The sequence below is a fragment of the Myotis yumanensis genome, unplaced genomic scaffold (assembly GCF_028538775.1).
Source record: "Myotis yumanensis isolate MYYU_CA2020_CCGP unplaced genomic scaffold, mMyoYum1.0.hap1 SCAF_1, whole genome shotgun sequence".
Classification (NCBI taxonomy): Eukaryota; Metazoa; Chordata; class Mammalia; order Chiroptera; family Vespertilionidae; genus Myotis; species Myotis yumanensis.
Window position 1 is genome coordinate 74601008 of NW_027223752.1, and position 72089 is coordinate 74673096.

At 39.8% G+C, this 72089-nt stretch overlaps 1 protein-coding gene, 1 non-coding gene and 1 pseudogene across 3 annotated transcripts; all 3 read right to left on the bottom strand.

Annotated features, from left to right (window-relative positions):
• Positions 1–14317: 14317 nt before the first annotated feature.
• TMCO5A (transmembrane and coiled-coil domains 5A) lies at positions 14318–45388 on the bottom strand. 2 transcript variants are annotated; one of them, XM_070405182.1, is made up of 11 exons: positions 45351–45388; positions 35277–35426; positions 34484–34607; positions 33876–33926; positions 32762–32833; positions 29416–29472; positions 28409–28468; positions 27910–27974; positions 20938–20995; positions 18673–18713; positions 14318–14516 (listed from the first exon to the last, which is right to left on the bottom strand). In XM_070405182.1, exons 1-11 carry the CDS (start codon positions 45383–45385, stop codon positions 14318–14320), a joined length of 912 nt encoding a protein of 303 aa, XP_070261283.1. In that variant the 5' UTR covers positions 45386–45388. The 2 variants fall into 2 exon arrangements, with proteins under 2 accessions (XP_070261283.1, XP_070261273.1); XM_070405172.1 differs by lacking the exons at positions 18673–18713; positions 45351–45388 and adding an exon at positions 45309–45340 and having other exon boundaries at positions 20885–20995.
• Positions 18197–18300, bottom strand: LOC139001488 (small nucleolar RNA U13). The gene has a single exon (XR_011470055.1). It is a non-coding gene; the product is annotated as a small nucleolar RNA U13 (small nucleolar RNA).
• Positions 45389–71234: 25846 nt separating the features above from the next.
• LOC138999454 (U2 spliceosomal RNA) lies at positions 71235–71340 on the bottom strand (annotated as a pseudogene).
• Positions 71341–72089: the final 749 nt, after the last annotated feature.

Consider the following 72089-nt stretch of genomic DNA (forward strand, 5'->3'; position numbering starts at 1 on the left):
GTACCCTTGGCAATACCCCAAGGTCAGTGGTCTGCAAGTTTAGTTGACTCATTTTATCAATGGAGAAACTAAGATCTAGAGTGGTGAACTGTCATCTGGTTCAAACATCTGAGATTTCATAGGAAGTATGCAGACATTATTTAGCCCAAGGATAAGTAGCTATGGCTTATGGGCAACACTCAGTCTGCTGTCTATTTTTTACAGCTTGCAAGGTAAAAATAGTCTTACATTTGTAAATGGTTGAAAAACATTTTAAAAAAATAGTATTTCATGACAAATAAAAGTCAATGTGAAATTCCAACTTTAGTGTCTATAAATAAAGTTTTATTGGAACACAGACACACCCATTTGTTTATGCATTGTCTATAGCAGCAATGGCAGAGCTGAGTAGTTGTAACAGAGACTGCATGATCCACAAGCCTAAGATATTTACTGGCTGATCCTTTACAGAAAAAGTTTGCCAGTCCCTGATTTAGATTCTTAAAAAAATGAAAAGAATTGCATAAGCCCATATGCATATCAGCATCAGTCAATAGATGGTAGCAGATAAGTCAGGGAGTTCGGAGTAGTGCTTGGGAATTCTATTCCATGAAGCACTGCTAACAAGCTTCAGTGGATTTTGGACAAATGATACTGCATCTTCAAATATCAGTGTCCTTATTTATAAAATGGAGGGACTGGACTGAGGATTCTTAAACTCTATTAATGTTTTAACTGTTTTCTTAGATTCTGTATTTGTCTATTTAGCACTCAAGAATCAATCACAAGGTCAAACTAATGGCCAGAGTTGTTTATAACTCCCATGCAATCCAGTTTTTGCAGGTGTGCAAAAATTATATTACAAATTCTCCAACTTATCCCCAATCAACTCCTTTATCTAACTCTCACCAAAGCAATATTTCCCCTGCCTAATCACCAGGGCCAGGTACCAGACAACCAGAGATCATCTCTTATAACCCCAAAGCTGCCAACATTATTCAAACTTGCCAATCCTAAGCTACTTTTCCTTCCCTGCCTTTCCTCTCCCATGACTAACAATCCAAGCTGCAGATCATGCTGTCTCCTTTCTCCTGCTTCCGCCTCCTGATCAGCTGTGGTGCTGCTTCCCAGTGGCCCTGCCTGGTGTGCCATGACTCTCATTCCTAGGGGACTGTGAGTAACAACACACTTCTCTCTTAGTGGCGCTGATCTCTTCGTGTCGTCACTTAATCATCTCTGTAAATTCAGACTCAGGCACTAACTATTTAAGCACAAATGATTTCTAGTTCTGTGCAATTGTCTAAGAATTTAATGTGTACAATCCTAGAACATGAGTTTTTCCTGATGTTCAGCCCAAGCCACGCCTCTTTTATTGCCCCTCAGTTCCATCACTCTTCATCCGCGAGCTGTGGGAAAGTGAACACATAGGCTGTACCCTTGCCGCACAGGGAGCCGTGGACCATTTCATATGACTTGTTAGTAAGTCTTGTGGTTTGCCTCCTCATAAATTGAAAGCTAAGATTCAGGAAAGCTTTCTCATCACATCATATGGTTTTCCAGTTGTCTCTCCTCCCTCATGTTTTCTACTTGCCCCAGTGTGAGCTGTGCTATATTAACTTTTCTAGGTGTTTTCTTCAGTTCTGTCAGGTATGACCATCTCCTTTTCAGAAAGTTGTCTGTCTTCTGGGACCTCCCCACACTGTTGGCATCATCATCTTCCCTTTAAGGATTCTGTCTCTCTGTGGCCTTTAGGAATCAAGATCAATTAGGACTTACAGGGGAGTGGTGGTGGCACTGATGGCAGACCAAGTAGGACACAGTAAGGCTGATGGGGACTATGGTGAACAAGTGACTATATCCTCTGTTGACTTGCCTATTTCTCAGCTTTGAGTAATTATTGTCACATGAAAATTCTGTCCAGTGGTGACAAAATTTTTCATTTTTTTGAAGTCCAAAATCTAGACTGTTAGATAGCATCTCCAGAATTTTAAATATTTGCAACAAATGCAAATTAAAAAACAGAACTGTATGAGCCAAACCAAATGTAACTGAGAATTTGATGGAGCCTGTAAGCCATCACTGTGCTATGTATGATCTGTGATACATGGGAAAATTCTTGCAGACTTATCCTTGCTTGTACCTCAATTTATTTCTTGACTTTAGAACTTAGGACTGCCAAACTTTTTGGCCTTTGTTGGCACTTAATTTTCCCATACACTATCTTCTCAGAATCCAGCTTCTTGTTATTCTAAAGGTGAATTAACCGATCTAATGAACTCATTTATTCTAGTGGGAATTTCTCCTAGGCTCTTTCCTTCCTTCTCTGTTAAAATGTATGTTTTATGAGTGAAGATATAGAGATAATATTCTTAGCAATTCTTCACTAAAGTTGAGGATTTTAAACATGTAAAAGAATCAAGCTGAAACCGGTTTGGCTCAGTGGATAGAGCGTCGGCTTGCGGACTGAAAGGTCCCAGGTTCGATTCCGGTCAAGGGCATGTACCTGGGTTGCGGGCACATCCCCAGTAGGAGATGTGCAGGAGGCAGCTGATCGATGTTCCTCTCTCATCGATGTTTCTAACTCTCTATCTCTCTCCCTTCCTCTCTGTAGAAAATCAATAAAATACATTAAAAAAAAAAGTTGGAAAAAGGAAGAAGAATTTGAATCTTTAAAAAAAAAAAAAATCAAAAGTCTATGGCAAGCCAAAAAGGACTATTTGGATATATTGCAAGTGACACTTTGTCCTGCCTCCCAAATCAGCAAGCTGCCAGTGTCTAGGGCCAGGTCTGAAAACACTTTGGACCAGTATCATTGTGCTCATGGTTGTATTGTTATCAGTATCAGCATCTGGTAAGGGCTGATTTATAGAGGACGTTAATGAACTTTTGTCAATTCTTCCTTTCCAAAGTTGAGGGGGCTTTTTGGTGTTGACAGGTACCATGTTTTTAAAAAAATCATTTGTTTATACACCTGGTAATTGGTTCTATTGGTAATTGGTTCTATTTGGCATATTTTATATCGTCTAAGACTATTTAGCATATTTAACAAGATTCTCCTGAGCTCTGAAAACATTTAAATGGAAGATTTAGATTCCATGAAAAGAAGAGGCAGCTGGTGAGACTTGGTCGTATGACAGGTTGAGAGCATATTTTTGGGTTGAGAAGCTCAAAACAGACTTTCTAGTCTTTTCTGCCTATTAACTTGGAAGGCACCACATTGAACCCGCCTTCTTTTCTTCAGCACCACCAGTGAAATGTCTGCTGCTTGCATCTTCTACTGCCAGCAGCACTTACCAGAACCCGCTGAGGAGCCTTCGATGGTTAGTCGACCAGCTCCCTGTCAGGCATAGTAAGGTCCTGTGCCAGGATTGCACACATATAACAGCACAGCGGGAGTCATTCTTCTGCCCCAAGGGTTGGTAAAAATCCAATCAGTGAGTTGAAGAGCACAGTGATTGGTTCCTTTTATTTCCACTGCCAAATAGAGGGAGGATGATTAGCACAAAGTCAAATTTTTTAGATGCTTATTCGCAGAATTAATGTATAGTCCCCTTGGGGGAGGGATGTCTTGACCACAGTGTTAAATTTTATCTTTAGTGAGAGGAAAGTGAAACTGTTTTCATTTCCTTTTGGGGTAATTTTTTGGAGGCTAGCACCACCATGTGGATAAAGTGGATACAGGCTTCTCCTTGGCTTGCATAACAGGCCAACATCGTGTCTCTGGAAATGTGATTTTGGTATCTCCTTGCCTATGTCTTATATCTCTTCTGAGTCATCGCAGAGCAGCATAGTGATAAAAATACTCTTTTTCAGCAGTGAGATACTGCTCTCAAGAATCTGCTTTTATAAAATGACTGAACTGCATGCAGGAACATGACAGTGGAAGATTCATAGAGCAGCTTTGTACTAGGCAGAGTGGAAATCAGACCCCTTGTTTGGAAGCAGCTGATTTGGACTCTGAGAAATGCCAGGAGCTGTTATTAAGGCAACTTCCAGACCTTTATTGCCCAAGGGATGTGGGCTGTATCAAAGAAAAGGAAGAGAAATTAAATCTGGTTGTAGGGTGTAAAATAATTTTATCATATCACCTTTTCCCTCCTTTGACTCTTTTGGGTGAATGAAGAGGAAAGAAGAGAACAATTAGAATCACTCTATTGACTATGGCTGTAGTCCTTATAGCATAGTGGGGGCGTGGCTGGCAAAGATAAAATTTTTTTTTTACCTCCATAGTGGCCTTTCCTGTGCCACTGGCACCAAGATCCCTGGAGAGGGGAAGGCCTGTTTCTCAGAGGTTCCTCATTTCCAAATTGGCTGGTCAGCATCTCAGGAGAGGGCTCTGATAGTGGAGATAGGGAGAGCTGTTGCTTTTCAAGATCTAGTACCACTCTCAGATGTGCTAACAATTTCCTCTCTTTGATGAGCTACTAAAGTGATAGGAAAATGTATGGAACAGTTTCTTTCCACTCATCACTATTGCCTTAACACATCCCCTCTTCTCTTTCCCATAACAAGCCTGGCTCCTACAGCTGTAGACATTAATATATCTGGAGTTCCAGGTTGAAAGAGCTTCTTATGGTTGAGTATGGGCTGATGCCCATCTGGGGAGAGTTTCTAGGGCCATATTGAGGCGCTGTCCTCTGTAGAAGGCCATTTATCAAACTTAAATGTGTCAAGAAGCTGAGTGAGCCAGCTGATATGTGTAGATTTAGAGTTAAATTGGATTAGAACACAGATAAATAGAGTACAGCAAGAGAAACCAAAAGTTAGTTTTTGGAAATGATCAACAAATTGACAAACCTTTAGTTAGATGACTGAAAAAAAAAGAAGGGTTAAGAAACTAAAGTCAGAAATAAAAGTGGGAACATTATTAAATGCTATGGAATTTAAAAGTATTAGAAGAGAGTGTTATAAACTTCTGTAAATCAACAAATTATATAACCTGGATGAAATGGACAAATCCTAGAAATACAAAATCTGTCAAGACTGGATCATGAAAAAGGGTAGAAAACCTATTCTATGTAACAGATTTATAACAAGTATGAAGAATGAATTAGTGATCACACATCTCCCAACAAAGAAAAGCCCTGGACCTGATGGCTTCACTGGTGAAATTTAACGTTTAAAGAACTAACACTAATTAGTCTCACTTTTCAAAAAAAATGAAGAGGAGGGAACACTTCCTAACTCATTCTCTGAGGCCAGCATTTCCCTGATATCAAAACCAGACAAAGGCACTATAAGAAAACTAGAGACAAATTTCCTTATAATTATTGATGCAAAATTTCTCAACAAAATACTGGAAAAATCAAGTTCAGCAGCACCATGACCAAGTGGGATTTATTCTGGGAATGCAAACATGATTGAAATGAAAATTGATCAATGTATTACACCCCAATAACAGAATGAGGATAAAACCTCATGATCATCACAATTGATACAGAAAAAGCATTTCACAAAACCCAACATTCTTTCATGATAAAAATACTCAGCAAACTAGAAATAGAAGGAAATTACCTCAACATGATTAAAAAGCCATATATACAAAAAAAAAAAAAAATCTGTGGTGAAAGACTGAAAGCCTTTTCTCAAAAATCAGGAACAAGGGAAGGATGCTGGCTTTCACACTTCCATTCAATACAGTGCTGGATATTTTAGCCAGAGCAATTAGGAAAAAAAGTAGTAAAAGGTATCCAAATGGGAAAGGAAGAAGTAAAATTATCTATGTTCATAGATTTTACACACACACATACACACACACACACACATCCCTAAAGATGTCACCAAAAAACCTGTTAGAACTAATAAACAAATTCAGCAAAGTAGCAGAATACAAAATCAACATGCAAAATTAGTTGCACATGTAGATACTAACAATGAACAATTTGAAAGAAAATTAGGAAAACAATTCCATTTATAGTAGTGTTAAAAAGAATAAAATGCTTAGGAGTTAACTAAGGAGGTGAAAGCCTTTAATAATAAAAGCTACAAAACATTGCTGGACAAAATTAATGAAGACATAATTAAATGAAAAATATCTCATGTTCATGAATTGAAAAAAACATAATATTAAGGTGCCAATATTACCCATAGCGATCTACAACTTCAGTGCAACCCCTACCAAAATTCAAGATCCCACTGACTTTTTATTTTTTGTTTTGCAAAAAAAACAAAAACGTATTCAAAAATTTATATGTAATTTCAAAGAACAGTGGATAGTCGAAATAATCTTAAAAAAAGAAGAAAAAAGTAGGACTAACATTTTTCCGATGTCAAAACTTACTACAAAGTTATGTAGTACGCTATCAAGACAGTGTGGTACTGGGATAAGGACATGCACATAGACAAATGGATCAGAATCGAGAGCCCAGAAATAAATCCTCACATACGTGTTTAAATGATTTTCAACAAGGATGCCAAGACCATTCAATGGAGAAAGGTCATTTTTATTTTCAACAAATGGGGCTGGGAAAACTGATTACCCACATGCAAAAGAATGAAGTTGGACCCTTACCTAACACCATCTACAAAAATTAGATAAAATGGGTCAAAGACCTAAACATAAAAGAATTTAAACTATGAAACTTTTAGGAGAAAACATGGTATAAAACCTTTACACCATTAAATTTGTCAATGATTCCTTGAATGTAATAACAAAGGCATGGCAACAAAAGAAAAAATAGACATATTTGACTTCTTGAAACAAAAAATAATTGTGCATTAAAGACATTAACAGGATAAAAGGCAACTAAGGAAATGGAAATAAATATTTGCAATATATATATGATAAACAATTAATATTCACAATATGTCAAGAATTCCTAAAACTCAAAAACTAAAGAGCAAATAACCTGATTCAAAAATGAGTAAAGGACTCGAATAAATATTTCTTCAAAGAAGATATGGCCATATAAACAATGTAAATGGCCAATAAGCACATGAAAAGGTGCTCAACATGACTATTTATTAGGGAAATCAAAATCATAAAAAATCACACCACTTTACACCTATTAGTATGGCTACTATATTAAAAATACCGACAGCAAATAACAAGTGTTGACATGGATGTGGACAGTTGGTGGGATGTACAATGGTACAACCATTGGAAAACAGTATGTCAGTTCCTTAAAATTAAACATAGAAATACCATATGACCCAGCAATTCCAATCTTGGGTATATGTGCAAAAAAATTGAAAGCAGGGTCTTGAAGAGATATTTGTCCACCCATGTTCATAGCAGAATATTTACTTTAGCTAAAATGTAAAAGTAACCCTAATGTCCACTGATGGATGAATGAACAAGCAAAATGTGGTATATCCATACAATGGAACATTATTTACCCTTAAGAAAGGAAGGACATTTATACAAATACTACAGCATGGATAAATTTTAAGAGCATTACGCTAAATGAAATAAGCCAGTCACAAGAGTCAAATATTGTATAATTCCAGTTATATGAGGTACCTAGAGTAGTCAAATTCATAGAGACAGAAGTATAATGGTATTTGGCAGGACTTGGGGTAGGGGTAATGGGAGTTACTGTTTAATGATTATATAGTTTCAGTTTTGCAAGATGAAAAGAATTCTGGAGATAGATGGTGGTGACGGCTGCACAACATGATTGTAATTAATACCACTGAACTATATACTTAAAAGTGGTTAAGACAGTACATTTTATGTTATGTGTACTTTACTACAATAAAAAATGTTAATGGATGGCCCTGGCTGAGTGGCTCAGTTGGTTGGAACATCATCCTGTACACCAAAAGGTTGCGGGTTTGATCCTCGGTCAGGGCATATATGAGAGGCAACTGATTGTGTTTCTTTCTCACATCAATATATCTCTCTCTGCCCCTTCCTTTCCCTCTAAAATCAATAAAAAGCATATCCTTTGGTGAATATTTTTAAAAAAGTTAATGAACAATCTGAACAGACCAATAACAAGTAAGGAGATTGATCAAAACTCTTCCAACAAAGAAACGTGATTCAGGACCATGGCTTCACTAATGAATTCTACCAAGAATTTAAAAAAGAATACCAATCCATCTCAGACTCTTCCAAGAAATTAAAGAGGAAGGAACACTTCCAACTGGCTTCATAAGGCTTGCAATACCCTAATACCAAAGCCAGACAAGGACACTACAAGAAAAGAAAATTACAGGCCAATATCCCTGATAAACATAGATGCAAAAATCCATGATAAAATTCTAGCAAAACAAATTTAACAACACATGAAAAGTATCATACACTATGCTCAAGTGGGATTCCAGGGTGCAAAGATGGTTCAACATATATAAATCAATCCATATATTACATCACATTAACAAAATGAAGGATAAAAATCATATGAACATTTCAGTTGATGCAGTAAAAGCATTTAGCAAAATTCAACATCTTTTCATGATAACTCTCAACAAATTAGATATGAAAGGAGTGTACCTCAACATAATATATGGCCATATATGACAAGTCCACAGCTGACTTTATACTCAGTTGCAAGCTTTTCCTCTAAGATCAGGAAAAATGTGCCTATTCTCATTACTTCTGTTAAACATAGTACTGGGAGTCCTAGCAGATTAATTAGGCCAGTAAAAGAAATAATAGGTATCCAAATCAGAGAGGTAGAAGTAAAATTGTTTCTGTTTGCAGATGATATGATCTTATACAGGGTGTCCCAAAAATGCATACATACTTTAACAGCTAATAGCTCAATTTTGAAAATGAGATGTATTTTAATAAAACCTGCCTTTATAATTATTCAAAGTGTGTGTATACATTTTTTGGGACACCCTATATATAGAAACCCATAAAGACTCCACCATAAAAAAAAAGCTTTAAAACAAATAAGTGAATGCAGTCAAGTTGCAGGATACAAAATCAACACACAAAAATCAGTTGCATTCCTATACACTAACAATGTCTTATCTAAAAAAGAAATCAAGAAAACAGCTCCATTTATAATATCACAAAAAAGAATAAAATATTTAGGAATAAATTTAACCATGGAGGTAAAAGACCTGTTTACTGAAAACTGTAAAAAACTGATGAAAGAAACTGAAGAAGACACAAATAAATGGAACTGTGGAACCTACAAATTCAATTCAATCTCTATCAAAATTCCAATGGCATTTTTTGCATAAATAGAAAAAACAATCCTAAAATTTGGATGGAACCACATGAGTCACCAAATGGTTCAAGCAATCACGAGCAGGAAGAACAAACGGGAAGCATCACACTTCCCAATTTCAAACTGCATCGTAATCAAAAGAATATGCTATTGGCATCAAAAGAGACACAGATCAGTGGAACAGAATAGAGTCCATCATTACACCCAGGCATACACGGTCAACTAAGTTTTGAGAAAGGCCTCAAGAATACACAATGGGGGAAATACTCTCTTTGATAAATGGTTTTCGGAAACTAGATATCCAGATGCAAAAGAATGAAATTGGATCTTTACACCACAGATAGAAATCAACTCAGAATGGATCAACTCAGACCACTTAAATGTAAGACCTGAAACCATAAAATTCCCAGAAGAAAACATAAGGGAAAAGCTCCTTGACATTGGCCTGACTCTGGAGAAAACCAAGAGGAAAGAAGAGAAGGATGTAGAAGATTCTTCTCTAATCTAGGTGTCACCAGGGGCCCCCCACTCTTTGATATTAGCTAAGATTGCCTTTCCTGCCACCCTCCACATTCCAGGTTTTTCTTCTTTTCCTGAGAATTTTTGCAAATCTTTTCTCCTAGTCACTTCTCCATTCTATAACTTACAGGCTGTTTATCTCTGACTCAGCATTGATTTAAATTTGAGACATAATCCTTTATTTTCTCCCAAAATTGCTTGTAAGAGTCAAATATCTACAATCATGTGTGGTAGATTTTACTAGCAATTAAAGTAAGTGTGTGGGAGCATAGGTTGCAGCACCACTTAGAAAATAAAATAAAATTGAAAGTAGCTTCTAAAAGTCCCTTTATCATTTCTACCAACTTGGATTTCAATGTCTCATCCCATCTCAGCTTTCTCTCTTGCTTCCTCTCCCAGATGTGACAAAAATTCCTTTATATCATGATTTAAAGAGCATTTCAGCTCTAGCACTTACTACTCCCCCACAATTTACACTTTGCATAGCTCAAGATTTATTAATGCGCTCTGCCAAAATAAAGGTTGATGTGTTCCAAATGTCACCCTTTCTTCTCTTGCCTTTCCTGTTAGTTTCTATAGGAGCAGGGACAGAAATATGGAAATTTACTTCCCCAGAAGTAAGAATTATACCTTTACTTTAGAAGACAGGAGGGATTTTGGTTTTAAATAACGATTGCAACAAAATTGCCATTAATGTTGGTGCCTTACCTTAAAGGCTTAAAGAGTCTGGGAATGCTAGTTTACTAAAAGGACCACTGAAAAGGGACTCAAGAGACCAGGTTCTTATCCTGGTTCTGTTACTAACTAGTTGAGTGATCTTGGGGAAAGTACCTCACTGGGTTTGAATGAGCGATCCCCAAATTTCCTGCCAATTCCACGAGCCTATGCTTTGTTTGAGAGTCTCCGGTTGTCTAATTCTTCTATAAATGCAATCGTGGCTGGGATTTCCCCCTTCACAGGTGGGTGAACATACCAACACTCTGGACTATGAACATACCAGCCTCTCCCTGGCCAGCTGTCTGGTCAACATCTGCTGTCAATTATAGGGGTTTTACAGGCCAAGCTTTGGAGCCAGACATAGGCATGGATCTTGGTTACTTCAGCTCAGAACTTCAGTTGCTTGATTTGCTTTCAGAACCAGCCTCCTTATTTGTAAACTGGGCATGGTAATATCTACCTTGTAAGACTGTGTTTAACATAAGAATGCAAGAGAAACACTAAAGTGCCTGGCCTATGATAAGAGCTCAATAAATGGGATTTATGATCACTAACATCATGTCTGTTGTAAAGGGGCTGAGTGAGTGTCATGGCAAACTCATGCTGTGCTCTTTCTGGATCTGCTGAGGCATTCTACTGTGTGTGTTAGAAAGAACTCAGTTAACTGTATAGGTCACTCCTAGACTGTAGTTTTGTTGAGTGGGAAATATAATCTGAGAGGGAGAGCCGAATGGTTCTAGGCAGCAATATTTTTTTAAGGCTGTGTGGAGTAAGAAGAAAGTAGATTATTGAAAGAGTTGGGAGGAGAGAGGACTTTAAAAAGGAAAAATAAACATTACCAAGAGGAAACTTGGTTTGGTTTCTGCAGAGTGATGAGCACCATGCACCCCTTTTTCCTCTGACTTCATACATTTTAAATATTTATAAAACTTTACTTAGCCCCGAGGAGTACGATCTGTTGTTTGGATTTATCAAAGTGTGGAGTCCTGCTTCAAGGTGGGTGTAGGTGTAAGAACAGAGTATGTTAAGGAAATCTACTCAGAACATATATTTTGAAGATTTTAGGCAGGTTATAATAGCTCTTGGGATAGGGTACTACGTATATCATCTATGCTCTTGAGGTTCAAACCTTTCTGGCCTAGGAACCTGCGGGAAAAAATGGGACAAGTTTGCTTTTATCATGGACTTTCCCCCATCTGGTCTGCATCTAGCAGGCTGGTAATGTAAAGAAATAGCGGCATGGCACAGGCGTCGTGAAACAGTGCCCTCTACTGTTCCTGAGGGAACCATGCAGCTGTGGTCAAATCATGAGGGAAGTGCAAGGCTCCAGAGCAACAGAGAAAAAAAAAAAAAAAGGCTGCTCGGCTGTCTGCAACCATTAGGACGCTGGGAGGCCAGCTGCTGGCACCTGTAGCCCGTCTCAGCTGTAAATACTCAGCAGAAGCAGGACAGCCCCGCCAGCAGCAGCTTACCTCCCTACTTTAGTTTCTAGGCAGGCGCTGACCCCGTGCTGCCTATGAATGCTGCCCTCCCACTTCTCCCTGCAAACACAGAAGAGCTCCTATTAGTTTTGCTTCTTAGCAGAAATAATTTTAAAAATATTTTAACAATTGATTTCAGAGAGGAAGGGAGAGGGAGGGAGGGTTAGATAGAAACATCAATGATGAGAGAGAATCATTGGTTGGCTGCTTGCTGCACACCCCACACTGGAAATGGAGCCCGCAACCCTGGCATATGCCCTGACCGGGAATCAAACCTCGACCTCCTGGTTCATAGGTTGATGCTCAACCACTGAGCCATGCCAGCCAGACAGCAGAAATAGTTTTTATTATTTTTTTATTGTATTTTTTATTTTTTACTAGGTTACTGGTTTGTTATAATAGAACTCAGGAACAGACAAATGGAAGAGGTGCGAGGTATGGGGAACAGAAAGGAGCTTCCATGCCCCCCTGAGCACATCACTGCCCCCAAATCTCCACATGTCACCAATCTGGAAGCTCCAACAGAAAGAATTTTTAAAACAGTGATTTTAACCATTGAACTTTGCCTTTAGAAGACCTCCGCTTCTCAGTATTATGGAATTAAAAAATTTAAACCACTTTAAGGAGGCTGTCATAGAAAACAGTTCATTCAAAGTTTATACCAATAAGGGATCAACATAGTCTTCTTTCCTTTTCTTTTCTCTTTCTTTCTTCCCCTCTTGCCTTCTCCTCCTCTTCCTCCTTTTTTTTTTTTAAAAAATAGAACCATCTAAAATACCATAGAATCTTTTTTTTTCATCTTTTATTTTCAAAGGCCACAGAATCATTTTCTATAGTAATGATGTTACATGGGGGAAACTGTTTTGCTAACTTTCTCTACCTTCTGGGAACAGGTTAGATTTATTTTTTATTTTTATTGCTGGCTCTCCTTACCTTCTGAGCAGACATCTGTGCTTGAATTCTCACTCTCAACTACTGTATTCTGGGTGTGACCCCAAACAGTAGTCAGCCTTTTCCTTTACTTTAAACAACAAAGAGGAGAATTCTGAGGATTTTAAGCCTGCAGTAGGGATTTGCATTCTCTACAATAACTTTTGAGCTGTTTTCTCAGCATTATTCTACTTAGCTACAGCTAAGAAAATATAGTGATGAGTAATGAAATAGGCATGAAAGGAAACATTTTAAAAAGTTTTCTTAAATGACTCTGAAGCTTCAGTGTGTGAAAACGCATTTTCTTTCATGATTCCAAGTTTCAGTTCATGAGTTTAGAGGGCACGCATTTCTGCTCTATCATGTGGCAGGACGTTGGTAGATGGAAGCTGGCCACACCTTATCTTTCCCTTCCATCAAGAATATAGTTCATTTTAATGCAGCATTGGCCACCCGTGGGAAGGAACTGCCAGATGCCACTGGATCCTAGAATTCCACTGCCATTCATTACAGGAATAAGTGGTGGGGGAATGTAGATCCTATTGACATTATGGAGGGTATTTCCATGTAGGGTGCTGGGTAAATAACTCAGAGTTCATTGTAGTGTCAGCCTACAGGTATTTGTGCATTACTCTACACACACAGACACAGCTTTGGTGTTTTCTGAAGCCGGGAGTTAGGAATTTACTCATTACATGAAATTTACCAGATTAGAAAAGTTGCTCAATTGTTTGGTATTTCTATTTGATTACTTCTATTTAGTTACTTCTATTTGGTTGCTTCTACTTAAAATATTCATCTTGGGTAGAAGATACTTTTAGTCTTTCAGTAAAGAATGGCTTTGCTAACACATGGTCAGCTGACTTAGTGCTTGGTATGTCATTTCCTGTCTCAGACTAGCATAATACATGGATCTGATTTCACCTATTGAACATAGATAGGCATGGGAATCCCTCCTTAATTGTTTCTATTGTGGGACTCATCATGTATGCATGTGATTTATCTGTCCTTCCTTCCTACCTTCCCAAGGACATCTTGTCTCAAAGAGGAGAACGCCCATTCAAAGAGAGAGGAGAGAGACGAAACCCAATAACATTGCTTTGAGGCTTCTGGATCCAACCATGCCTGAAGCCCCAGATTTTTAGTTCCACGAGGCAATAATATTTTTTGATATAAATCAGCTAAGCGAAGGTGACTCGCAACCAAAGAGTGCTAATATAAGTAGTAAGCAATATTCTGCATAGCAGGGATCCAGTTTCGAAGATTGTGAACATTCACTAGAAGAATTGATAAACTCTAACTTTGCTCAGCCTCCATGATATTATCCTAAAAATGGTCTAGTTCGTTTACTGTCTGTTACTGTTTAGTTTATCCATAGAGCCACAGACATCTATTGACAGAGCTCTTTACTGGGCAAGGTCAATCTTGGAAAGACAGCATGGGGAGGAAGGGTAATCAGGTAGGCAAACCTCAAGGGGAAAACGGAAGAAAACCTTTTCCCTCCTCAAGTTCTGTCTCCTAGACGGACACCACTTGCTTCTTTGGCTCAAGGATATTTCCTGGGGGTCAGTGGGGTAGCATGTCCTCTGTCTCAAGTGTGAGAGATGGAAACAGGAAGCTTCTTAGCTTCCACAAGATGCCCCTGCTCAGTATCTTGGGCAGTACGTTGATAAGTACATCTGGATTTATAAAACTTATATGGAAAAACAAGTAGCCCAGAAGTCTGATGAAAAACAGGGTGATGAAAAAGGAGTATCGGAAAATCCTGAAAAGAGAAAGCCAAGAAACTGTTAACCAGAGGTTAGAAAACCTGGAACAAAATAGTAAGTCATATGTAAAGCCATGTCTAGCTTCTTCTGGGTAGTCAGATGTCTCCCACTCATTGTTGCTTTTATTCTCAACAATCCCTTATAAAGGCAGCCCCTACCCATAGCTACTCTCTCCTATCACTGGGTCTTACTTTGTTCTAGCATTTCTCACTGTCTGAAACTTTCCTTCTTTCTTTCTTTCTTTCTTTCTTTCTTTCTTTCTTTCTTTCTTTCTTTCTTTCTTTCTTTCTTTCTCTCTTTCTTTCTTTCTTTCTTTCTCCCTCCCTCCCTCCCTCCCTTCTTCCCTTCCTTCCTTCCTCCCTTCCTTCCTTCCTTCCTTCCTTCCTTCCTTCCTTCCTTCCTTCCTTCCTTTCTTTTTGTTTCCAAAAATTATTTTACAAAGTAGTGGTACCAAATTATACCCCACCAGCAAGATATATTTTTTTTGTGAATCTGCATCCTCCCCAACACTTAATATGATCAAATTTTAAAAAATTGGCCAATCAAATGGATGTAAAGTAATGCCTTAGCATAGTCTCGGTTTTTATTTTTCTGATGAACAATGATGCTGAACATCTGATCATAGGCTTATTGGTCTTATGTGCTTTCTCTTGCCTGTTGACCTAGTAGGTTGTCTGGGCTTTCTTATTAATTATAGGAGTCCTTTATATCTGATATGAATCCTTTTCCACTGTGTGTATTTTAGTATCTTCCCTCTATAACTTTCACTTGCTCTAACGTATGAAAGGACAAAAATTATTAATTTTAATAAAGTCTAGTTTATCAGCCCTTTCTTTAATTAGAATCAGTGCTTTTTGTGTCTTGTTTAAAAAATAAAATCATTCCCTACCTGAAGACCTAACAGACACTATTTTATTAAGAGTTTATGGTAGTTTAAAAATATGTCCACAAATTCTTTGATATTTTTCCCTTCAAGAGATTCCCCTCCATTGGAATGCTGACTGGACTCAATGACTTGTTTCAAAAGAAGAGAATATTGTGGAAGTGACAGTGTGTGACTTCCTAGACTGCATGCTGAAGACAGTGCAGCTTCCTCTTTACTCTTAGGAGGGAACCAGCAGTCATGCTGGGAGGACACACAATCAGCCCTGGGAGAGGTCCACAAGACGAGGAACTAAGATCTCTTGCCAATAACCAACAAACTTTGCCAGGTGTGTGTATAAATTGCCTTAAATGTTGACCCCCTAGTCCCAGCTAAGCCTTCAATGACTTTGGCCAACATCTTAACTATAACCTCCTAAGAGGCCCTGAGCTAGAACCATCAGCTAGGTGGTTCACAAATTTCTGACCCATAGAAACTGTGAAAAAACAAATGTTCATTGTTTGAAGCCACTAAGTTTTGGAGTCATTTTTTTTTCTTTTGGAAATATTTATTTTGTTTTGTTTTATTTATTTTATTTTATTTTATTTTTGCCATCACCATTTATCCCCTCTATGCCCTCTTCCACTTCCATCCACCCCCACAATCACCACACTGCTGTCCATGTCCATGAGTTCTCTCTCTCTCTTTTTTTTTTTTGCGGCAGTAGATAATGCCCATTTTTGTTTGTTTGTTTTTTTGACATTTAAATCCTTAACACATCTGGACTTGCTTTTTGTATATACTGTACAGTAGTAATCTGATCTTATTTTATAAATCTGGATAACCATTTTCTCCTCACCATATTTATAGAAAAATTCTTCCTTTCCCCACTGACATACAATCGCTTCACATATCAACGTTCTATAAGTGAACTGTTTCAGAACTTTTTGTTTTATTTCATTGGTCAATTTTCTAAGTCCTGTGACAATACTGCACAATCATAATTGCTGTAGCTTCATAGTAATTGCTGGAAGGGCATGTTCCCCACTCCTTGCTCTTCTTTAAAATTGCCCAGGTTTTTCTAAAATCCTTACTCTCCCATATACAGTATTTTTTTAGAACTTTATTCAAGTACATGAAAAATATTTTGGGGAGTTTGGAGTTGAATTGACTCTATTAATCACTTGGAGACAATTGATATCTTTATGATGTTAAGGCCTCCTATCCATAACTATGATATTTCTCTTTTTTCACTCATGTTACCTTTAATATTTCCTGATAAATTTTTATAAATTTCACTATGTATTCTTTATTTCTTCTTTAACTGACGTATTATTTTGCACCTGTGGTTTTAATATGATTTGCAGGAGGAAACTTCCATTGTTCTTGTTTGTTTTTGTATTACCCTTATCTACCTGTGCTGGGCTTCCTCCTGCCCCAGGACAAGTTCACTACCCACTTTCACCCACAGTCAAAAACAGTCTTTCCCACCAGCTTGTAATGTTTTCCTGTAGAGTTAATCTTGGTGACAGGATCCAGGATCCATTCTAACACAGCATCTTGGTCAGAATTAGAATCAGAAGCCCTTTCCAAGCCTCTTCCCAACACTCTCCCTGAAGCTGGATATAACATTCATGAGAAGGTTTTGCGATGACATCTCAGGGATGACATTTCCAGGGAAAATCCTAGGAATAACCTAGCTTTCTTATCTCTTGAGTCAGTGCTCCACAGGATGTCAGAGCAGAACTAGAGGAAAGACATTTATAGTTTGATGTGATGAACTAGACTAGTAGGATGTTGTGAGGTTCTCAACAGAGAGGATACCAACTCTCTGTTGAAAGTATTACATATGTCCCCCTTTTTTCCCCCACCGACCCCCTCCAGCCCTACCCCCTGCCCCAAGCTCTCACCATCCCACTGACTGTGACCATGAATTATGCATATAAGCATACAAGGTCTTTGGTTGATTACCTCTCTCCTACCTGCCCTCCCCCACCTTCTCTCTGAGATTCTACATTCTGTTCCATGCTTCCATGTCTCTGGATCCATTCCATTCATCAGTTTATTTTGTTAATTAGATTCCACATATAAGTGAGATCATGTGGTACTTGTATTTCTCTGATTGAGTTATTTCACTTAGCATGATACTCTCCAGGACCCTCCATGCTGTCTCAAAGGGTAAGAGATTCTTCTTTTTTATAGCTGCATAGTATTCCATGGTGTAAATGTACCACAGCTTTTTTAATACACTCATCTACTGATGGGCACTTGGGCTGTTTCCAGATCTTAGCTATTATAAATTGTGCAGACAATTCCAGGCTGGGTACTGGTATCAAAGTATCGGTGAAGAAATTCTGCTAGTTGTCCAGGAAACTTTATATTTAGAGATATCAAAAGTAATGCATCACTTATCTGGTATGAAAATTTCCAGACAATTGAAGCTGACCTTTAAGTACCAATAATTTTATGTTAACTATTTTGATGGAACACTTTTTACATCCTATTTCAAACCACTTTGAATATATGTTTCTCTACACTTTCTTAAGCAGATTATATTGAACACAATTTGACCTTTTCTTGGAAATGCAAGGGCTTCATGAATACCAATTTCACTTTGCTATCAGAACTAATAATATCTACTCAGTTGTTTGAATCTTGAGTTCTTATTTAGTTTGACAAGTATTTTTTGAGCAATTTTTATGTGCTGGATAGTGTTAGGTGCTATCTCTTTTCATAGTCATTTTTCTCTTTTATTTGCTGTTAGGCAGTGGTATACTTGCATTTAGAAGTTCTCTCCCATTTCTATTTTTTCCATGTCAGAGGGGTAATGTACTGACATTGTAACAAGGTTTGAGGGAGGAATATTGTACAAAATAGCATGAAAACCCATTCATCCTGCTTATGAACCACAGAAGCATGAAGATCTCCCCATTTTCAATCTACTGATGCTACTGGGGAGCTAGATACATCAAGATAATTCAAATTGTTAAAGGCAAAATGGAGTAAGAGGAGATTTGCTGTATCTGTTTTAGATGATTCTTGTTTCTGATGGCCATTATGCCATGATTTTCTAATATTGGAAAGTTGAGATTAGTAATTGCCTTTGAACAAAGAAGTCATAACATTAGAACTGAGAAATGTAGTCATCAATGACATTAGTTTGTTGACTTAACTGTTTGTGTATGTGTGTGTCTATACAAGGTTCTCCTTGTCTAGACTTTGCTTTCTGCCAGGATGGCTAAGCATAACTCCCAGTTTTCCAGGAAGTGTACTCAAAGATATTTACTTACCTTTTACAGAACCATATTCCCTTATTTTGGAGAGATTTAACCTGGAAGAAGAAGGAATATTGATAAGCAATTTCTGGAAGCTACCATCACTGTCAAATAATATTTTGTGATGGCAATATGTTTGTGAATAATATTCAGTGAACATTAGTTAATGTTACACAGTATTTAGGTAATATCTTATATTTTAATATGCATAAATAGATAGATGGAATATTAAAAATGTTTTTATTGATTTTTAGAGAGGAAGAGGGGGAGAGAGAAAAGAAGAAGGGGAGAGAAAGAGAGGGAGAGAGAGAGAGAGAGAGAGAGAGAGAGAAACATTGATCAGTTGCTTCTCACATGCACCCTGACTGGGGAGTGAATCCACAACCTGGGCATACACCCTGACCTAGAATAGAACTGTTGATCTTTAGGTGCATGGGGCAATGCTCAACCACTGAGCCGCACAGGCTAGGGCAACAAATAAAAACTTTAAAGATAAAAAATAAAATTTTATGTTTGCTTTTTACATACTGATAGGAATAAATGAAGGCATAGAAAGGTAAAGCATGTTGCCGAAGATCAGTGTTCCTAGAGACCAGGTGTTCTGATTCTGGGCTCTTTCAGGTGCACCCTCACCTTCTCCTTAGCCAGTAATCCTTAGAGAAGTTACAGGCTTTGAAAACCATACAAACTTATTCAAAGGGATAAATTTTAAAAGTTATAAAAATGTAAAGGTGAGGATAGATCCTGAATTTCTGTGGTATCTCTATTCTAAAATATTTTCTTAGTTATTTCACTTTACTTTTAACTTTTAAAATAAAAATATGTACAGAAATTATAATCGTTCAAAGTGAGGGAAGTGAGGCTCACAGAACAGGAATTAGAAACTTTCTGGGTTACAGATTTGGTTACAGCTGGAATGAGATCAAGAGGCATGCTAGCTGGCCAGTTGCACAGGCAGCCTCTCTATAAAGATTGCTCAAACATCATAGGTCAGCAAGCCATCATGGGATTGATAATCTTGATAAAGACAACTGTTTTCCTCTGATAGGTGGTCAGAGGGAACACTGCTAGCCACTGGTAGTAAATGGTGAGACACATCAGGGAGCATGCCAAGCTTGGTTCTAGAGAGGTTAATTTCACTTTTGTTTGCTGAGGGTATGCAAGCTTGGGGCCAGAGTCACTTGTTCAGGACAAAGGGAACCATGGCCACCGTGAACATTGTCTAACATATATCTAAACATCTGGAGAATCTAAACAAGGGCAATCAATGGTTGATTATTATTATTATTTTAAAATATGTTTTTATTCATTTCAGAGAGAAGAAGGGAGAGTGAGAGAGCAAGAGATAGAAATATTAATGATGAGAATCATTGATTGGTTGCCTTTTGCACGCCCCCTACTGGGGATAGAGCCCACAACCCCGGGCATGTGCCCTGATCAGGAATCGAACTGTGACCTCCTGGTTCATAGGTGGACACTCAATCACTGAACCACACCCACTCGGGCTCAATGGTTAATTATTGATACTTGTTTATAAGGAACAGATTAAGTTCTTTTTTCTTAGATTATAAAGACCATATGTCTCAACAACATAACATTTCTGGTGAATGCCAACCTTGGCTCTAAAGCCAATATAAATTACAAAAGCAAAGTCTAAAAGTTTATTTTTTTGTCCTATGTACTTGCTGCTACAAGATGTCACATGGGCCAAGAGGCCTGGTGCTTTATATCCAATCCTATTTCTTTCAGACATTTGCATGCTAGTATATTCTGGTGACATCATGATGTTAAATATAAATAGACATAAAGAAGCAATGACTTCCTATGTTTTAACTCAGGCCAACTCTGATTAGACCGTGGGAGATGCCTGATACTCTGTGTTGTAAAAGATTCAGGACCATGTTGGGGTCATCAGGAAAGAGTATGTGGTTGTGGGAGATGGAAGGAATGAGTGGTGTATGTGTCATGTGCTGGCCTCCTCTCCATAGAGCGTACCCTCAGTTATATGTTCCTTCTTGCTCCCATTCTGCTTTCCCTTAGGTCTAAGGCTAGTTTCTTTCAGAACATGTCATTTGTGTGTCTACAAAAAGAAGGAAGACAATTGTTCTTCAGCGTCCTCTTTGCTTGCTTAGATTTGGAATGTCTTGGAATGATGTCTGGTACTGTTCTTGGAAAATACACATGGGAAGATTGGTAGATGATTGGTGGCTGGTGGTATTTAGGAAACTCCTTTGAGAGGCAATGGCACTGAGAGAAGCTGAGGCGCAGCGGAGTGCTTACCTTATTATTTCGGCTGTTATACTTTTTGCTTGCAGAGCTCATGCTCAAGACTTTTGATCTTGGGGAAAAGAACCAAAATAGGGATTGAGTAAAGTACACTCCAATATTCACACTGTGATTATTTAAAAACAATTTTAGATCCTAAAGCTATACTGTCCACTATTGTAGCTACATGTAGATATTTACATGTAAATTAATTTAAAAACATTTCCTCAGTGACAACTCAGTAGGTGACTAGGTTCGACCTATTGGATAGCACAGAAAGTTCTCTTGGGCAGCCCTGTTCTAGGATCTTAGCTTAGAAGCCAGGCCATAGCTAATGCTCAGGAAGAAGTTGGGCCATCTTGAAGGTGTCCTTTAGAGGCGAGGATCTCCAAGTCCTGGTGCCCTTACCCCCAGGCCACAGTGTGTATTTGGGCTATTCAGAGGCCGAATGCAGTTTTGGTCTCCTTCTTTTGATTCCCAAGATTCCAAACTATTTAATAAATAGAAATACTTCTTGACTAACTTTAGATTTGACTTATAAAGAGGGTCAAGAAATGGAAGTGAGATTTTCGGTTTGGGTTTCTCACCAGTTAGACCCTTATTTATCATTTCTATTTTTTTTTTTTTTTTTTAATTTTTCGCTTAAAGTATTACAAAGGGTATTACATAAGTATCCTTTCCCCCCCCCCCCTTGACAAACCCCTACCCTCCCTTACCCCCCAGTGTCTTATGTCCATTAGTTATGCTTATATGCATGCATACAAGTCCTTCGGTTGATCTCTTACTCCCCTCCCTCCTGTCCCCCAACTCTCTCTGGCCTTCCCACTGCAGTTTGACAATCAGTTTGAGGCAGCTCTGCCTCTGTATCTATTATTGTTCAAAAGTTTGTAATGGTCTTTATTATCCATGAATGAGTGAGATCATGTGGTGTTTTTCCTTCATTGACTGGCTTGTTTCACTTAGCATAATGCTCTCCAGTTCCATCCATGATGTTGCAAATGGTAGGAGTTCCTTCTTTTTAACAGCAGCATAGTATTCCATCGTGTAGATGTACCACAGCTTTCTAATCCATTCATCTACTGATGGGCACTTAGGCTGTTTCCAGATCTTAGCTATGGTGAATTGTGCTGCTATGAACATCTGGGTGCATATATCCTTTCTGATTGGTGTTTCTGGTTTCTTGGGATATATTCCTAGGAGTGGGATCACAGGGTCAAATGGGAGTTCCATTTCCAATTTTTTGAGGAACCTCCATACTGCCTTCCATAGTGGCTGCACCAGTCTGCATTCCCACCAGCAGTGCACAAGTGTTCCTTTTTCTCCACATCCTCTCCAGCACTTGTCGTTTGTTGATTTGTTGATGATGGCCATTCTGACAGGTGTGAGATGGTACCTCATTGTTGTTTTGATTTGCATCTCTCGGATGATTAGTGACTTTGAGCATGTTTTCATATGTCTCTTGGCTTTCTGAATGTCCTCTTTTGAAAGGTGTCTATTTAGATCCTTTGCCCATTTTTTGATTGGATTGTTTATCTTCTTTTTGTTAAGTTGTATGAGTTCCCTATAAATTTTGGAGATTAAGCCCTTATCAGATATGACGTTGGCAAATATGTTTTCCCACGAGGTGGGTTTTCTTGTTGTTTTGTTGATGGTTTCTTTTGCTGTGCAGAAGCTTTTTATTTTGATGTAGTCCCATTTGTTCAGTTTCTCTTTAGTTTCAACTGCCCTAGGAGCTGTATCAGTGAAGAAATTGTTTTGGCATATGTCTGAGATTTTGCTGCCTTTGTATTCTTCTAGAATTTTTATGGTTTCCTGTCGTACATTTAAGTCCTTTATCCATTTTGAGTTTATTCTTGTGTATGGTGTAAGTTGGTGGTCTAGTTTCATTTTCTTGCATATGTCTGTCCAATTTTCCCAACACCATTTATTGAAGAGACTATCTTGGCTCCATTGTATGTTCATGCCTCCTTTGTCAAAAATTAATTGAGCATATTGGTTCGGGCTAATTTCTGGACTCTCTATTCTATTCCACTGATCTATATGCCTGTTCTTGTGCCAGTACCAGGCAGTTTTGAGAACAGTGGCTTTGTAATACAGCTTGATATCTGGCATTGAGATCCCACCTACTTTGTTCTTTCTCAGGATCGTTGCAGCTATTCTGGGTCTTTTTTTATTCCAGATGAATTTTTGGAGAGTTCGTTCTAGATCTGTGAAGAAGGCCATTGGTATTTTAATGGGAAGTGCGTTGAATGTATAGATTGCTTTGGGTAGTATGGACATTTTAATGATGTTGATTCTACCAATCCAAGAACATGGTATGTTCTTCCATCTGTTTATGTCTTCCTCTATCTCTTTTTTCAACGTCCTGTAGTTTTCTGAGTAGAGGTTTTTAACCTCTTTAGTTAAGTTTATTCCTAGGTATCTTAATTTTTTTGGTGCGATGGTAAATGGGATTGTTTTTCTGATCTCCCTTTCTGAAAGTTCACTATTGGTGTATAGAAATGCCTCAGATTTCTTGGGGTTAATTTTGTATCCTGCTACATTGCCAAATTCATGTATTAAGTCTAGTAGCTTTTTGATGGAATCTCTAGGGTTTTGTATGTATAATATCATGTCATCTGCAAATAAGGACAGTTTTACTTCCTCTTTTCCAATTTGGATGCCTTTTATTCCTTCTTCTTGCCTAATTGCAATGGCTAATACTTCCAGTACTATGTTGAACAGGAGTGGTGAAAGTGGGCATCCCTGTCTTGTTCCTGTTCTTAGGGGAAATGGTGTTAGTTTTTGTCCATTGAGTATGATGTTGGCTGTGGGCCTGTCATATATGGCTTTTATTATGTTGAGGTATGATCCTTCTATTCCCACCTTTCTGAGAGTTTTTATCAAAAATGGGTGTTGGATTTTGTCGAATGCTTTTTCTGCATCAATTGATATGACCATGTGGTTTTTTTCTTTCAATTTGTTTATGTGATGTATCACATTTATTGATTTACGGATGTTGTACCATCCTTGCATCTCTGGGATGAATCCTACTTGGTCATGGTGTATGATCCTTCTGATGTACTGCTGGATCCGATTTGCTAAGATTTTGTTGAGGATTTTGGCATCTATGTTCATGAGGGATATTGGCCTGTAATTCTCTTTCATTGTGATGTCTTTACCTGGTTTTGGTATTAGGGTGATGCTGGCTTCATAGAATGAGCTTGGAAGCGTTCCTTCCTCTTGAATTTTTTGTAGTAGTCTGAGGAGGGTAGGTTTTAGTTCTTCCTTGAATGTTTGGTAGAACTCCCCTGTGAAGCCGTCTGGCCCTGGGCTTTTGTTTGCTGGAAGCTTTCTGATGACTGCTTCAATTTCTTCCATAGTTATTGGCCTATTGAGGTTTTTAGATTCTTCCTGATTGAGTTTTGGAATGTTGTATTTTTCTAGGAATTTGTCCATTTCCTCCAGGTTGTCCAGTTTGTTGGAGTAGAGTTGCTCGTAGTATTGTTTAACAATCATTTGTATTTCTGTGGGGTCTGTTGTTATTTCGCCTCTATCATTTCTGATTTGGTTTATTTGGGACCTCTCTCTTTGCTTCTTGGTGAGCCTGGCTAGGGGTTTGTCAATCTTGTTTATCCTTTCAAAGAACCAGCTCTTGGTTTCATTGATTTTCTGTATTGTTTTTTTGGTCTCTATTTCATTGATTTCTGCTCTAATCTTTATTATCTCCTTCCTTCTGCTCACTCTGGGGTTTTCTTGTTGCTCTCTTTCTAATTCTTTGAGTTGTAGAGTTAGATGATTGACTACCATTTTTTCTTGTTTTTTGAGATAGGCCTGTAGAGCTATAAACTTTCCTCTCAGGACTGCTTTCATTGTGTCCCAGAGGTTTTGGATTGTTGTGTTTTCATTGTCATTAGTGTCCAGGATGTTTTTAATTTCTTCTTTGATGTCATCGGTAACCCAATCAATATTTAATAACATGCTATTCAGCTTCCAAGTGTTTGAGTATTTTGGGTTGGTTTTATTGTAGTTTATTTCTAACATTATGCCATCGTGGTCTGAGAAGAAGCTTTTTATGATTTCAATCTTCTTGAATTTGTGGAGACTTTGCTTGTGACCCAATATGTGGTCTATTTTTGAATATGTCCCATGAGCACCTGAGAGGAATGTATATTCCGCAGCTGTGGGGTGAAGTGTTCTGAAGATGTCAATTAAGTCCATCTGATCTAGTGAGTCATTTAGGATTGCTGTTTCTTTGCTGAGTTTTTGTCTAGTGGATTTATCCAGTGATGTCAGTGGTGTATTAAAGTCCCCTACTATGATTGTATTGTTGTCGATCTCTCCCCTGATATCTTCCAGAAGTTTTCTTATGTATGTGGGTGCTCCTGCATTGGGTGCATATATGTTTACCAGGGTTATATCTTCTTGTTGTATTGATCCCTTTAGTATTATGAAGTGGCCTTCCTTATCTCTGGTTATGGCCTTCACTTTGAGATGTATTTTGTCAGATATAAGTATTGCTACCCCAGCTTTCTTTTCCTTTCCATTTGCGTGAAAGATATTTTTCCATCCCTTCACTTTCAGTCTGTGTGAGTCCCTTCTAATGAGGTGGGTCTCTTGTAGACAGCAGATGTATGGGTCATGTTTTTTTATCCATTCAGCCACTCGATGTCTTTTGGTTGGAGCATTTAGTCCATTTACATTTAAAGTTATTATTGAAAGGTATTTGTTTGTAGCCATTTCTTTTTTGTGTGTGTGTATGTGGCTGTTTTCTTTCTGAGCTTGATATTTCTTCTTTTTACACCAGTCCCTTTAGCATTTCTTGCATGGCTGGCTTGGTGGTGATAAACTCCCTTAGCCCTTTTTTGTCTGTGAAGCTTCTTATTTCCCCTTCAATTTTGAATGATAGCCTTGCTGGATAGAGTATTCTTGGATTCAGTCCTTTGCTTTGCATCACTTTGTAGATTTCCGTCCATTCTTTTCTGGCCTGATGTGTTTCTGTTGAGAAATCATTTGATAATCTAATGGGAGATCCCTTGTATGTTACTTTCCGTCTCTCTCTTGCAGCCTGTAAGATTCTCTCTTTATCCTGAACATTTGCCATGGTAATTATGATGTGTCTTGGTGTGGGTCTTTTCGGGTTCACCTTGTTTGGAACTCTCTGGGCTTGTGTGACTTTTTTCTTCCCCACCTCAGGGAAGTTTTCTGATATTATTTCTTCGAATAGGTTTTCTAATCCATGTTCGTCTTTCTGTTGCTCTGGCACCCCTATTATTCGTATGTTGTTTCGTTTCATGTTGTCCCAAAGCTCCCTTAGGCTCTCCTCCTGTCTTTTAATTTTTTTCTCCATTTGCCATACAGTTTGAGTGTGTTTTGCTTCCTTGTCTTCTAATTCACTAATTCGGTCCTCCGCTTCTCCCAGTCTACTGTTGATACTTTCAATGGAGTTTTTTATTGAAGCTATGTCACTCTTCATTTCTTCTTGGGACTTACTTAAGTTGTTGATTTTTTTCATCTGTTTCTTCTAGCTTCTTGCATAAGTAGTTGAGTTTTTCATCTGTTTCTTCTTGCTTCTTGAACATGTGGTGCATGTACTCTAGGAACCTTATTCTGAATTCTTTTTCCGTCATGTTGCATATCTCTGTCTCACTTAGCTGCTTTTCTGGGGAGTCCTCCTTTTCTTTCCTTTGGGGGTTTCTTTGCCTACCCATGTTTGATCTCGCTGACATATGTAGATGTTGAGATGTTCAGTGGCTGCTCCCTGGGTGGCAGGGGCTCCTTGGGTTGTGGTTGCTGCTCAGATGGTTGCAGTAGCAGCTGCTTTCCAGTTGGCAGCAGCTCCTCTGGTGGGTGTTGTTCACAGCTGTGTTGGCTCTTCTGGCTGGTAGGGGGAGGCTTCAAGTACAGTTGCTGTTCCACAGACAGAGGGTGTGGTGATCAGGAGGCTGTGGTGATCAGGAGGCTGCGGTGCTCAGGGGGCTGCTGTTGCTTGGATCGGTCTGGGAAACGCTCCTCTCTTATGGGCACTGCATGGTCTGATCAGTTCCTCAGGATGCCCCCTTTAGTCTCAGTTCTCCGCAATCACAAAATCCAAATCTCAAATCTCCTGGCGCCAGCAAACCCGCGGAACTCCTTACCCTGGTCAGGGTCTGTGTCTGTCCCAAGAGACGCGGCTGTCTGCCATGCGGTCTCCCTCCGACCCTCTGGGCTCAGGTCTGGCAAACTTTCCTGCCCAGATCCCTGGTTTTTAACCTTTCCAGGGGAGGTCTGCCCTTCCAGGCTGCAAGCCGTCTCACCAGCTGAGTAAATTTGCCAATTCGGGGTGGGTGTTATTAGTTTCAGCTGCTTACTCCGTTTGCTCCGGGACAAGACCTGGGACGCGTCTGCCTATATCGCCGCCATCTTCCAACCGCCTAACTCTCTATCATTTCTATTTTTTAAATTTTATTTCCCCCCCATCACCACGTATCCCTCTTATATCCTCTTCCACCTCCATCACAGCCCCTCATTTCTAATTTTTAATTTTCATAGTTTAATAGAGTTTGAGTTTTATACTATGATAGATTTAATGTGTTTCTAGGGATTAGTTTCATTTTTATCCCATTTGGTTTCATTTCCATATATTTGGAGGAAGTAAGGATGGTACTAAGTTTTAAGGCATTTTCTGTAATATATAAGGAATGTCCTACTTATCAAGGTGACTGACCAATAACCCTTTCTAAAGCATATGTTCTTGACCTTAATATAAACTTGAATAATTAATAATATGATGAAATTATAAGGGGAGATGTGTTTCTCAAGTCTTTTAAGAAGCATGGGAGAAGGACCTGCACTTTGATGTTGGTGTGGTTTAAATGGAGGTCCACCAGATCACTGACAGGGGAACGCTGTGATGTTGGGGCACCCTCCGTTCCAACTAAGAACTGGTCAGAGAAATGTTTGCTCTGACCCAGGCTGAGATGGAGTTACCACTAAAACCAGGATGTTCCTTTGTTTGCCAAAGCTCACACTTCTCTCTCAAGGAACCGAGTCTCTAATTCTTCTTCTATTTTCTTCAAAGTTTCCTGGTACTTCTTCAAAGGGAAAGAAAAGAAACCACAGTTACTAATGAGAAGCTTTATGCTTTTGCTAATCATAATAAGCATGTATTATTACATTGTAACATGAATGTTTGGTATTCCTATTGCCCCTTCGTCTGCTTTCCTCACCCCCACCCCCACCCCACCACTATTGATCTCTCACTATACTTCACCATTGGGCAGCACCTTGGGGTAACAGGGATTATAAAGAGGCAGAGTGCTCATTATTAATTTAAGAGCACAGAGGTTGGGAGACCATGGCAGTAATAGAACTATATTAGTGGTGGTGATTCGAGGGCCCTGAAGTCTTTTGTAATACCACCCTGAAGAGTTAAAATTGTTCGAGATAGTATTCTTTGAAAAGCCTGGTTACATTTCATCCTGTGCCTTAACAAACCCGTTGCTAGCCCTTTACTTAGGAGCTGTACCTTTATGCAGAGGGCCTGGTCTTCACAGAGCTGGACCACAAATGCAAAGTCTTCCATTACCTGAGAAGCCAAAATTCAGTTTTAAAATTCTCTCAGTAAATTGCTTTAAGAACAAGAGTATGCTTGTTTTGTTCTACATCAAGACCCCAAATGTGAATTGTTCTAAGTGTGTTTTAGCTGTATGTATGTACTTATTTCTTTTCTTTTCTTTTCTTTTCTTTTCTTTTCTTTTCTTTTCTTTTCTTTTCTTTTCTTTCTTTCTTTCTTTCTTTCTTTCTTTCTTTCTTTCTTTCTTTCTTTCTTTCTTTCTTTTTCTTTCTTTCTTTCTTTCTTTCTTTCTTTCTTTCTTTCTTTCTTTCTTTCTTTCTTTCTTTCTTTCTTTCTTTCTTTCCCTTCCTTCCTTCCTTCCTTCCTTCCTTCCTTCCTTCCTTCCTTCCTTCCTTCCTTCCTTCCTCTCTCTCTCTCTCTCTCTCTCTCTCTCTCTCTCCTCTCTTTCTTCTTCTTCTTCTTCTTCTTCTTCTTCTTCTTCTTCTTCTTCTTCCCCTTCTCCTCCTCCTCCTCCTCCTCCTCCTCCTCCTCCTCCTCCTCTTCCTCCTCCTCCTCCTCCTCCTCCTCCTCCTCCTCCTCCTCCTCCTCCTCCTCCTTCTTCTTCTTCTTCTTCTTCTTCTTCTTCTTCTTCTTCTTCTTCTTCTTCTTCGTCTTCGTCTTCTTTTTGGATAAACAAGCAGTAAGTACTTTCCAATCCCAACAGAAAATACTTGGGAACAGTTGGAGAAGAATAGATACTAATGTTGAATTTATGGATTATGGAATGTACCCTGTAGCAATGTTAGAAGGAAGTATTAGAGGACTGTATTAATGTTTCTTCCTCTCCTCCTTGGCCCCCTTATGGTCTGGATCTGGAATCCTATTCGAACTCAGTCATTTGAGTAATGCATTAGATGGTCTGACCAAGGATCAAGTTTCCCTTCCTTTGGGAGAAGTGACGTTGAAATCCCTGCCGTTACCTTGGTCAGCTTCTTTTCTTGGTCAGCACAGGAAGCTTCCAGCTGCTGTAACTTAGCCTGTAGAAAAGAAAGGAGATTGGTAATACAGCAAAGTGGAAACCAGAGGGGACCCCATTCTGAAATGCTCTCTCGAATGTTATCCCACAGGTGGCTGGAGTACACCAGGCACGATTGCAGATGTCTTTTTGATGGAGGAGCCAAACCATCCAGCATCCTTTGCAGCTGTCTGGGGACCTGCTTTTCTAAACTTTCGACCTCTTCCATCCATCAGTGCTGCCTTCACCTCTAAACTTCAATTCTCAGCTTCCTTTTTAGTTTTTTCTCTTAGGGAAAACATCAATCTTGAAAAATTTCACTATTCCTTTCCCTTTTATAAATGCATTGCTCACTTTCTCCTCCCTCTCTGCATCCCTTCTTCCCTCTTTTCCTTCCTTAAATATTTGTTGAAAGCCAATTCTATATTGGCCACTATGCTGGAGTGACAGGAAGGGGGCAGGGGGAGCACTGAGGATACAGGGGTGGTAGGATTGATAGGCTCTCTGCCTCTTAGAGCTGACATTCTAGTAGAGGGACCTAACAAATAAGTCGACATGATAATGATAAGTGCTATGAAGGAAATGAAAACAGAGTAATGTGGTGAGAGTGAGTGATGGTGTAAGAGCTATTAGAGGTGGTTGGCTGAGGCCTCTCTGATGAGATGCTATTTTAGCTGATGTCTAAGTGATAAATATTACACAAATGGATATCTGGGAGAAATATGTTCCATGCAGAAGTTACAGCAAGGGCCAAGACTGTGAAGTAGTACAGTTTGGTGTGTATGGAGAAGTTATGTGGCTGGAACATGGGAGAGACTGGTAAGAAGAAAATGAGGTGAGGAATGTTAGATACAGATGAGATTATGTGGGGTTTTATAATTTCTAAAATTAGTTTGATTCTTTATACTAATTGCAGTGAGAAGCCAGGAAAGATCTTGAAGTAGTAAAGACACAGTCTGATTTGTGTTTTTAAAGAGGACTTTTCTATACGTGGAACATTGCTTAGGAGTAAGAGTAGAAGCAGGAAGACTAGGTAGGAGGCTAGTATAGTGTGAAAGGCTATGGTGCCTTGCAAAAGGGTGGTAGCAGTAGATAGAGAGAAATGGATGCAGTTGGGGTATATTCTGTAGCTAGAGCAGTCATGACTGCATATCCCTCCTTTTATTTTCAACTCTATTGTTCTCACTTTCATCTAGGTACCATTATTTCACATCTGTACTCTTCTAACAGTTCCTTTCCCTTCCAATCAATTACATCCAGGGCCAGACAATCAAATGTGCTAAGGGCTATATTTTCAAGACAATGATCTGAGTCACAAGGAGTTGAAGCAAGTATCCTATTAACTGCTGTACTGATCACCCACATGAAAGAAGACCAGAAGCAAAAGAAATGCTGTATATTTCATAGAATTAGAGATATCACCTGATAATTCTAAGTCACAGGTGGGCAAAGGGGAATGATTCAAATAGTTAATAATCCTCTAGAACTCTTTAGGGCTGGGCTGATCATTGCCAGGAAAAAATAGCCATTGTTCTGACAATGCCTTGAACTCTCTATCTATTGTCTATCAGCTCAGCTCACCTAACATAGCCAGCACAGCAAGACTTAAAGTGTCACCTCTAGATTCTGTCTGGGTTACTGTCAGAAAATCTTGTCCTGGAGAGAAGAGGAAAGAAACTCCTCACTGCTGTAGTTATATAGCAAAGGAAGTCAAGGGGCTTCATGATCCTTTCTAGCCTGAGCTCTAATTTCTTCCCAATGTACACTATACCTGCCGGCTCCAGATTCCTTCCTTTCCAGATGAATTTCCTGGATAAGCATGGCCAAGCAAGTTTACTTGGTAGATTTGAACTTCCTGTGTTTTTTTCGGTCATCAACACTAATTGGCCAACAGAAGATAGGGGAGTCATTCCCTGCTCTTTCATTTTCTGTTTCTATTTTTAGTGTGTTCATATCTTTGGAGATTGCATACATACAGTGTGAGCTTAAGTGTGGGTTTAAGAAACCAAAGAGAAGTTAGATAAGGCAAGGACAAAGACTAATTCTACAGAAAGTATTTAGAATTTTATCTGCTCTCTGAATAAAATAGATAAGTCTTTAATTCTTCTTGTATCTTTGATCAGATGGTTGTGGTTGTGCCCAGATACTTAGCTTTGGAACAAAATCAGAGAAATGCCAAGCCCTGTGTGATGTGCTTAGTAGGTAGAGGTCACTATATAGATCATATTGACAATGGGGATACTTTTGCCATGCTCAGAAAATAACAAAGCCTTTTCATGCCAAGTAAATAAAGCAAACTCTGAGATGTGGATGGAAGGGTGGATTTTTTTTCTTTTTATTGTTGTCAGTATTATAGATAGTCCCCATTTTCTCCTTTTTTGCTCCCCTCCACCCAACCCCTGCCCCATCCCAGGCCTTCCCCATACTATTGTCTGTGTCCATGGGTTATGCATATATGTGTATCTTTGGTTATTCACTTCCTGGCCCCTCCATCCGCTTCCCCACGGAGATCTGTTAAATGTGTTCCATGCATCCATGCCTCTGGACCTATTTTGTTTGTCAGTTTATTTTGTTCATTAGATTCCACATATAAGTGAGATCATGTGATATTTGTCTTTTGCTAACTGGCTTATTTTGCTTAGCATAATAGTCTCCAGGTTCATCCAGGCTGTTGCAAAGGGTAAGAGCTCCTTCTTTTTTACAGCTGCATAGTATTCTATTGTAGGTTACTAAATATTTAAGTGAACAATGGAACAAATTCTTTCTGGATTGGAATTATTAACAAGGTGTGTGAACTGTCTAATGCATAGTAGACTCACAAATCCTAGTTCTGCCTCTGGATTCATACATATTTCAGTCAGACTTTTAAATAATGACCTTAAAATTATGTGTCTTTTTAAAGTTTTTGCCCTCCAAAAAAGGGGGAAATATTTTATCCACACAAATTTTTATATACACAACCTCATTCAATCTTCAAATCGAAGCTGGCAGTAACTGATTAAATTGCCCAACTTCATACATCAACCGTACTAAATGCCGGGGCCAGGATTTAAACTACAGACTTTACCTCCAATGTTATATATGTATTTGTGTTCTACTTTTCCTGATGGAAGTGAGAACAAAATATGTAGCTTCTGAGTGAAAATTCTTACTAACGGCAGAGGAGAATTCAGCATTCAGTGGCTCTGTCTTAAGCTTGACAGCAACTAAAACTACAAACAATTCATTCCAACCTTGACAATTGTTTCCACTTGAAGGCTTATTTCCTGGTCACATACCCCAAACCCATTTAAAATAGTTTTTTCGTTTACCTTTGACTCTTCTGGGGTTCCCTCTAGATTGCCCTTTTCAGACCTGGTTGCTTTAGGTGATTTTCTTGTAAGCTATGGTTTCAAATAATAATAATAATAAAGCATTTTAAATAAACAAAAATATATCAAATTAAAAGCTATAGAAGAGAAAGGCATTTTCTGATGTGTAGGGGCCAGTAACTTGGTCTTGATAAAAACTGCAAGAGCGCTAGCTGGTTTGGTCAGTGGTTAGAGCAGCAGCCCACAGTCTGAAGGGTTGTGGGTTTGATTCTGGTCAAGGACATGTACTTCAGTTATGGCTCAATCCTGGCCCAGGTCAGGGTGTATATCGGAGGTAACAATCGATGTGTCTCTCTCATGTCGATGTTTCTCTCTCTCTCTCTCTCTCTCTCTCTCTCTCTCTCTCTCTTTCTCTCTCTCTCTCCCACCCTTCCACTATAAAAATCAGTGGAAAAAATGTCCTCAGGTGAGGTTTAACAAAACAATAACAACAAACAAACAAACTGCCAGGAGATGGTCCCTTGGTGGATACACAGGAACACCTTAATTCTACTTTCATCTTCTCACTAGTCTTAGCCACCAGTGCTAGAGTCCACTCAAAACACCAGTACTCCCTGAACCCAATTTTGTGTCACTCAGGGTTGCAGGCATGGGTCATAAAGTAGGATAATCATAGGAAATCCACTGAACTCTGAGTAGAAGTTGGGGTAGAGGAATGCCTGGAGAAGGGAAAGGGAATTCTTGGAATTTGTTTTTTAAAAGCCTCTATTGAAAGTAAAATTAACTTCACCGCAAAGGCTCCAGTCAATTAGTTCAACAGAGTGTCTGTTGGAATCCATTTTCTTGTGGTAAGATGAAGAACCCAAGGGATCACTGAATACCTTGGATATCCCACCCGCTGCTCTCACCTGGTGCTTCCAGGGAGAATTGATGGCATTTAGGTCATGAAGCTCAGCCTTAGGAGAGTGTAGCAGGAGTAGTACACCCCCCCCCCCCCACCCCCAAGCTCAGGCCTCCCTGACACCTGGGTTCCTCTATAATGATTTTCCCTCCTTGCCTCTTTGATGACTGGGAATGATGTGGGGACACTGGGGAACACAGAACTCCATCCCACCTTTCTTTGAAGTTCTTCTATACTGTGGACCAGAGTCTCATTCTTTCTTTCCTGTTGAAAGAGGTAGAGTGTAAGTGTGCATCTATATACCACCATCCTTCTTTATTCAGTGGATTCTTCTCCATCCTGCAGTAACTCTACCTTGCTTCATAAAGCACCTGTGGTTTGATCTCAATATATACACACCAACTTTCCAGGGACAGAGACACCCACATGTAGGGCCTACCAATATTAAATGTTATCAAAGAAACTCTGCCTTCCACACATCCCTTTCCATGCATGAGCCCATTTTGCCATGACTTTTTTTGTTTTAATTAAATACTTTTAGTTCTTCTTTTTCAAATTTATTGATGACACTATTACAGCTGTCCTGTACCCCCCCCCCCCCTTTACCCACCTTCACCCAAGCCCCACACCCCCTTCTTCTGGCCATCACCACACTTGTCTATGTCCATGGGCTATGCATATACTATGTTCTTTGTCTGACATGACTTTTCAGCTGACTCTTCTTTGAATATAAAAAGGGAGGACTAGCTTTTCTGACAATTGATGAGGGACAGGATGAGGAATAAAACTTATCAAATAGCTCTCTCCAGCTCCTAGCTTACAAGTCTATCTGTTTCTTCTTCCAGCTCCTGCAAGGCTCTTTCCCTTTCTAGTGTGGTGCAGTTTTCCTTCTCCCACTCCTCATCTTCTGCCGAATCTCTGGTCTGAGTGACCTCACTTTCCAGCCTGAATGGCACAAGCACAGACTGTGAGAAGCTGACAGTTTCAGAACTGATAAAACACAGATATCAGTTTTAAGGGTACATCAATGACAATAAATACAGATCTCAAGTTTAGAACCCTTCTTTCCTGGATCCTTATAATCAGATTCACTTTAAAGGTAGGAAAAGTGCCCAAACCGGTTTGGCCCAGTGGATAGAGCATCGGCCTGTGGGCTGAAAGGTCCTAGGTTCGATTCCGGTCAAGGGCATGTACCTGGGTTGCGGGCACATCCCCAGTAGGAGATGTGCAGGAGGCAGCTGATCGATGTTTCTCTCCCATCGATGTTTCTAACTCTCTATCTCTCTCCCTTCTTCTCTGTAAAAAATCAATAAAATATATTTAAAAATAAAATAAAATAAAGGTAGGAAAAGTAACACTCCCCTGCTTTCCAAGTCAAACACACAATGTTCTTTCTACTCAGGTAAATGTCACCTAGTCTCTTAGAAATCTGCTAGAAACTTACTATATTTCAGGGCACAAGCCAAAGAGAAATGCCCAAGAATGAAGAAGAAAGTTTTAGCTAAACAAAGTAGAGGTGTCTAGAGCAAGCTGGTAAGTTTAATTGTGTCTCTTCTTCACCCTTCTCCCCTCTTTTTGGATTGGGAGTTTCCCATATGAAACCCTCACACTCACCTCTGAATCTCATCTTCTTTCTCGTGGATTTTGAGGAGAAGTTCCTGATTTGCTTCGTCTATTCTCTGCATATCCTTTTCAAGGTCCATGTTCAAACTGTTAATGTTCCTCTTTGACTGGGCCAGTCTTAAGATTTCCACTTTCTTTGACCTATAGGTTCAGCCCCCAAATAAACAAGGGCCAGTTATCTTAAGATCAATAAACTTTGGGCTAAAGGGGGTATCTAGTAGGCCTGTAATTCATCAATATCCCTCTTTCTGGGAGCAAGCCTTTTATTTCTCATTCGTAAGAAATTATATTTCTTAATCATGCTCTACAAATTCAGCCAGCAATGGAGCTCTTCCCCCAAGCTTTTTCGTCCAGAGTGCTCCACTCTGATTGCAGAAGCTTTGCTTCCCTCAATCTCCTAGTGCCATGGTCGGCAAACTGCGGCTCGCGAGCCACATGCGGCTCTTTGGCCCCTTGAGTGTGGCTCTTCCTAAGCCTTAGGAGTACCCTAATTGAGTTAATAACAATGTGCTTACCTATATAGTTTAAGTTTAAAAAATTTGGTTCTCAAAAGAAATTTCAATTACTGTACTGTTGATATTTGGCTCTGTTGACTAATGAGTTTGTCGACCACTGTCCTAGTGCATTGAAGAGAATGGCTTCTCATACACATTTTTCACAAACATCTGCTCATGCAATACACTTTTATTGAGTACTTTTATCCAGGCAGCTGGCACATCACGTATGGTTGGGCCCAGCTCTGTGCAGAGCCACAAGAGGTTTCCACCAGCAGGTAGGGCTTAAGTCTTTCCCTCCTTCCCATCTCAAATATTCTCCATTGCCTACTAGAAAGCTTAAGAGCTACCATGGGAAATCACGCCATTGAGCACACAATAGGACCGAAGCATTCATTTTCAAGAGTGCAAACATTGGTGACATCAGAGGAAGGGCAGTGTGAGAGGTTCCCCTATTCTCTCCCCTTAAAGTTACAACAATTTAAACAGCTATAATTCAACAAAGGATTCCCTGCTCAACACACAAACATGCCTGAGACACAGGTGCACTGAAACTTCTGAAGGTGGGTGAGTGGGAGTGAGCCAGGGAGGAAGGCAGGGAGAAGCGTGGACAGTGCCACTGTCTGACACAGCCTGTAGCTCACTGTGGGTCTTGGGAAAGAGGAAGAACCAGGTTGCTGCCTGCACTCCCTGAGCCTAGAGAAGCAGGTGATACTGTGAGCTCTGCCAGAGTGATCGGTGCACGCTGTGTAAACCCACGGCCCAGGTGGAGACAGAGCACAGAGGTTACTGTGATTGTCTGGCAGCTGCCATTGTCAGGCAGCAAAACAAAGCCAAGGAACCTGGCAATCTCCCTTCATCCACCCAGAGTTCGCTCCCCCTCACCCTCTCAGAGCTTGCAGCGAGCCCCAGAAGAGGCTATAGTGGTGAGTGCTGGGCTACAGAGCACATTGTATTCAACCCTGAGAACTGGAACAATGGAGGTATTTTTTTCCCTGAGTGGTAGGCACATGCTGCTGCTGATCCCTGTGATGGGGGGGTAAAGATACAGAGGTGATATCTGGCAGTCACCATTACTGGGGGGAGACAAAGCTACAAAGGTACCAGCTGATCTCTCCCAGCTCATCTCACTCCCACTCATTGTGGCTATGCTGTTGGCAGAGGCTGGTTGCAGGGTACAGCTTGGAACCCCAGTGCTCAGCACATTCCCCCATGGGTGTGGTGCCCTGAGACCAATGAGACCTGATCACAAAGAAGATGCCAACTTCCCTAGGAAATAAAGGGCATTTTTCACTACCCTCAGAGATCCCAGAAAAAAGATAAAATGGCTATAGGAAATCCCAGAAGCCAGAGCAGTGCAAGAGAAACTAAAAAACCGTCAGTGCTTCATTACCTCTAAGTGGAAAACAAAAGAAAGACTTCTCCTTATCAACTAGAGAATGCCACTCTTAATAATATCATTCCCTCAGATGCCTAGACAGAGAAGGAATCCATCAAATACCTAAAATAACCAAAGTAATGAGGTAGCTCAGAAAGAAAATGAAAAATCCCCAGAAAATAAATGTAAAGACAGAAATATGTGATTTAAATGACAAAGAATTCAAGATTTCAGTTTTGAAAAAAATTCAATGAGACACAAGAAAATGCAGAAAGTTTAATGAATTCAGAAATAAAATAAATGAACAAAATGAATACTTTACCAGAGAGATCGAAACTTTAAAAAAAGAACCAAATAGAAATTCTGGAGATGAAGAACTCAGTAAAAGAGATGAATGATTAACAAGCTTAGGAAACAGAATTGACAAGATGGAGGAAAGAATTGGTGACATTGATGATAGAAATCTAAAAATGATGCAGATGAAAAAAGAGATTTGAGAGTAAAAAACAAAAAATAAACAAAAAAACCCAAAAGATGAAAAAACTCTACAAGAACTATCTGACTTCATCAGAAAGAGTAATAGGCTTACCAGAAGGAGAAGAGAGGGACAAGGGAATAGACAGACTATTCAAATATTTGATGAAAACTTTCCAAACCTATAGAAAGAGCTAGATCCTTGAATCCAGGAAGCAAACAGAACACTTAATTATCTCAATCCAGAAAGGCCTTCTCCAAGACACATTATATTAAAATTGTCAAAAATTAATGACAAAGAAAGAATTCTCAAGACAGGCAAGGGAAAAGAAGACAGTAACAAGTAAAGGAAAACCCATTAAATTTATCAACATAAACCCTACAAGCCAGGAGAGAGTAAAATCAAATATTTAAACTATTGAAAGAGAGAAACTACCAGCCAAGAATAATACTAGTATATCCAGCAATGTTATGCTTTATATATGAAAAAGAAATAAAGGCTATTCCAGACATACAGAAGCTGAGAGAATTTACCACCACAAAATGAAGTGGATTAATTATATCTGAAACAAAACTATGAATAAGATTACTAGACAGACAGAAGCAGTATATTGTAACCCTTTTTCAGAAATGGGTATTATACATTTAAAAATAAATTTTAGAGAATCGAAGATGGCGGCATAGGTAAACACCGGAGATTGCCGCCGTAAACAACCACTTCAAAAATACAACTAAAAGTCGGAACGGACATCAACCAGAACCACAGGAAGGCTGGCTGAGGAGAGACTCTTCAACTAGAAGCAAAAACAACAGCATTCCGACGCTCAGAGGAGGCGTAGTGTGGAAAATTTAAAGGTACGGTGGTGCGGTGGTGAGGTGGTGCGCGCGCAAAGCGGGCTGGCGGCTGAGGGCGCGGTTGTCGTTTTCAATCAGGAGTGAGTCTCAGACTCTGGGCTACAGATCCGGGCGAGTCTCTAGGGACCCAGACTCAAACGGGAGAAGCGGGACTGTCTGGCTACGGCCCCTCCGAGGTTTGCAGCGGTTGTGGGGACAGAGAGGCAGAGCCCCTGGGGACGGACTGAGAGCGGCCATAGCGGCTCCCTCCCCCCCGCCCTGTTGAGCCCGCCCCGCCCAGGCCCTGCGCACAGCCATTTGCCAATTGCCTCAGGCAAAGGCTGGATTAGCGCCTCCCCAGAAGACAGACGTTTTCTGCTCAGCTGATTCCTACAGCCAGTCGGCCTGGTGGTCAAATCCCTCTAGTGTTAACTACAACAATTAAGGCTTGGCTAGAACAAGACTGCGCACAGAGACCACAAGGGGGGGCACCAAGAAAGCATAAAAGATGCGGAGACAAAAAAACATGACAGAAATGGAGGATATGGAGCTAAGAATCGCAATTTTGAGGGCTTGCCATAAATTTGTGCAGAGCCTCATGAAAACTAATGAGACCCTCGATGCTACGATAAAGAAATTAGAAAGTAAGCATACACGGACTGAAATAAAGAATATTATACCCAATAGCAGACCAGAGGACCTCAAGAATCAAACCAAAGATTCGACAAAAAACACCCAACTGGAAAAGCAAAATGAAAAAAGAATCCTAAAGTGTGAAGATAGTGTAAGGAGCCTCTGGGACAGCTTTAAGCGGACTAATATCAGAATTATTGGAGTGCCAGAAGATGAGAGACAGCAAGATATTGAAAACCTATTTCAAGAAATAATGGCAGAAAACTTCCCCCACCTGGAGAAAGAAATGGACTTACAGGTTCAAGAAGTGCAGAGAACCCCAAACAAAAGGAATCCAAAGAGGACCACACCAAGACACATCATCATTAAAATGCCAAGAGCAAAAGACAAAGAGAAAATCTTAAAAGCAGCAAGAGAAAGAGGCTCAATTACCTACAAGGGAATACCCATACGACTGTCAGCTGATTTCTCAACAGAAACTTTGCAGGCCAGAAGGGAATGGCAAGAAATATTCAAAGTGCTGAATACCAAGAACCTACAACCAAGATTACTTTATCCAGCAAAGCTATCATTCAGAATTGAAGGTCAGATAAAGAGCTTCACAGACAAGGAAAAGCTAAAGGAGTTCACCACCGCCAAACCAGTATTATATGAAATGCTGAAAGGTATCCTTTAAGAAGAGGAAGAAGAAGAAAAAGGTAAAGATACAAATTATGAACAACAAATATGCATCTATCAACAAATGAATCTAAGAATCAAGTGAATAAATAACCTGATGTACAGAATGAACTGGTGATTATAATAGAATCAGGGACATAGAAAGGGAATAGACTGACTATTCTTGGGGGGAAAAGGGGTGTGGGAGATGCGGGAAGTGACTGGACAAAAATCATGCACCTATGGATGAACACAGTGGGTGGGGAGTGAGGGTGGAGGGTGGGGTGGGAGCTGGAAGGAGGGGAGTTATGGGGGGAAAAAAGAGGAACAAATGTAATAATCTGAACAATAAAGATTTAAAAAAAAATAAAAAAATAAAAATAAATTTTAAAGGAAGTAAAAACATTAAAAGGGAGAGAAGACAAAGACTTCTCTATATTACTGTAATTTGGAAATGAACTCACAGCAAAAATAGAGATAATTTGTGACAATAAAAACATAAAAGGGGAGGAGGTAAGGTCTGAATTTGCAAGGGGAATGGCGATAAGATGCATTCAGAAGAAAAAGGACTTTCTTTTGCTTATACTCAATGGTAACCACATACAAAAAAAAATCTAAAACTGAGACGCATTAGTTAAAAAAAGAGAAAACAGAGAAAAAAATCATAGAATACCACCAAACTAAAACAACAGACAGACACACAAGGGAAAAGAAACAATGGAGACACAGAATTATCAGAAAACAAAAGATAAAATGGCTATAGGAAATCCTCATACATCAATAATCACCCTAAATATAAATGGACTGAATTTAGCAATAAAAAGGCAGAGGAGCAGATTAGATTAAAAAAAATCACACACACAAAAAAACAAACCCAATCATATGTTAGCTTCAGGAGGCACGTTTTAACTGTAAGAACAGATATTGACTCAAAGTGAAAGGGTGGAAAATGATTTTTTGAGCAAATGAGCAGAGAAAAGTGGATGCAGCCATACTCACATCTGACAAAATAGATTTTAAGATAAAGTAGTAACAAGAGACAACGATGGACATTTTATAATGATAAAGGGAGCAATACTTCAAAAAATATATACTTTCCAACATACATACACCCAACCAAGGAACACCAAAGTATACAAAGCAACTACTAACAGAATTAAAGGGAAAAACTGACAAAAACACAGTTATTGTAGGGGGTCTAAATACACCATTGACAGCTATGGATATATCATCCTAACAGAAAATCAATAAGGAAATATTGGCTTTGAATGACACATTGGACCAAATGGACATAATTGACATTTACAGAGCCTTTCATCCCAGAACAACAGTTATACATTCTTTTCCAGTGCACATGGAACATTCTCAAGGACAGACCATATTCTGGGATGCAAAACTAGCCTCAACAAATTCAAGAAAATCGAAATTATACCAAGAAAATTCTCTGACCACAATACTCTGAATCTGGAAATTAACTGCACAAAGCAAGGGAGGAATACCACAAATATGTAGAGATTAAACAACATGCTACTAAAAAACAACTGGGTTAAAGAAGAAATAAAAGGGGAGCTAAAAAGATCCATAGAGACAAATAAGAATGATAATATGACATATCAAACTATTGAGATGCAGCAAAAGCAGCAATAAGAGGGAAGTTTATATCATTACAGGCTATCAAGAAACAAGACAAACCCTAAATTAACAACCTAATTTTACATCTTAAAGAACTAGAAAAAGAAGAAATGCAGCCCAAAGTTAGCCAAGGGGGAAAAATAATAAAAATTAAAGCAGAATTAAATAAAACAGAGAATAAAAATACAATACAAAAAAATTAAGGCAACGAAGAGTTGGTTCTTTGAAAAAGTTAATAAAATTGACAAACCTTTGCCTGGACTCACTAAAGAAAATAGAGAAAAGACTCAAACAAAACCAGAAATGAAAGAAAAGTTACCACAGACATCAGAGATATACAAAGGTTTATACACGAATACTGTGAAAGCCTATTGGCCACCAAACAATAACCTAGGAGATCAGACAAGTTCTTAGAAATATATAACCTTCCTAGACTGAATCACGAAGACTTGGAAAATCTACACAGAATGATCATCAACAGTGAGGAAATTGAAGCAACCATCAAAAATATCTCAAAAAGTAAAAGTCCAGGGCCAGATGGCTTCACTCATGAATTCTACTAAACATTCAAAGAAGATTTAATACCTATTCTTCTCAAACTCTTCCAAAAAGAAGAGGCAATACTTTCTAACACATTTTATGAGGTCAACATTACCCTGATACCAAAACCTGGAGAGAATAGCACACCAAAAAGAAAGCTACAAAAGCAAAACTCTGAAACAAAATACTAACCAACTGGATACAACAATATATTAAAAAGATAGTACATCACGATCAGATGGCGTTCATTCCAGGAGCTCAAGGATAGTTCAACATATGCAAATCGATCAATATGATACACCTCATTAACAAACTAAAGGATAAAAATTCATATGATCTTATCAATAGATGCAGAAAATTAATTTGACAAAATATAACATTAATCATGATTAAAACACTCAATAAAGTGAGTGTATAAGGAAAATATCTCAAAATAATAAAGGCCATGTATGACAAACTGTCAGCTCAGCTAATATCATACTTAAGATGAAAAAGTGAAAACTTTTCCTCTAAGCTCAGGAACAAGATAAGGTTGCCCACTCTCACCACTGCCATTCAACATAGTACTATAAATCCTAGCAGGAGCAATCAGGCAAGAGAAAGTAATAAAATTTATCCAAATTGGTGAAGAAGTAAAAATGTTACTTTTTGCAGATGGCATGATTCTTTACATAGAAAGCCCTAAAGACTCCAGCTAAAAACTATTAGAAACAATAAACAAAATCAATTTGCAGTATACAAAATCAATCTACTAACAATAAAATTTCAGGGTAAGAAAAAAATAATTCCAATTGCAACAAAAAGAATAAAATACCTAGGAATAAACTAGGTATTTTAATAAAGAATGTGAAGGACATATACACTGAAAACTATAAGACATTATTAAAAGAAATTGAAGTAGACACAAAGAAATGGTAAGATATTTTGTGTTCATGGATTGGAAGAATTAGCATAGTTAAAATGGCCACATTACTCAAAGCAATATACAGATTTAATGCAATTCCCATAAAAACCCCAATGGCATTTTAAAAATAAATAGAATAGCCAGCCGGTGTGGCTCAGTGGTTGAGCATTGACCTATGTATGAATCAGGGGGTCACAGTTTGATTCCAGGTCAGGGCACATTCCCCAGTAGGGGGCAGGCAGGAATAGCTGATCAATGATTCTCTCTCATCATTGATGTTTTTCTCTCCCTCCCTCTCCCTTTCTCTCTGAAATTAATAGAAATATATTTAAAAAAATAGAACACAAAGTCATCAGATTTGCATGGACCCACAAAAGACCCTGAATAGCCCTGACTGGTTTGGCTCAGTGGATAGAGCATCGGCCTGTGGACTGAAGGGTCCCAGGTTCGATTCTGGTCAAGGGCTTGTACCTTGGTTGGGGGCACATCCCCAGCAGGGGGTGTGCAGGAGGCGGCTTATCGATGTTTCTCTCTCATTGATGTTTCTGACTCTCTATCCCTCTCCCTTCCTCTCTGTAAAAAATCAATAAAAATATATTTTTAAAAAAAGACCCTGAATAGCTAAAGCAACCATGAGAAAAAAAAGACAAAGCCAGAGGTATCACACTCCCTGACATCAAATTATACTACAAAGTGACAATAATCAAAACAGCATGGTATTGGCCGAAAAACAGACACACAGACCAATGGAACAGAATTGAGATTCCAGAAATATGCACAGGTATATGGGCAAATAATCAACAAAATAGCCAAAAGCATACAATAGAGAAAAAAGAAATCCTCTTCAATAAATTGTCCTGGGAGAATTGGAAAGCCACATGCAAAAGAATAAAACTAGATTGCTATCTGTCACCATACACAAAAATTAGCTCAAAATGGATCAGAGACCTAAATACAATCCTGAAACAATAAATTACATAGGAGAAAACATAGGTACTAAACTTATGGGCCTTAATCTTAGAGAAGATTTTATGAACTTGACTTCAAAGGCAAGGGGAACAAGAGCAAAAATAAATGAATGGGACTATATCAAGCTAAGAAGCTTCTGCACAGCAAAAGAGACTTTCAACAAAACAAAAGGTAACTAACCAAATAGGAAAAGATATATGCAAACAACACTTCCAAGAAGGGTTTAATATCCAAAATATATAAAGAACTCATACAACTCAACAACAAAAACAATTCAATTAAAAAATGGTCAGAGGACCTGAACAGATATTTCTCCCAAGAAGACATACAAATGTCCAACAGATATATGAAAGAAAAGATACTCAACATCACTAGCTATTAGAGAAATGCAAATAAAACTACAATGAGATACCACCTCACACCTGTTAATGGCTATCATCAATAAGACAAGTAACAGTGAGTGTTGGAGATATTGTGGAGGAAAAGGAACCCTCATTCACTGCTGGTGGAAATGTGAATTGGTACAGCCACTATGGAAAATAGTATGGAAGTGCCTCAAAAATTAATAATAGAGTTAGTATATGGCTCAGCAATCCCTGTTCTCCGTACCTACCCAAAACATTTGAAAACATTTGTAGAGATAGATATGTCCCTATGTTCACTACAGCTTTATTCACAGTAGCCAAGACATGGAAACAGCAGAAGTGCTCTACAATAGATGATTGGATAAAGAAGATGTGGTACAAATATACAATGGAGTACTTTTCAGCCACAGGAAAAGATGAAATATTGTCATGTGGGACAACATGTGTGGATCTTGAGAATATCATGTTAAGTGAAATAAATCAGATGGAAAACGTTAAGAACCCTGTGATATCACTCATATGTCAGATATAAAACTGAAAACAACCAATGAACAAACAAGACAAACAAATAAAAACTCATATCCACAGACAACAGTTGGTTGTTACCAGAGGGAAAGGAGGGTAGGGAGGAGGTAGGTAAGGGTAAAGAAGGTCCAATATATGCTGACAAAAGGAGATTTAACTTTGGGTGGTAAACACACTGCAATATACAGATGATGCATATAGAATTGTACACAGAAACCTATGTTATTTACCAATGTCACCCCAATAAATTTAATAAAAAATGCAAACATCTTTTTTTGATGTAAATTTGCAAAAAGGAATGGTAACACTAAAGTAGTCTAAAAAGGGTGCTTGGCACATGTGAAGCTCTCAATAAACTTTTCCTTGGTTTGTCTTTGAAATGATTAACCAGAATTAAGGTAGTGAGATAGAAGGACTTTGAGTAGGAATGGGATGATTTTGGAAAAGAAAGTCCTACCCTGGAAAACTGGCTTGGACAGGGAATTTGCAAATGTTCTCACTTCAGGTAGGCATAAAGTCCTCGGGGTGGAGTGCAGTGGGAGACGGATAGGTAAGAGCAGAAGGAGAAAGGGAGATGAGAAGATGAGGGAAAGCACCAATAGCAGACCAGCTTCATACCTTGGTCCTTGGATGTGGCTTTGCATAATCATGATTACTTACTCATAATCTAGCTGATTTTCCTTGTGTTCTTCCATTGTAGATTCCCTAGAATACCAGCAGAGATGTTGCTCATGAATTGGGGAAATGGGTCTATGTATGAAACACAGAGTAGCTAGCTAAGAGTCCAAAATATAGGAGCAAAATTAAGTTAACTGGTTTTCTCCCTTCAATCCTCACATTTTGGCCATGACAAAACCTAGCCTTTTGGTTCTTCTGCCCGTATCTGATTATGTCTTAGTAAGGCTACAGTGAGGAGATAGGGATAATGCTGGAAAGTTAAATATATGTCCTGCTAGTAGCTATATTTAGAGATGGATCACCTACCCCAAACCTTTGAAAGTTTATACACAGAAGTAAGAATAAAGATTATCAATTATTCTTAGGTCCCTTTTTGCTCTAGGCCCTGCTGCTTTCTTTAAGGTCCCAATGAGAATGGTGTGCATAACCACCATAAAAAGTAATCTCTCTGCTCTCTAGCCTGGCCTTTGCAAGAATCTTTCTATATTAAGATCTTTGATATTAAATTGGCTAAGGAAAACCAAGCCAAAGTTTTTGGCTCATTCTGCCCCTTAGTTTCCTCTTTTACTTCATTTCTTCAACAAACTCTACCTCCCCTCTGCTGGATATGATCTTTCTGACTCTGCCCTAGTCAATATTCTTCTGAAGAGTCTAATCTTTTCCCACTGGAACTATCCAGTAGAATCTCAGAACCTCCCAAGTGGTCATGGCTCTGCTGTTGACATTAGGTGGGTGGGGCAGCATGTCACAATGGGGAGGATGACAATGGGTTCTCCTAACTGGTATAGTGTTCAGAGCCTAGATGGGCGCACGTGTTTCATGGCCGAGTCTTCCCCCTGGTAGCAGTAGGTTTAATGGGCCTGATTTCTGGGGCGCATGAAGGGGTAGCCCCTTTCTTTTTTATTCCTCTGGCAGGTTGAGCTCCCTCCCAAGTGTGACTTCTATGAGAACTCTGAGTCCCAAGACCAGCAGTCTGATGCCATGTGTAGCTAACTAACTAACTAACTATTCATTCATTCATTCATTCATTCATTCATCAAGCACTGAAACATTGAGAGAGCACCTGTGTATGCCAGGCAGGCACTGTTCTAAGCACTAGGCAGACAGAGTGAACAAAACACTTTGCTCTCATGGAATTTACATTCTAGGATGTGTGTTTATGGGGGGAAGGGTAACACAAGCAACAAAATAAATGAATCTATTTATTTTTATTTGGTGTGATAACAGAGGAGAATGCTAGGAGGAAACAAATGAGTGAAGTGGGTAAGGGGAAATGCATTGTGTATTGTGTGGGGGAGAGAAGGTGTTGCAGTTTTCAATAGGGCAGAGGAAAGCAGCTGAGCATTTCCAGAGCCAGTAGTGTAGATGTGTTAGGAGGCTTAGTAAATGGGCCACCTTATGTCCTGCTGAGACAGATGCACAATCCACAGACATCACAGTCACGGGTAATATCAAGTCTGCGGTTGGTAGTAGCATGGGCCAGCATGTTGCTGGAAAGGCCAGTGGGTCCAGGAGCACCGAGGGGAAGCATGAAGACCCGAAGCTCCTCCTTCAATGCTTTAAAGATACAGAGCTTTTCCCTATCCCTCCCACTTCCTGAGAAAGAAGAGAGCTCTGGAGAGAGAGAGAGAGAGAGAATCTTCTTAAAACACTGGGAAATTACCCAAAAGAGATTTTTTAACTGGGAAAAGTTCATGATAACTTGAATTGGTCCCACTGAGTCTCCACCCCCCCCCACCCCCCGCAACTATAGGCATAGGAGCTAGAAGAGGAAGATAAAATCAGTTGCAGAATACATACAATGAATATGTTTCTGTACTGGAGTATGTACATTTTGGCTTCATTATGCACCATTGGTAACTTTTTGTGTGTGTGAACCATGTAAACCTGGGAAGTTTGGATCTTGGCTTGATAAGGACCGCATTGAGTTGATTTGTCGTCCAGAGTGACTTCTTAACACACTGTAGTTTCCAACAAACTATTTGTAAAATTAATGGCCTCTGATGACCCCATTACCATCTCCCTTCTTCCTGAAAGAAGGCATTTCATTGCTTTATGAAGCTGTACACAGAAGAGTAATTAAGTAACAATTCAGGCCAATGGCCTCTCCCAGGAATTAATGGTAGGGAGAGTTCATTAACCCCAGCAGGTTATAGCGTCTCCAGGAAATGCCCTGGACCAAGGTTATCGTAGCTATTAATGCACTGGACAGGGACTTTAACCAGGATAAAAATAAAGCTCTCTCTCTTTCCAGGGAGCTTTTCTCCTTGAGGAGCCACCAAAGACAAGCCCATAGGAGCTGCAGAACCCCAAGGCTGGGGCCTCGTGTGGGATGAGGACAACAGATTGCTGTTAGTGAGAATTGCTAAATCAAGGTAAAAACAGGGCCTTGGGGGCAAATTAAGGTCCTTGATATAAACCTTCCTGCTATTCAGGAGGTGGCATGATTAACACCCAGTGCAGCTTTAGAGCAGCTGTTTTCACCTTGCTAACTTTTCCATCTCAGGCCCTGCCCTGTGCAGAAGAGTGGCTGAGAGTGGCTGTGCTGCTGCCAGGAATGCAGTGGCCTTTGTGTGGAAATCTGTTGTGAAAACACTCTCCCTTTTTCCAAACTGGGCATTCAGGCTGTTTGCTGGGCCTTTGCCCTTCTGCAGGGAGGGGACTGGCTGGGGACATGAGCCATAAATGGAGGTCCTGGGCCTTGGCCTTCCTGCTGCCCCACAGGGTGGAGAACTATTTCTTCTGCTCACCTTGCTTGCCTGCATGTCACTGGCAAATTTTTCTTAGATAATTTATAAATGAGCCCAGTTTTCAGGCTCATATCCAGGCAAGGCTCTAGAACAGGGATGGGCAAACTTTTTGACTCGAGGGCCACAATGGGTTCTTAAACTGGACCGGAGGGCCGGAACAAAAGCATGGATGGAGTGTTTGTGTGAACTAATATACATTCAAAGTAAACATCATTACATAAAAGGGTACGGTCTTTTTTTTCTTAGTTTTATTCATTTCAAATGGGCCAGATCCGGCCCGCGGGCCGTAGTTTGCCCACGGCTGCTCTAGAACCTCATTTTAAGTCACTGTTTTAGAATACAGAATCAATTTTGCTATTTTCCTTATGTCCCTACTTCTTTTTATTTTTACTTTTTAAAAAAAAAAATATCCTTATTGATTTTTGTTTCTTGAGAGAGAGAGAGATAGAAAGAGAAAGAGAGAGAGAGAGAGAAAGAGAGGAAGCATGAGACTTGGTTGGAAAGTTTGTAAGGAGGACATTCTGAGAAAAGGAAGTGTGTGGAAGGCCGCCTGCCATATTTATCGGAATTCTGACTTAGGGGAGACTTAGGGGAGTGTCGAAGACAGTGCCCCTAATTATTCCTTGACCTTTCCAAACAAGGCTGTGCATATGCAGATCCCCGGGTGTTTACTGGAATCCTTATGCTTAATCTTTGGGTGACCTTGCCAAGAGGACAATGCAAACACATGTATCCTCCCAAGATTAGTCACCCTACTGATTGTATCTAAAGATAAAAATTCCAATAAAAGCCTAACGAGGCAGGCAATTAAGGCTGCTTGGCTGCTATCAGCCAGGTTGTCCCTTAGCCCTCTCTTTCACAGTGCAACTGTTTTGGAGTAATCTGTTCATCCGTCGTTCAGGGGCTGCTGGTCAATCCCGGCAAGAGAGAAACATCTATCAGTTGTCTCCTGTACTTGTCCCAATTGGGTATCAAGCCTGCAACCCAGGTATGTGTCCTGACCAGGGATTGAACCTCCAACCAACCAAGACACATCAGCCAGAGCTATTTTTAATTTTTGGTCCCTATTTATTTTTAGTGACTATTTCTGCACAATATTTAGGTTCTTAAACTTTGCTTGAATTTCCTTTCAGAATCTTCTCAGAGTAGCTTTCTCAAAAGTAAAAACTTCAATTAAAATGTGAAGGAGCAAGAGAGAGAGAGAGAGAGAGAGAGAGAGAGAGAGAGAGAGAGAGAATGCCATAAGCAATAAATTATGGTAGTTTGAACCAGTAAAAAATTATGTATTTTCTTTTAAAATTAAATGTTTTTAAGTTTATTGCACCATTGCAATTAGGACAGCAATAAAAAAATAAAAAAGAAAGTTTATCAAGGATCTCGCCTTAGCAAAAACACTGTATTTTTCCAAGTTTCTTCTATTACCAAACCATCTTTTATTGTTATCATAGAATAGAAATATTGTTGTGTTTTGCCTTTTCAGTTAATATTTTTATAAACATTTTTCAGGTTGCTACATATTCTTTATAATTATTATTTCATTCACTGCTTAAAATTCTGCTAGTTGATCAGATTCATAAGTTGCTTCACCATTTCTTTCTAACCATACAGTTTCTCTGTTTGCATATCTGTCTCCTCTTGAGGGCCAGGAGGATGCCTAGATTCATTATCTAGGGCTGCCATAGCTGAGTACTACAGATGGGGGCCGGGGGGGGGGGGGGAGGGGGGGGGTTTGAACAACAGACATTTGTTTTCTCACATTTCTGGAAGCTGTGAGTCCTGATTAAGGTGTTGGTAGGGTTGTTTCTCCTGAGGCTGTTTTCTTTGGCTTGCAGATGGCTATGTTCTCTCACTGTTCTTTCATGGTCTTCCCTCTGTGTGTGTGTCTGTCCTATTTTCTTCTTCTTATAAAGATACCAGTCATTTGGGATTAGGGTTCACCCCAATGACCTCATTTAAAATTAATTACCTCTTTAAAGACCCTATTTCCAAATAAAGTCACATTCTGAGAGATTAAGATTTCAATCTATGAATTTTGGGGACACAACTCAATCTACATGAACTATTCAACAAGTGTTTAACTGTGACCAAGTTTATAAACATTCAGGTGGTTTTTCCATTTCCCAAATAAAAGCACTTCAAAAATATATTTAGCTTGGCTGGCGTGGCTCAGTGGTTGAGCGTCAATCTATGAACCAGGAGGTCATGATTCACTTCCCAGCCAGGGCACATGCTCAGGTTATGGGCTCGATTCCCAGTGGGGGGCATGCAGAAAGCAGTCAATCAATAATTCTCTCTCATCATTGATATTTCTATCTCTCACTCCCTCTCCCTTCCTCCCTGAAATAAATAAAAATATATTTTAGAAAAAAATATATATATTTATACTAGAGGCCTTGGTGCATGAAATTCATGCATGGGTTGGGTTCCGTAGGCCTGGCCGGCAATCAGGGTCTTCTGGCTGCTGGCCGGCACTTTCCTTCCCCAGCTGCTGGTTGCCGGCTGGGGCCTTTCTTTGTTCTGCACTGCCAACTTGTGGTCAGCGCACATCATAGTGAACAATTGAACTCCTGGTCTCCCGGTCCAACTCCTGAGGGAACACTTTGCATATTAGCCTTATGTATAGACTAGAGGCCCAATGCATGAAGATTTGTGCAAGAATGGGCCTTCCTTCCCCTGGCTGCCGGCACCACCTTCGCTCTGGCTAGAGCCTCCTTTCTGCCTTTGCTCCAGCCTGGAGCCACCTTTTCACCTTCCCACACTGCTCAGAGGCCCGGAGCCGCTGGGGTGGTGCGGAACGCCTGCGTCCCGGCTGCTAGGTGCCTGCATATGCAAATTAACCCACCATCTTTGTTGGGTTAATTTGCATACTCACTCTTGATTGGCTGGTGGGCGTCTTGAAGGTACAGTCAATTTGCATCTTTCTCTTTTATTGGTGTAGATTGTCATTAAATTTTAAATTTTTTTTTTAGGTATAACCAAATCATGCACTTAGATTTTTTCCATTTTAAATTTTTATACATTCACACATCAGTCAACTGCTTTTTATTTTACAGATGAGGAAATAAGGACAAGAGAGTTTAAATGTCTTGTTGGAATTAAAAAGGAAGATTAAAATAGCTCCTATACTGCCCTGGCTGGTTTGGCTCAGTGAATGGAGTGTCAGCCTGCAGACTGAAGGGTCCCGGGTTCCATTCTGGTCGAGAGCACATGCCGGATTATGGGCTCAGTCCCCTGTGGGGCATGCAGGAGGCATCCAATCAGTGATTCTCATAATTGATGTTTCTATTTTTCCCTCTCTCTCCCTTCTCTGAAATCAATAAAAAAACAAAAAAACTCCTATGCCTGAGACCATACCTCTCAACATTTTTCTGATTTATTCTTCTGAAAGCTTGAGAAAGTACAATAGGAAGGGGAATTTCCTAAATTATAACATGGAGCTAGTATTACAGGTCAGTTATTCAGTGTACCCTACATATTAGTGACATTATTTTTGTCTTCAATGAGGTCATTTCTTTTGAAGTTAATTGATGCTTGCTTGATCTCTGCTTTAAGCACCCTTAGCTTTATTTTAAATTTGCTTCTTTGGCTTTACTTTTTAAAATTTTCAATTAGAAAGTGAGCAATAAATAGAGGATTCCTTAAAAGAATAACTAGAGTTTCTGCAAGCAAATGTTTATAAAAAAATTATACTAATATTTGGTGTAATTTTATACTACCTTCTCAATTGTCCTGTGTTCTTTTGTGCTACATTAGAAACACAGCCCCTTACATTTTTTTTTGTTAGTCCCATTTGATAATCATAGAGAAGTCTTTTATACGTTGAAATTTTGGGATGTATTTTGTTTGACAGAAATAATATAATGTTAGAATATTCATAGCATAAATGACTTATGATTGGCTTAGCTTTGGCTATACACAGTCATGCACTGCTTTATGTCAGGGTATGTTCTGAGAAATTAATCCATAGGCAATTTTGTCATTGTGCAAAGATCATAGAGTATACTCACACAAACCTAGATAGTGTAGCTCACTACTATAATTGTATGTGCTGTACTTTTAGATGAGAGGCAGCACAATAGGTTTGTTTACACCAGCACCACCACAAACATGTGAGTAACGTGTTACACTACGATATTATGATGTGATGATAGCTATAATGTCATTAGGTGATGTGAAATTTTCAGCTCCATGATAATTTTATGGGACTACTATTGTATATACACACTATCATTGACAAAATGATATGTGGTGCATGCCTGTATTCCATCATTCTTCATTTATTTAGCAAACATTCTTTTTTTTTTAATTTTCATCAACTGATTTAATAGATAAATCAACAGTAGTTTATCTATATAATAAGTTAATTATACTTCACTACAGCTGTTTAGAAAAGATTTTGTTTTTCCCATTAGAACGTCAGCTGACTTCTCAACAGAAATACTTCAGGCCAGAAGGGAACCGCATGAGGTACTCAAAGTAATGGAAAGCAAGACTACTGTATCCAAGACTACTGTATCCAGCGAGGCTATCATTTAAAATTGAAGGTGAAATAAACAGCTTTCCAGACCAATAAAAGAAAGGTTAAAGACTTCAAAACAAAGACCATAACAAGAAACAAAGAAGGCCTCTACATAATACTAAAGGGAATGATTTAACAAGAAAATATAACCCTTATAAACATGTGTGCACCCAATATAGGAGCACCCAAATATATTTTTAAAAACCCTTGATGGACTTTAAGGGAGAGATTAACAGTAACACAGTCATATTAGGGGACTTTCACACCCCAGTGACATCACTGGATAGATCTTCCAGACAAAAAAAGTCAACAAGGAAACAGAGGCCTTGAATGATACACTAGATCAGATGGATCTAACTGATATTTACAGAACATTTCACCCCAAAAGGACAGAATATACATTCTTCTCAAGTGCACATGGAACAATGTCAAAGATAGACCACATGTTAGGACACAAAACAAGTCTATACAAATTCAGGAAGATTGAAATCATATCAGACACCTTCTCTGATCATAATGGTACGACACTAGAAATCATAAGAAAAAACTGAAAAACACAGAAATACATAGAAGCTAAACAATGAATGGGTTAACAATGACATCAATGATGAAATCAGAAAATATCTTGAAATTAATGCAAATGAGAGCACAACAACCCCAAATCTCTGGGATGCAATGAAAGCAGTCCAAAGAGGGAAATTCATAGCACTACAGGCCTACCTGAAGAAACATGAAAAAAAAAAATCTAACTTTACACTTAAAGGTACTAGAAAAAGAATGATAAAGAAAGCCCAGCCCAGCCAGTGTGGCTCCATGGTTGAGTGTTGACCTATGAACCAAGAAGTAATGGTTCAATTCCCAGTAGGGGCACATGCCTGGGTTGTGGCTCGATCCCCAGTGTGGGCATACAAGAGGCAGCAAACAATGATTCTCTCTCATAATTCATGTATCTATCTCTCTATCCCTCTCTCTTCCTCTCTGAAATCAATACAAATATATTTTTAAAAAAAGAAAAGATTTTGTTTTAATTTTATAAGCAATGGGAAACCACTTAAGATTTATAAATGAAGAAAAACTATTGAAAAATTGCCAGTAAAGAATTATTCAGATTAAAATATAAAACTAGGGTGAATCTCCTTGAGCATCTCCAGGAAGGCCTGCGGGGATGGCGCCTCTACATTCTGGAAGGTGTCCTGGACTCTGCGGTACCAGAAGAAGTATTTCTCCTCCAGCCAGATGAACCCAAAGTGGTCCTCATCGAACAGGATGAAGAGTCCAGGGCAGCAGTGCCTGGGGTAGGCGAAGTGATCAATGTCCACGCCATAGAAACACATCCTGCAGGTGCGGGGGTAGTTCGGGTCTATTGAGCGCACGCCCACAGGCAGAATAAACGGAACAGGCTGCTCCTCCGAAGCTGCAGCCCCGGACTCCCCGTCGCTGGGCTGGGCAGGGCTCTGCCCGCCATGGCCCTCGCTTTCCTCAGTCCCGTCTTCTTGCTGCTCCCACTCCCAGGTCACCTGCTCGTCAATCTCCAGGACCACGTGGCAGAGCTCGTTCAAGTTGCGGAAGATCTCGCCACCTCGCAGCTGGATGCGGTGCATGAGGTGGATCTCTAACGCCTTCGTGCCTACCCCCATGAGCCTCGTGACCCTGGCATACTCCCCATGGAAGCTGAGCATGACGGTCGTTGGGTCGAAGGCATTGTATTTGCCTTGGAAGAGGCCTGGCCTGATGAGGTCGTCCGGGTGGCTCGGCGGAAGGTAGAGGCGGCGGTAGGTCAGGCAGTCATACCGCCGTCCGTCCTCCTGCACCCGCCCCCGCCCCCGTTCTCCCCCAAGCCGCGTTGGTGAATACGTTCGGTGGTCTGTCTTCTTGCACTGGATGGTGAGCCTGTCCTCCTGAATCTGCATGTGGCCGTCGTGGGGCCTGCCGAGGAGGCCTTCCATGCACTCCACCGCGGCTGGTGTCCTCTCCGTCAGGCGAATTCTGAACGAGGGCTTGAAATACATTGGGTCATCCCCATGGGTGTTAAGGGAAGAACTGTACTGCCGGCCAGTGATGCATAAGCCGTCCACCGCGACATTCAGCAGCGTTCTATAGCCGTGATCTAGCTGCCACAAGCCCAAAATGTGTCTGTATGGGAACAGCTTCGCATAGACTTCTCGGTAAGACATACCGATCATCTCCAGGTTCTGCAAGTTTTCACGAAAGCCAAACTCCTCGCGGCAGCGCCGTCTCCAGATGCTGTCGATGTGCAGGATGTGGTGGAATTGGGTGCAGGCCTGGGCCAGGCTGGGCAGGTCGCTGCCGGGGAGATAGGCGAAGATCTTCACCAGCATCTCCACCGGCAGGTCCTGCAGGGAGCAGTGCGGGGGCGGTGGGGGCGGCATGGGGCTCCCGATTCCTCCACTCCCCTCACAGCCCCGCGCTGAGGCGGCTGCCTCGACGTGCTTTTCTGCCGGGGACGGCTTGCTGTGGGCCGCTGCCGCCTCAGCTCGGCGCTGGCGCTTCTGATGACACCGATGTCCCCGCGAAGAGCCCGCGCCGCAGTTGGAAGCGCACTCCTTCATGCCTCCACTTGTAACCGCCACCACAGCGTGGGCCTCTGCTCCTCAGCCGCTTTAAACTGGCTCGAACCGCCCTAGAGTCCAACCACGCCCCCATGGCATGGCCACGCCCCCATGGCCTGGCCACGCCCCCATGGCCTAGCCACGCCCCCTCAGAGAGGAGCCAATTGTAGGACTTCAGCAACACTTGTAAAGAAACCCAGACCGACCTGACTGGTTTGGCTCAGTGGATAGAGCGTCGGCCTGCGGACTGAAGGGTTCCAGGTTCGAATCCGATCAAAAGCATGTACTTTGGTTGCGGGCAAATCCCCAGTAGGGGGTGTTCCAGTAGGAGGTGTGCAGGAGGCAGTTGATTGATGTTCCTAACTTTCTATCCCTCTCCCTTCCTCTCAATAAAATATCAGTATCAGGGAACATTTTTATGTTGATCTAGATAATGAAATGACCCAAAGATGACTCGAGTACTAAGTTTCATAAGGCACTACAACTTGGTAAATGTTACAGTGTTGGCAGGTAGAAAGAGTTTAGGGATACAGAGGGGAACATGTAACTACGATTTAGGGACCCTTCAAAGGGGAGGTGTCTTATGGGTTGAGCTGAATCCTAAAGGAAGAGAGTAAGTTTACAGATAACAGGAAAGGATATACTAAGAGGAGGGAACAACAGGTTCAAAGGCACATTATACTCATTGGTAAAAAACTCACTGTTGTTCCTGTCTAGAGTAGCATATCCCAGTATTTGTTGCATGAACAATTGGTGGTAAAATGCTGAAACAGATGGTTTTAGGTGGGACACAGAGGTAACATTTTTAATTTTAAGAATGAATTTTAATAGTAATAGATAATTAGTAACACTATAAGTAGTACATTAAAATTTGATTTAAAGACATAGCTTTGAAAGAGACTAAATTTTCTGAGCAAAAACAGTACTAAGTTAATAGAAATATATTTAGTAGAGAATTCTAATAGGGAATGTGAATATAGCAAACCCTGTGAAGGTGGTATGTAAGTAACTGAAGATGCTCTACGAGCATTTGTGGCAAGGTGAGGGAGAGACAGCTAGGTCAGATGGGGAGCACTGCATACTGTGCTCAAGACTTTGGGTTCATTTGAAACACCCCAAGAGGCTCAGATAGTTTTAGGCAGAAGAGTGGCATGGCCATTGTATTTAAGAAAGATGATTCTGGAGCAGTGAAGGGTGCATGGGAGGAAGCAGCCCCAGTGCTGAGTCACAGTGTGCATTACAACCAGACCTCTTAGGGGAGTAGATTACCTTATGTTTCCATTTGGAATGGGGTTTACATTTTTGTTATCATTTTTTCCTTTTAGAAATTGTATATTGAAGTTTTTCCCCCTTTGTATTATTTATCCTCTGGTTTACAAAGGCAGCGTTGAATCTTCGTGTTTGAACCATGTCCACCAAACTTGAAGTGGGAGAGCTCTTATCCCTAACTCCTCTACCTAGCCCTAGGTGATCATTGTGTTGAACAACTGTAGCATGTAGATTATTTGGTCTCCCATTGTTCTTTTAAATTGTTTTTATTAGGGATAATTCTTCCCCCATGAAAACTTGGCATTCTCATGACATTTTCTGGTTGCTTTCAGTCACAAAACAATGTTCCAGTTCAGTAATCAAAGGATCCAGTAGCATGTCATAATCAAAACTCTACATTTGGTGTAGTGTCAAGGGCTCTTTCCTCTGGCAGCTGAGGCCTACTGGTAGGTGGGAAGGCGGCACCTGGGAATGGGTTTATTTGACTTATCTCTTTCCACACGGAGTACCTCTCCTTCTCCTTCTCACTGAGCTGGCCACACTTTCAGACACCCACTAGGTCAAAGAGGAAGGAAGGACTTTAAAGTCTTTACTTGATTGGTACAGTTGTGCCCTGGCACCCTGTGCCCTGAGGCCTGGTTGGTGACTAAACCTGATTCTTTCTCTTAGGGGTGCTCTTACAAAGTTTGTGGAGGTCGCCCAAACTCTGTCACGATGGACCTAGAATCTCTAGCTCTGTTTGGGTGCTTGTATGTCTAATACAGCTATTCACTTGCTTTTCCCTCAGTCACTAAGTCTTTTGTCATTCTGCCAGTTTCTCTCTGCTAGTCTTTGGCCCTTCCATGTGGCCAGCACTGGTTACAGAATTTGCTGAACTCAGTGCAAAATCAAAATGTAGAACTTCTTGCTCAAAAAGAATTATGAATCTCAAGTCAGTGGCAGAAGAACATTAAACCAAGTACAGATTTCTTTTGAAAGCAGGTCCCTGTATGTCCATGAGGCTGGCCCTGCAAATAGCTTTCACGAATAAGATTTAAGATAATCCTATGTAGGCAGCACACACTCATGTATCCTTTGTCTAAACAGGCTCCGGAACATAGACCAATTCCCACTTGTTTGCTCTGCTGTCAAAGCAGTTAGCTAACCTGCGTCATGACCTTAGATCCCCCAGATGAGAGTCCGACAGCTGTTCCCAGTACTTCCTATGCTTTAGAGGTCACATAGTAAGATCTCCCAAGGAGCTCCCCAAAGCCTTCTCTTGTTGTACTAGTTTCCTATTGCTGCTGTAATACATTACCACAAATTTGGGGCTTAACACAACACAAATGTGTTATCATACGGTTCTGGAGCTCAGAAGTTTGACATGGTTCTCACTGGGTAACATCAAGGTGTCAGCAGAACTGTGTCCCTTCTGACTGCTCCAGTAAAGAATCCGTTTCCTTGCCTTTTCCAGCTTCCTGAAGCCACCTGTGTCCTGAGGCTCATGGCCCATCCTTCGTTTCCAATGCCAGCAGTACACAATCTTTAAATCTCGGACTCTCTGACCTTTGCTCCTATCATCACATTGCCTTCTCTCACTCTCACCCTCCTGCCTCCCTGTTGGAATGACCCTATGCTTACCTCTGGCCCATTTCAATAACCCAGGATAACCTCTGTATTTCCAGATCCTTAATCACATCTGCAAAGATCCTTTGTGTGAAGTAACATACTCACTGAGCATTAGGACAGACATGTTTGGGGCCAACCTCACTTATCTGAGGAAAGGGAGAAGCAGCGCCCATCCTTCCCTTTGGCACTCACATCTCACTGGGCTCGGAGGGTAGCACTCTCAGCTCCCCATTGTGGGCATCAACTCACACAGGGCACAGCCCTCTGAAGAAGTCTTCATTCCAATCCTGGCTCAGGTTTAATTCTAAAAGTAGGTGGGGGTTTAAGAATCATCTAAGAAGTTTTCCAAGTAAATAATTTACACTGAAGTCCTTATCTCATGGTCTGCTTCAAGTTCATCTTTTGTCTTATGCTTTCCTATTTTTAACTGTTAAAATAGCAATTTATATGTCAACTTTGATATTTTAAAAAATGTTATAATCATGGTTAAGCAGGAAAAAAATAACATAGTGCTTTAGTTTTTATGAGTCAACTGATTTATTTCCCTCCAATAAAGAGTTAATGTGAAAATTGTGGGAGGTTACAGTTTCCTTTTACTTCCAGCTTTGAGTCCTAATGCCTTGCAGTTTTCACATTTATGTGACCCAGAGTAAAATCTTCAAGTGGCATTTCCAATAAAAGGTTTTCTCCCCTCTTTGAAAATGTAATATTGGAGTAGGTAGCTGTGTGTCACCGACAGATTCAGCTCCGAGTCAGGCTCCAGAATCACTCCCTCACTGGCCATGGGAATCTGAACTCGGGTAGAATCCAGTTAGCCTTTCTTCCTATCTTCCCAGACTGTGCTCCTGGTATGGCACCTCAGCTTGTGCCTGGTCCTGTGACCAGGGACCTAGTTTGTTCCTCCGTTTCAGGGTCTGAAACTCTGCTACAGTCTACTTGAGAATGCAATTCTGCCTAATTCTGTGGTTAGACTCAGTTCTTGCCAGAACTGCTATGCATGGATCTCTGACCCAAAGCTGGGGCCAATCCAGTGCTTCCCCATCTCTCCAAGGGCCTGCCTGCCCAACTCCCCACATTTCTACGGTCTGCCTGTTTGCTGGGGCATACCCCGGTTACCGTTTATTGGATTTCCTTAGTTCTAAACAACTGCCCTGCTCTTCTCCTTTGTTTATACCAGCTCCTTAGATCTCAAACGCTTCTTGGGCAAGCATCTTCCGTTTTGCTGCTGATCAGAACACTGAAGGCTGTTCCCTTCTAGAAGTTGTATTTCACCCATGTTTCAGCAGCTGTGGGCAGAATGCTTGTTGTACTAATGTTAATGTATAAAGTGGGGTACTTCTTATGGAAGTGAAAAATGAGACTTTAGAATTAGGATGTAGTTTGAAAATTCTATGCATAGAGTGTAGTCTGGTGACACTTGAACACATAAATCATTTTAGGGAGCTATTTTCACAAATCACATATTATTCTCAAAGGTTGAGTTATGCTACTGTCCAGGAGAGAGCATGCTTCCCTTTAAAGCTGACCTTTGTCTTCCAGTAATCACTGATTTTTATTTGGGTCCTTGTAATATTTAATAGTCCTTTTTCCTGAGGAGATGTCAACAGATAAAATTGAATGTTTTCTTAAGGCAACTTTAGTTTTGAACAAAACATATCTGAAAGGTGAAACTCAAGATAATTTCAGAATTCTAAACAGGTTTTATAACCTTTATTGGCAAGAGATCTGTATTTGCAGAATCCATAAAGCTTTTAAGGTATAGTTGATATTGAAACAATAATGACCCTGGAACAGGATATTTCCTGGAGATTAATGACGGGCTGGGAGGGGTTGATGGCCTGAGGTGTAGTTGAGGGCCATTAACCTCAGACAGTCATTAAAGCCCAGGAAATGTCCTATGTCTAGGTCGTTATTGTTATTATAAATTGAAAATGGAAAAAAGAAACAGGCACACAGATGATCTGAAGGGCGACTCCATTTCCAATGGTTTGAACAGGGAGCGTTCTGGGAGAATTTATTCCCCGTCCATTAGCCAACCAATCTCTCTCAGTCCTCTGTCACATCGCCCTTCAACTGATGGGTCTTTGTGCTGGAAATCCCTGAATTCCCCAGACACTGGAGTGGAGAGTATGGTTCCCTCCCTGTGGCTACCTTTGCTCAGAGAGACTGGATTAAACAAATAGTAATGGTGAATGACTTTGCCACTGCTCTTAATTGCATCCTACGTTGCCATCTACTTGCTTCCCCCAGGATCAGCTGTTTCCTTCTCTATTTCACTGCAGTAAACTTCCCACACCTATATTTTAAGCCCTTGGATATTTCATCTGTGCTTGTTTCCCAGGTCTTTGGGGTGAAAGTGCATGTTATTCGCTTTGCAGTTACACTGTCTCTAGTCAGGCTAGATATGGCACACCTGTCTAATCCCTTATTCACTTTTCAAAAGGAACTATAGTTTAGAGGTGTTTTGAATCCCCAACTAGTAAGTATTGCTTAGATTGGAATGTACTAAATTTCAATTTTTCTCTAAGTCCTGTAACAACAGATTCACCTTCCTCTTTTTTTTTTAAGCAACCCCAAAATTTAAAAGGCAAGGCCATCCCATCACTAAGTGTTTATTTATAGTGTCTTTGGGTGTTTTTTTTTTTTTTTTTTTATAAATAGTTGGATATGATCTATTCAGCTGGAATATTCTGAAATAGAAGTTGCCAAACTTGTTTTATTCATGGGCTGTAGGAAATTTTGTCAGACTTAAAAAACCCGAACACTATGACCTGAGCATCACGTAGCTATGGCTCCACTGTTTCATTTATTCAGTTGTGACAGAAAGTTGGATCAGCTCAAATTCATCACCAGTAAATCTAAAACAAAAGATACCTTTCAAAACATTGGCCTTATAACATTGGTCAGAAACAGTGGCTTTGTAGAAGAATAAGCATATTAATGTACAATTTTAGGCTGCCAATACTGTCATGAATTTTATAAATATACAGTTCATCCTTAAAAGACTTCTCCCTATAGTGGTACCTAAAATTCCTTTTACTTACGACCTTGAGCTAAGATATTGAAAGGCCCAGTTAAATTACAAATGCTAATTTTTTCACCCATTTTCACTTACCTTCATTAAAATTTACTATAGCTTCCAGACCACAATTAGCCTATGCATTCAATATAACCAAAACTATATTATTAATAAATAATAAAGGGAAATATCATGAAATTATTCTTTTTAAAAATCCCTATTAATGTAATCGTTGAAATTCTTTTTCCTGACAGGGTCTTCAGAGTAGTTCATATTTTCTTTGCTGCCCCTAAAAGTATTCCTATTCCACTATTCATGCTCATTTTAACAACTGCTTATTGACATGTGTTTTGTTCCAGTCTGTGCTCAGTTGTCCTCTGGAATCCCTTCTTTAGGCTGACTTTCCTTGGTGAGGTGGGTGGGGTTTGTCCTTCCCTTAGGGTGGCACAGCTCTTGAAGTGAATGTGAAGCTCTAGTGTGGTTAGTGTTCCTCTGGTGAAGAGGGGGAAGAATTCTCTTTTCACCAGTACAACTATTTTTCCCCCCCACAATAATCTGATCTTGAGTTTTCATTTTCTTAGTGTGCCTATTGATTTCCTAATTTATTTTAATAACTTGCCTCCCCACCCCTTTGATTTCCTATATCAACCATTCTTGTGGATTTTGGTGTGAGTTACTATTGGGAGGGGTTGGGAGATTTTAATTGATTTTTGCCTGTAGGAAAATCCATCCTTGGCCCTCTGCTGTAACAGGCATTTTGAATCTCCCATCAGGGTGAATTCCCTTCATAGTTCACATTGCCAAGGAGTCCTAAGGCCCTCTCTGTTATCATATCTCTACCCCATCTAGTCATTGCTGCTTGATGAAGGCCCTGCAATCTTCCAGTCCCAGGTACTCCACACAGAAGCCCTCTGGCATGTTGGAATTCTTGCATTGCAAAGGTGGAATTGGGGCCCTTTGAGGACTCTGACTTCTGATTATTCCTTCAAGTCATTTTTGTGTGCTGCTGTAGGTGGTACCAGGAGGCATAAATATCCTGAGTGCACAGTTGCAATATAACTCAGACAAGGCAGAAAAGGGGAGAGAACATCAAATAATGATAATCTGGCTGTTACCATTCTAAAAGAAGACAAAAGCATGGGAAGGTACAACTAAATATGGGGTGGGGCAAAAGTAGGTTTACAGTTCTGAGTATGCAAAAACAATTCTGAGTTTATTCTTATATTCTTATTTATTAATTATTGTATATTTTCCAAATGAACAACTGCAAACCTACTTTTGCCCCACCCTATATATTTGGTGAAGAATTTCCATTCATTTGGGTATAAACTTTCAATAACTGTTCTTCTTCACTGTACCTAATTGCATGCAATTAATAACAGGTACCTTACTAATATGTTGGCCAGAATGCAAAATGTTCTTGTCACTTTTAATGAATAGAATAGTCTTGTGTTGTTTCAAAATTTTAATTTTATATTAAATTCAAAGCTCTTTTTTCCCCTTCATTCTATAAAGAATTGACTTCTCCCTCTTGTATCTTCTGACCAGGAGCTTTTCTCTCATGTTTAAGCTATGTAGAAGAGGAACAGGGGCAAATTTCTCCTTACTTGACTGCCTGTGAGGAGGTTGAGTTCCCTGCTGGTTACTTGTCCTCATTTGTTTGACTCAGGGTCATCATTAATGCCTTCTGTGCGGCAGGCATGTAGTTGCTGGTCCTCTCACATGTAGGTGGTTCTGAGGGATTCCAAAGTCCTTCTCTTGTTAATACATAGTTCTGATGAGTGAAATCTGGCTTTACCTTTTCCACTCCCTTAACCCCTGCAAAACTTGCTCACCCCAAAACTATATCCCCTTTCTGATCAGCCTTCTTGGTGAACTCTGGGAAGACAGTTAAAATTCAACAACTTTTCTCCTTGTCCCTTAGGAAAGTCACTCATCCATAACATGTCAAATAATGGGGCAGAGAGCTTCATGGCTGACTTTTACCCCAGCTTTACTATGTCCTCTAATTTCTTTCTTATGTTTTTTTGTTGTTGTTAATCCTTGCCCAAGGATATTTTTCCATTGATTTTTAGAGAGTGAAAGGGAGGGAGACAGAGACAGAGAAACATTGATGTGAGAGAGACACATTGTTTGGTTGCCTCCACACATGCCCTGATCGGGACCAGGGATTGAGCCTGCAATTGAGGTACGTGCCCTTGACAGGAATCAAACCCGGGATACTTCAGTCCCCAGGGCGATGTTCTATCCACTGAACCAGACCAGCTATGCCCTCTAATTTTTTTTCCTTGCCTCAAGTAGGCCAGGTGTGGTGGCCAAACAGATTGCCAACTGGAAAATGAATTGCCCATCTTTCCTTCATGTAGTCAACCCTATTCTCAACATGAATTTTCTATGAATCCTCTTTTCTGGGTTTTAGTAACAAGTCAAACTACATTCCTTAATGGCATAGTGTTTCTTTAAAAGGCTACTCTCCTCACTACCCTCTAAGTTCCCTTCCTACATTGCCCAGGAAGTGGTGGTAATGGTTGGTAGTAAAGCTTATTCTTAACCGATGCTGATTAGTAAGCCCTATAGGGATATTTTATATATTAGAATATGGGAGTCTGAGTGTATTTTAGTCTTCAGCTTTGATCGTGAATACAGTACTGGGGACACTGTAAAATTCCCATTTGATATCCTGCTTTAATCCAGAGGAAAAATGAGAGGGGGAGAATAATAACTAAAATAACTGCTGCTGTTCCTACTAACAAAATGAAATCAGAGTCAAATAACGACAGGTGATGGGCATATAGGGAGACGTGCTGGCCCAGAGAGGGAGACGCTTGACAGAAATCTTAAAAGGCGTCCAGAGAGATGAAACTCCTTTCAAAGGCACCTGGCACAATATTAACAGCTAACGGGGAAAATGAAACTCCTACTATGCTCCTGTTGGCTTCGAGTACCTGATCTCCCTCTTAGAAAAAGTAGAATTGAAAATATGAAGAGAGGATCAAATTGTAAGGGGCTAGGGGGGCACATAGAACCCCGATGTGCTTTAAGTAAGTTCAGATCTTCAGGCCGAGATACATGATACCCTAGGATGCAAAGAACCAATACAGATAATTTCTGGTTAGCTTTTAAATCATCATTAAAAGTGCTCACTTTTTTTTGGTTGTTTCACTTTTTTTCTTGAAAGTTCACTGACATGTTATATAGAAAACGCCAAAATATTAAAAGAAGAAAAAAAAAAAAGGAAGAGGATTTAAAACCTATAGCCTAGACTCTGGCCGAGTAGCTCAGTTGTTTAGAGCATCATCCTGATACGCCAAGGTTGTGGGTTCAGTCCCAGGTCAGGGCACATATAAGAATCAACCAATGAATGTATAAAAAATAAGTGGAACAACAAATCAGTGTTTCTTTCTCCCCCCGCCCCCAAAAGTATAGCCTAGTAATTCGGATGTTACTGTAAGTGCAATTCTCAACTAGACTGTTAAGTAGATGGTTTATGAGCAATTATAAGGGGAGGGTGATCACTGAGAGGAATATGAGCTCAGGAGGAAATTTGGCTGGGCCAATTATATCTCCTTTCCCTTTTTTAAAACTAATAATTCAGAGTAAAGCTGCAATAATAATGTATCCTAAATTCTATAGAGTATCTCACATTCTCTCATTGCATTCTCAAATACTTGATGGGGAAACCCGAGCAGTTTATTGTTTGCTTGGTGGATTCACAGCTTTTTGAGAAACTATTCATTCATTCAGAAATATTTTTGAATTCTTACTGTAGTATGCCTGCCCCTCAGGATAAGAGCATAGAGAATTACTTTTTTTTTTTTTTAAAGGCACACTTCATAAATTTTGGTTTGTTGTATTTTTTTTCCTTTTTTGTATTGTCTTTTCTTTTTTTAAATTAAATGTAGTGGGGTGACATTGAGAGAATTAACTTTCAGTAAGTACTGTGTATACTTATACTAGGTGTTTTACAGATGGGTCCTCTTTTATTTGCCCGAGAAATTGGTATCATTATCTCCATTTTGAGGAAACAAAAGTTCAGAGTTGTTGCCCAAGATCATAATACTAGCACAATGCTGTAGCAGAGATTCACACTTTAGTCTACCTGATGATAAAACCATGATCTTCCCATGACATAATTTTTATTCTCCAAAGAATAGAACTAAGGTTAGTGATTTGTAGTTACCAAGGGGTGAATCGACATACGTAAATTCAGCGGAAGATGCTGTCAATATAAGGGGGAATTCTTTACCACTTAGTTATGAATCCTCTTGAGTATGAATCAGCTTTGTGCCTTGCTCCTCCCACTGTCACTGCAGGTCTTCAAATGGAGAAGGAAGGACTATGTCAGAGGTGCTGCAGATGTGGTAGCTGTATTAGGGGAAATGTTGATCCACATCACTTCTGAAACCCTTTCCAATTAGAGTACCATTGAGTCTGACATTCTGCACCCTCCAAAAGTCCATATACATCTGAAAAAAATGGGACAAAGAGGCAAGCAAGTTTTAAAAATAATTTTAAAAATTTGTTTTGATTATCCAGATTATACTTATTATAGACAATTTGGAACATTTAGAAAAGTAATATGAAGAAAAAAAAACATTGCCAATCACCCAGTGATAGTCACTATGAACATTGGTTTACTTTTGTCCTTTTTATCTCTTCATATAATTTTTCAGTCACAATCATATTAAATACAACTTTGTTTGCTGCCTTTTTGATTTAAGGATATAATGAAAATATTTTACTAAGCGTTTCAAACTTTTTGTAAATGTAATTTTTAAAGACATAATTTTTGAAATTTCTTAGACATAATGTTTTATCTCTATTTCAGATTATTTCTTAGATTTCTAAATGTGGAATTATTTTAACAAAGTGTTAGAGCCTTTAAGTGTGTGTGTGTGTGTATGTGTATCTGTGTGTGTGTGTGTGTGTGTGTGTGTGTGTGTGTGTAGTTCTTTAAAAAGGTGGAGGAGGTTATCAAGAGGATGTTGGACCTGGGCAGTCAGAGATTGCTCACCCCTTCCTCTGTCCTTGGAATGTATGCTCTACCCACTGTCCTTACAGTGGGAGCCATTCTCAAGGATGCGGTCTTGAGAGACCAATGTGTTGTTGAGACCGTTCAGACGGCATGCATAATGGAGCCCAACTAAAGCCTCTATATAAACTTTAAATTCTGTCCAATGGAGCCAAAACCGGTTTGGCTCAGTGGATAGAGCATCGGCCTGCGGACTGAAAGGTCCCAGGTTCGATTCCGGTCAAGGGCATGTACCTGGGTTGCGGGCACATCCCCCGTAGGAGATGTGCAGGAGGCAGCTGATCGATGTTTCTCTCTCATCGATGTTTCTAACTCTCTATCTCTCTCCCTTCCTCTCTGTAAAAAATCAATAAAATATATTTAAAAAAAAAATTCTGTCCAATGGATGAGGAGATGTATTTATCTCCAGTCACCCAAAGCAAGCCTCGTATGTAAATTCCCTTGCTGAGTAAAAGTGCCACCTACCAACCTGGAGTGGCCTGCCTCTTTCTTCAGTCTCTCCCTGACCTCCATGTACAGGGCCAGTGCCATATTTCACAGGGGAACCCCTCGAACCAACAAAGTGTCTGTCCAGGTGTAGACTCCCACAGGCAGTGCTGGAGAGCGCCCATATACATCATCTTTGCTCACATTTTGGATGATTAACTTTTTGGTAAACCTCAAAGGTAAAGATGATACTTAAAGTATGTTTTAATTGCATTTCTTTGATTATCGTAATGGTATATTTTAAAATTTTTGTGTTTATTAGCCATTTTATGCTGTTATTAAATTGCTAATCTTCTATGAAGTAAAATATGGATCAATTTTTGTGAATAATTTAAATATTCAGAAAATCACCACCCTTCTGTAATGTTATATTCTATCCCCATACCTCCTTGCTTGAGTTTTAATTCCTTTATTTTTGGTTACAAGAGACAGAAAGCCATTTCAAATTAGCTGAATAAAAATGGGAGTGTATTGGCTCACTGAAGGCTTCAGAGGACTGCCTTCAGGTAGAGCTGAGTTCAGGGACCTGATAGCATCACTCAGACTCAGAATCTGTCAGCCTCTCAGCTCAGATTTCCTCTTGATGGACCCCATTCAAGCAGACCTTCTCTATCCGTGGCAAATGACCATGCAGAGAGAGAGACTCAGCTCTCTTTGTTACCCAGTGCAGGATTCTCTTCCCCAGCCATTCTAGTACAGTCTCTTTTTAAAAAAATATATTTTATTAATTTCTTACAGAGAGGAAGGGAGAGGGATAGAGAGTTAGAAACATCGATGAGAGAGAAACATCGATCAGCTGCCTCCTGCACACTCCCTATTGGGTATGTGCCCGCAACCAAGGTACATGTCCTTGACCGGAATTGAACCTGGGACCCTTGAGTCCCCAGGCCGACGCTCTATCCATTGAGCCAAACCAGTTAGGGCTCTAGTACAGTCTCTTGAATTGAGTCTCACTAGGTGGATATGACCATGTGCCCATTCCTAAAATAGTCATTCTTTTTTTTAACTAAAATTTTTTTTTCTGTACACCCCAGTGACCAGGTATTACATAACTTAATATGTGATCATCCCAATGAATCCCGCGCCCATCCAGCACCACACTAGTTATTAGAATACATCCCCATGACAATTCTGTAACCACCAATTCGAACTTCTTAATCACCGTGGTTGAAAAATAGTCATAGATATAGACTATAGGATGGGCCAAACACTTCCCTCATACAACTATTTTCAGGGAAATGGAGATAGACCCAAATAAGCCAGGAGGGAGCATCATTTGCCCATAGAAATGTAAAGTTAACACTACCTCCCCAAAACTAGATGTTTATTGTATTTTTAATTTGTTCAAGGTGTTTTCTAATATAAAGACAGAGTATTTAAATTGTCAAATTTAACTTTTTTTCTCTGTAATTCTTATTTAACTTTAACACTTAAAAAGCTAGAAAATTGATAAAGCTACTTTTTATTTTCAATTTTTTCCCTGGTGTATATTTTTGCATTTATTATTTATTTATTTATTTCAAAATATTTTTATTGATTTCAGAGAGGAACATCAATGATGAGAGAATCACTGATCGACTGCCTTCTGCATGCCCACACTGGGGATTGAGCCCACAACCCAGGCAATGTGCCCTGACGGGTAATCAAACCATGACTTCCTGGTTCATAATTAGAGGCTCAACCACTGAGCTATGCTGGCCAGGCTGCACTTATCTTTTAAATAGATTAGGAATTAAATAGATTTGAATGCCTCTAATAGTTAACTAACTATTTCAGTAATATTTACTGGTAAAACTGATTTAGGTTATCACATTCACAATATATAAATTTTAATAAACTCTACTTCCTATTTCTAAGCCATTTATTAACTTTTTTCTTGTCAATTTGTATACCAGCACCACAGCATACCAGTTATTGCAGCTATGTAATATGCTGTGATATTTGGTAGGTAGCTTGAATGAGAGAGAATAAAGATACCTAGAGGCAGGAGTTGTATTTAGCACAACTAAATTTTTTTTTTTAATCCTCATCTGAGGATATTTTTCCATTGATTTTTGGAAAGAGTACAAGAGAGAGGGGAAGACAGAGAAACATCGATGTGCGAGAAACACATTGATTGGTTGCCTCCTGCATGCCTCTGAGCAGGGCCCTGGAGGAGCCTGCTACTGCATATGTGCCTTTGAGGGGAATCGAACCTGGGACCCTTCAGTCTGCAGGCTGACGCTCTATCCACTGAGACAAACAGGCTAGGGCAACAGAGCCTATTTTTACTAAAAAACAGCTTGCCTGTGTACATGGGTGCTCCTGGAGCTGTAATTAAAAAGCAATTGAAAGGAAGGAGAGAGTAAGAAAGCAGGGGAACATGGTCCAGAGAATTCAAACCTTGCTACTGCTTTAAAGTATGGTGGAGCCTGTGTGTTACAGAAACTGTTTTCTCTGCTGGGAGCTTGGGGCTGATTAAGTAATTAACACATTCCTTTTGTTTGTTTGTTTGTTTGTTTGACCTCACTTGCTTTTGACATGTGCAAATCAAACTATTAATGCCACTCATCCTTCAGAGAGTGACCTCAGTTAGGTGTCATGAACTTGCTGCTTCAGGGCCATTTACCGGAGAGATGGGGTGATGCCCAATGCTGAGAAATGTTCTTCCATATTTACTAGTAAACAGGTTCTGTAACCTATAGAGTTCCCACCTAGGCCCACTCTGGCAGGGGCTTTCCCTCCTCTCCAACGCCTCCTCCCTCATCCTGGGCCTGGCTTCGTAAGTGTGCAATGTTAGCATCTTTTTTGGTTTTGCTCATGATACTTTGCCTAGTTTTTCAAACTCAGTGTGCCCCTTTTCTAAAGTCAATGACAAGATTTTTCTACCCTAGACATGCTAAATCTGGGAAGCCTGAGCCCTAACTTAGCCATTTTGTTGCATTCTTACAGTTGGGGGTACTTAATCATTACATTTTACACTATTTCTATGAAATTCTCTTGTTAACAGAGACCTTCTGGTCGGTCAGAAGATGAACTTAATACTGTGTCAAAACCATCTCCCTCTCAACAGGTCAGAAATTCATCAGCTCTGGATGCTTCTCAGTGGCCAGGGATATGCTTCTTTCTTCATTGATCCTGTTAAGTGACAAGATCCTGTCTTTTGGGGTGAAAAATATCCATGTGATTATATGCTTTAATTTATCATGCAATGACCATATTAGCTCTGTCGCCTTCTTACATTCTGTCATCTGGGCCCAACTGAGTGGTGAGGCCATTACCCTTCTCAGGAAGGCTCTGACTCACTCATCAAGGTGGGGGACTTCCTGTCCGTACTGCTGTGTCTCCCTGGAAGCTTTCCAATGGGGACATCCATCCTTTACAAATGGATTTGCACTGCCTTGGCCAGCATGTAATTGCAATTCCGATTTCATCTCCTCTAGGCCTTCTACAAAACTCCACTTATTCTCTCCTGACTTTCCCTTTCTTGTTGTCTAATAGTTACTTTTTAGTTTTGTTAGTTTATTTGCTTTGACAAAAGTTACCTTAATTAAGTTTACTGATCCCTCCAGGCCTATTCTATTTTCCAGCTCTTCCAGGAAGCTTACCTGAACTACACTGGCTGACTTTAAAGTTATAATAGAGGTACTGATATGGTACTTAATTAGTGCACACCTTGCATCACATCACAGTAGTTAAGGTCACAGGCCTTCCAGATAGATTCTCTGGGTTTTCAAGCTGCTTGACCTTGAGGCCAGTTATTTATTTTCCATCTTTGAAATTCAATTTCTGCATCAGTAAAATGAGGCCAGGAGTGACCATTTTTTGTCATCTCTAAAGAGTCTATCTAGTGTTACAATATAGTAGATGCTCAAGAAGAACATAGGAAGTGCTTCTTTATGCCAATGATGGGTTTACTTTAGAAAATGTTCCCCTGCTGTTCTAGGAGACAATTTCTTAGAAATGTTGATAGTCTGTAAGCTAAAATCCTATGGATGTCATGGACTGAGGATTATGGTCTAATGGGATATATCCTCAAAGTTTCTGAATTAACAATATAACGAGAGACTAACACAATCTCATTGGACCTCAAATCAGGCTAATAAAAACTGTCATATATGTAACTGATAGATGTCAAAAGAATGAGTAGTACATTGACAAAAAAATGTGACTACAAATAAATCATATTATTTATTGAGACAGTCAGAGTGATTGACTTTTCTCATGAAAAATATTGAAGTGAATCTAAACAGACTTTCAGGACGTTTCCTTTGTTTTGTCTGATAGATTTTCCCAGCGATCTTCTTGATCATGTTTAATCATAGACGTGTAAATGAGCATTGGTTTAGTAGAGGGGATTTTTCCAGAGAACTTCTGATGCTGTTTAATGAGATTTACTGGTTGGTCCTAATTTGGCCTATCCATTAGGTCCAAGCATTTAATTTCACATTCTCCCTTCTATGAAGTCTCCCTCTCCACTCCGCTTTGCTCATAATTTCTAGTTTGGGTTCTGTCCACATTGAGCTGTGGAACTTTAGGACCTTACTTTTCAAAACAAAGGAATGAATAAGATGATTCCCAACAATTCTGAAAATAAGTCTATTTCCTCTGATATTCCCATTGACTTTTGTTGTTGGTGGTGGTGCAAGAAACAATTTACATACGTCTTATGTATGATGCTTTTTAAACTGATAAGAACAGATACTACACTTGATCTTAGCCAAAAGGCCGAGAAGCGATATATGATGCTTTTTAAATAGTCATTGTTACATATAATTTCATGCCATTTTCATGACTATCACAATTAAAATTTGTGTTTAGCTTTTTTCACTCCAGCATTCAAAGGTTCTCAGCCACTGGCCTTCATAAATGACACGGTGGTACACTGCTCTTCTTGTGTGTAATCTCATCCTTTTTAGGACTTGGGCTATAATCTTATTGATAGTTACCAAGGTTTTGTTTGCATTTCTATTTCTTTCCTGGTAAAATTCATATATATATATGTGTGTATATATATATATATATATATATATGAAAAATTATATATATATAATATATATTGAATATAGTATAATATATATCATTGAATATATATGCACTATATAATTGAATTAGGGAAAACTATACAATAATTTTTACATTATGTAATTATATATTAACTAGAGGCCTGGTGCACAGATTTGTGCACTAGTAGGGTCCCCAGCCAGCTGGGGAGGGACTGCAGGAGGGCTCCAGGGTGTGTCTGGCAGGCCTTGCCCAGTCCCCATTGGTTGGACCCCAGCAACAAGCTAACTTATTGGTCAGAGCGTCTGCCCCCTGGTGGACAGTGCATGACATAGTGACTGGTAGAACGATGGTTGAACAGTCGGACACTTAGTATATTAGGCTTTCATTATATAGGATTATATTATATATTATATTTTATATGTTATACATAATTAATTATATAACATAATATTTTCTATATATTTTAGACATCTATTCTATGC

Bases quoted from the DNA above. Each gene is read 5' to 3' on its own strand.
- TMCO5A (XM_070405172.1), bottom strand. From the start codon at position 45,340: ATGATTATGCAAAGCCACATCCAAGGACCAAG. The intron at 32,834-33,875 runs GTGGGATGGAGT...TTGAAACCATAG, and splicing joins TAGAAGAACTTCAAAGAAAG to CTTACAAGAAAATCACCTAA. The intron at 29,473-32,761 runs GTAAACGAAAAA...TCTTTTCTACAG, and splicing joins GAACCCCAGAAGAGTCAAAG to GCTAAGTTACAGCAGCTGGA.